Consider the following 62,411-nt stretch of genomic DNA (forward strand, 5'->3'; position numbering starts at 1 on the left):
TTTGATAGTTCACCCAAGCAGAGAAAAAAAAGAAGTCTGAGCCCCACCCTAAGTTATCTCAATATCATAAATACAGGTGTGTTGAAATATGTTCATCTTAAGTAACAAGAGACGTTTTTGTTGGGAAATCCCCAGAGTTGAAGCAGCTCTGTGCAAGGATCCAGGGACAAAAAACAAAGATAGTGGTGTGCTACATACACAAAAAACATTTATGTCAAAGGTTCAGCTGGAAACTTTTATTGAAAATGTTTTAATTCAACAAGATAAAGTTGTCTCTTATTTCTACTGCTGTTTTAGTATTTAGGGCCCTGACCAACACAGTAAGACAGGGAAAATAATTACCGATGATAAGTATTGGATAGGAAAAGATAAGACTTTCATTATTTGTAAGTGATAAGATCATCCACATGGAACATTCAAAAGAATGACCAAATTACACATCTAATAAGAGTTAAATAAAACTTTCAGATACAAGGTAAACTTTCTAAATTAATAGCATGTTTTTCAGGGCTTTTAGTCTTAAAATATTTTTTTCATTTACAAGTTGGCAAATAAACTTCAAACTATATAATCCTTTTATTTAAAATGCAATTCACTGGTTATTAGCCTAATTATAGATCCTAATATTTATAGATTTATTTATAGATGCTAATAATATACTTTAGCTATAGCACAGCATAAAAGATAACATTAAGATTTCCTGGGTTTCATCTCAGCTGTGCCACTTTACTATCTGTGTGAATGTAACATTAACATAAACATTCTCTGTCTTGTTTTCTGATCATAAAATGAAAAATAGGGAAATATATACCACTTATACAGTGGGAATTAAGTTAATTAATACTTGGGAGACACTTAAAATAACATAGCACAGAGTGCCTTATAAGTATTAGCTATTATTTTAACATCTTAAAAATTATTTGCCTAGAAAAACTAAAATTAAGATGAAGTAGCAAATAAACAAGTATATGGAATCATTCATGTTTTCTTCTGTTCTACATTACAAATAAAATTGTAAAAATAACGCACTACTCAAAATATCTATCCAAACAACAAAGTAATTGTAAGTTAATAAAGAAAAGATGCTATATTCAGAGAACATGAAATCCCCAAACTTAACCAAAAGAAATCTTACTAAGAAGATATATTAACATTGTAAGTCTATTCATTCTCCCCAAATATTTGTAAGTTTGATGTATTCATAGTTAAAATAAATGCTTTACCTCAATTTAAGGAAGGACATGAAAATATTGATTCTAAATATAACTCAAGTTTAAACACTACTAACAAGCTAAATAAATTTTGAGAAGGAAGAATAAAAAGAATTCACAAAATATTAAGACATATTATAATATTATCATCATCATAATATAAAACTGTGGTGGGGGCACATAGACCGATGGAAAAGAAATGAGAGACCAAACAGACCACACACACATGAATGTAAAACGCATATGGCAACGGATTCTCAGTGGACGTCCTATGAAGGACATTGAAATTTCCTTAGGTTATGCGGCATTGAAAACCATTTCAAAAGCAAATATTCACAAATTTCTGATTGGATAAAAGAAGTCATATTCAGTTGACTGACAATAATAAAATGATCTGTCCTGATAGTAATCTGGTAAATTCTATTACTCTTGGGAAGAATTAGCAGGACAGTGTTAATAACTTTGCTATGAAAAAGTAAGTGGATAATTGACAGCAATAATTAAGCCAATAAAATAAAATCATAAACTTCTTAGAAATCATATGGAAAAATATTTTTATATTGGGATAATCTTAGCTAGAGGAAAGGGGAGCAAATCATAATGCAAAATATTAGTAAATTCGAACAAATCAAAGTAAATTTTTCTTTTCAGGATATACCAACGTGGCTGATATGCAAATTGAGAAAGGAGATTAATGTTATATAAGAAATAATGTTTAAAATGTGACATGAAATTATACAAGTCACTTGATTATAAATTTTAATAGGTCATAAATTAATTTTTCTGCCTTATTGATTGCATTTTCAGTGCTCAGATGAGTGCTAGGAATAATATTTTTCCTTATCCTAGTCTCTTCTCACTGTTTACCCTTTCCCAGGATTTGCTTCCCATTTATCCACTCCCCGAATTTGCTTGTAACAAATTATCACAGATGCAGTAGTTTACAAGACAAACTTAATCTCTACATACACTGGTGGTCTAAGATTAAAAAAATCCATCTTGTTGTGCTGGATTCAAGGTATCAGCAGGCTAATTTCTTTAGGGAAGTCAGGTGACACAATGCTTCCTTGTTCTTCCAAGCCTTTGCAATTCACTGACATTCTGTGGAGGGCGACTCCATCATAGTCATAGGTTTCAGGAGATCATAATCACATCTTCACTGAGTCTGCTGCTCCTACTTTTCTTTTTCAAGTTTATAAAGGAGAGGGATTTATTTTTTCTCAGAGTTTTGGACATTGAAGTTCAAAATTATGCAACCTCATTGCTTTGGTATCTGATCGGGATGGTGGATGGGGACTTCGGAGATCACGCCGAGGAAGGATCCCCTGAGCCAGTGTCAGGGAGCACTGATTTGTCCCACATTTCCGCATTAGCCTTCCCACCTTTCATACAGCATACTCTCCTCACCTCAAACTTTGTAGTTTAATTATACCACGTTGAGTTCTTTTTGTCATGTAAGGTAACATCTTCATAGGTTCCCCTTATTGGATTGTGATAACTTTTGGGGGCCCATTGTCAAGGCTTCCTCAATCTTAACATTTTTGGCTAAATAATTCTTTGTTAATATGACTTGCCCTATGCACTGTGGGGTATTTGGATGTAACCCTGCCCTCTACCCATTAGTTGTCAACAGTTCATCCTGTGCTCCAGTGTAACATAAAGTAATGTGGAGAGCAAAATTACCATTGATAGAAAACCACTGCGTCATCCTATAAAGCTATCTCTTTAAACAGCTTATCTATTCATGTCATTCTCCTGCATAAAATTATTTGCTCTTAGTGCTCTTTTATTTTAAAAAACAATTTCTAAACATCTGAGCATGTCATCATGGATTTCTTGGTATGTCTTTATCTCTCTGGGTTATCTCCCTGTATTGCTTCCTTCCCTGTCTCTCCTCTCCTCCTGTCCTCTGTCCTGCAGGTATTCTTACAGTCCCCAAGAATATGAGGCACCTTCACATATTCTGGCTTTGTAAATATTTTTTTCCTTTATCCTATCTACCCACAAAGCCACTTCTTTGTTTTTCAACTGACAAGTTCGTAGTCTTTTTCTCTTAAACTATGTCTTTAATATCTGGAACCCTAAAGTCCAGCACTCAGATATCTTTGAAAAACTGATGCTTATAGCTCCTTTCCCTTACTCTGTAAGCGACTCATATCTTTGCCCATTACCTGTGTCCATGGGTATAGCACCCATTAAAGAATGTAGCAGTTATTCAAGGATTTCATACCTCAACTCTCTTATACTCTCCAAGCTTGAGAGATTGATGAACAATATTATTTCAATAATTTAATAAAAGATATTTGCTTCCTTATTTTAAAATAGAGAAGAAAGTATGTCATCCTATTATGAAGACACTCCCATAGGAAGAGATTATTTTCAATCTTTTGTGTTTACTTTTCATTATTTTTCCAAAATTAAAGCCAAAGGAAGCTACTTTTGCATAGTATGTTTAAACTTTAGAAAATGAAATAAAGGAATGTCTTCTACAATTTTCTTACCAAAAAATGTAAAAATAAAGTAAATACCACATGATATATTTCATAGTACTTGGAAAGATAGGAATGTCAGAACATTTTCTTCTAATAGGAGGTCATGGTGAATTTTGTAATTTAGATTCTGAAATTAAAGACAGAAAACTGTCACCTAGGCATTCCCAGCCTTCATGATGTCGTCAAAACCAACTGATTTGCATCGTCCCAACCTTTGGTATATGCTCTGATCAACTAGTGTCAAAATGGTGTCTGTCCCTATGGATTTTATTATGATGATGATATTTGAATGTTAAAAGTTTGTTGTAATGTTCAGAAACTGAAGTTTCTTCAGTAAATATCATTGGAAACACCTGTTCATAATGCTCACTAATGATGGTTTTCTTGATTCAAGCTCACATTAAAAGGGTTTTGAGAGAGGATGAATGCTATCTGTACTTATGAACTGTTTTCAGGTAATTTATATAAAACAGTGATGTTAAAGAAATACCTCTCATGCTACATGATTCCCACATCAGCTAAAAATCTGCCACAGAATCTTATTATGGGAAAGATAGCTACAAAATCTCCTATTCTAAAGAAAAGCAAAACAAAATAAGCTGAAGAGAGCTTTATGTTCTTTGTTATCAAGATGTGTAAGGCTAATTCAAAAGTTTTGCTTACATCCAAATCATTATTTCTTTTTTAAAAGGTTTATTTATTTTTATTGGAAAGTCAGATATACAGAGAGAAGGAGAGACAGAGAGAAAGATCTTTCTCCCGCTGATTCACTCCCCCATAGGCCACAATGGCCACAGCTAAGCCTATCCAAAGCCAGGAGCTTCCACGTCTTCCGGGTCTCCCACGCGGATGCAGGCCACCAAGTCTTTGGGCTTTCCTCCACTGCTTTCCTAGGTCACAAGCAGGGCTCTGGATGGGAAGTGATGTTTCAAAAATGCTTTTAGACTTTCAGCAACACTTACCTGTGTCATTAGTGAGTAGAATAGTGTCCAGTGGGGTCAGCGCGGTGAAGCAGTACGTTCAGCTGTCACTTCCAATGCCAGAGTCCCACATTACAGTGCTAATTTTAGTCACTGCTGTTTTACTTCTGATCTAACTCTATGCTAACATACTTGGGAGGGTAACGTGATAGACCCAGTGCATGAAGCCCTGTCACCAGCTTGGGAGACCAAGATGGAATTCCAGGCTCTTGTCATCTACTTGACTCATCCCTGGCCATTGTGGCCCTCAGGAGTGAAGCAGCAAATGGGGGGGGGGGGAGGAGGGAGTGGCATCTCTGTTTCTGTTTATCCCTTTCTCTGTGTTTTTCACTTTTCCATTCAAATAAGTAAATCTCTAATAACAAAAAGAAACTTCAAAAACTACTTGTTTTCAAATATATTGGAAATAATGAACATTGATGGCTAAGCATGTAGTTAAAATATATTGAAATACATAAAATATATTGAGGTTACTGATTTTCTGATCTAATAAAGTACATCACAAGGTGCCTCATTGTATATTAAATTATATAGCATTTGTTTTAGATGGGAATTCTGAAAACATGAAATCTCAGATTGGAAGAATCACACTAAGTGTATGTGCTCACACACTTGCAAGCATACTTCAAACTGTGGTGAATGAATTAAAAAGATATAAGCAATTTCTACAAACTTTTTGAAGATCATGTTTAGGTAGAGTATCTACTCAGTATGGATGTCTATTATGTGCAAAAGAGCATCTTGGACTCTAGAAAGTGTGAAGATGAGCAGAATGTTTACTTTCATGTGTAGGAACAAGAATCTAGTCTAGTTAGGCCTAGCATGGTAGTGCAGCATGCTAATCCTCTTCCCTGTGACACAGACATCCCAAAAAGAGCACGGGTTTGTGTCCTAGCTGCTCTACTTCTAATCCAGTTCCCTGTTTATGACCTGGGAAAACAATGTACAGCAGTCCAAGTGCTTCGGACTCTGCACCCACATGGGAGATCTGGAAGAAGCCTCTAGCTCCCAACTTTGGATCAGCTCAGTGTGTCCATTGTTGCTATCTGTGGAGTAAACCAGCAAATGGAAGACCTTTCCTTGTCTCTCTTCAAAGTCTCTGTAAAATCTGCCTTTCAAAAAAGTAAATAAATCTTAAAAAAGAATCTCATCTAGTAGAAAAACATTGTTAATACAAATAACTGGCATATGCTTTGGTCAATTCTCTTGAAAAACCAAGTTCAGAATAAGAAGAATTAACTCTGCTTTTTAAGATATGTACATATAAGTTGGACCTCAAAGGTTAGGAGAATTTCAGTAAATTGTGATGAAAGATAATTTAAAACCTATTAAGATAACAGCATGAGCCAAGATATAAAAAGTTAAAGGCGTTTTTTTTGAGAATAGCAAGTAGATTTTCTCAAATTTGCAGTTTTATTCTTTTCAAAATGTTTTCATGTATGTTATATTGGAAATGTAGAGCAACCCTACCGAGGCTTATAGGAAAGTGGCTTAGCCCATTTTGCACTGCTCTAAAAAGGGATTTTCAAACTTTATGTAGCTCTATGGAATACAAAGAGGTTTGAGCTTGGCTTACAGCTCTGGAGATCTAATGACCAGTTTGGGTAAGACATCATGTTCCATCATAGCACAGCAGGTGGCATCACATGGCAGGAACACTCTTGAAAAATGAGCAAGCAATGTGTGTGGAAGATAGATGCAACAGAGGCATCCAGCTTATTATAGCATTAACCATAGCTGTACCAGTGGAGATACAGCAAAACATTCATCTTGGAGATCTAATCCAAAACAAACCACCTCAATGCTATCACTCTGGAAGAGCACACCTCCATGTGAATTTTGGTGGAGCAAATCCACCTCAAATATAACAGAAATTATTATTTATGGGACATCTGAAGGAAGTGAGTTTTGGAGAAAATGAATAACTTATACAAAATTATGAATTGATAAATTGTTTTAAGGAAAAAGATAAATGTATTTTCAAAAAGTGTAGGGAAAATTATTCTGGTAATCATGTGAAAAGCAAGTACATAGAGGATTACAGTGAGAAGGTTACTGATCATCTAGGTAAAAAGTACCAAGAGTTTTAAACCTTGCTAGGTTTCCTTGCATTGGTGAGAAGACTTTTTGCAAAACATTGCAGAACAACTGGTGCGATTTATCTTGATTGGATACAAGAACTGAGGACACAGACATTACTAAAAGACCCAGAGGTTAGTTGCATTTAAGCAAATCTGGCCTTGCCTTGCAGCTTCTGCTAAAGGAACTTTTTACTATTTTCAACATCAGTCCCCATCTCTTTGCTTTATGCAGAATCTACTCCTATGAAATATCATATTTGATTCAAAGGTGTACAAACATATGAAATCTACAGAGAAAAGACTAATTTTTGATGAATCAGACAGATGAAGATGAAAATTTTGATGCCTTTAAGGTCTCTCCACAAATTCATTGATATTCATATCTTCAACAATTAAGGCTTTAATTTCTCCCCTTTATAGAGTCTATATATAATGACTGGCTTCTAGTAAGTGTCACGAGGAATAACTGGCTAAAATAGACTGCTGTATTTGAATGTTTTTACCCTCTAGAATTTAATCCTCTACACAGCAATACTGAGGGTGTGTGGCTCTGGGAAATTGATTATGTCAGGAAGACTCTGCCATCACAAATAGAATCAGAGATCCTTCCAAAATATCTTGACAGAGGCAATGCATCCCTTTTACCTTTCTGCCTTCTGTCTTTTGGTAACATAGTATACAAGTTGTCATCTTGGCAACACAACTTAGGGCCAGAAAATGAACCTGTGCCTATATGGGATCCTGGCTCATGCAAACTGAGAATTTAGCCACTAGGCTATTGTTTTGGGTCATAAGAAAGAAAACACAATCTTGGGTATTCTGTTACAGAACCATAAAATGGACTGAGTCATACAGGGTGACTGGATAGTAAAACACATGGCAGTTTTAACTTTTCCTCTTAGAGCCCACATTCTAGGGAAACTCAGTTGCCTTGTCTGGAGAGCAACCAAGTTGCCATGCAGTTTAACCCGTCACATGAAAGCCTGGGCCTCTAGCATCAGTCATGCAAGTGACTCATCTCCGAGGCAGATCTTCTCAGTTAAGCTTTTTGACAACCGCAGGATCTAGCCAATATCTTGAGTCAGACTTGCTGTGGTACAGTGGGACACACCATGCAAATAGTGCCAAATCCTGCTTCAAGAGAACATTTAGAAAACAAATGAGCTAATTTGTTAGGTAGCAAAAAGTAATGCAAAGGTCAAAACAACAAAAGTGTGTAGGACTTTGCTCCACTGAAGGGGAGAGATTATTACTGAATGTGGTTACAACAGGAGTCTTTCTCAATGATTAACATGATCTTGAAGAGTAAACAAAAACTGAATAAGGAACTAAAACACAAACAATGCTGTAACTTATCAGCCAACTCTGATTGCTGATCTCTACAAAGAGAAAAATGGAATAAGTTTCAAATTTTCAAAGTGGCCATTAGTGTATTCAAAGCTGTAATGCATTTCTGGACTAACTGTAATATGTGATATGCTTATGAAATTACTTTTGGGTTGATATTGTTTCAGCTTTCACTATTAAAAACATAAGGCCTAGCGCGATGACACAATGGCTAATTCCTTGCCTAACAAGTGCCAGCATCCCACGTGGGGTGCTGGTTACTGTCCCAGTTGGTTCACTTCTCATCAGATCCTGCTTGAGGCCTGGGAAGGTAGTAGAGGGTGGTTCAAAGCCTTGGGGCCCTGCACCTGTCTGGAGGACTGGGAGGAAGCTCCTGACTTCTGGCTTAAGCTCAGCTTATCTCTAGCTGTTGTGGCCATCTGGGAAGTGAACCAGCGGATATAAGATATTTCTCTTTGTCCTCCTCTCTGTAAATCATTTGATCTCTCTTTCCAATGCAAATAAATATTATAAATAAATATACTGATTAAGGTGTAGATTCTTAATGGTCTGCAATATTGAGTGAAGTCACTAGGTTCATATTTTTATCTGTATGTATGTACTCATGGTGGCTTAGGTTTATGGATTAATTTGAAAAACATTACCTTCAAATTTACACAGAGCCCTACTTTAGGAAAGCAAATTTAAATAACACTCATCTCTGCATTCCATAACAAAATGGGTGTGTTAGTTTGGGCAGGGCTCATTCAACTTCACTCAAGCAAAGAGGTTTCTTTGCTAATATATAAATTGTTCAGAAAATCAGCCACTCCGAGGTTGTGACCTGAATATGAACACTAATATATATATTTATCATACAGCGCCATTTATTTTGAGGAATGATCAATTTGCAGGAGGAAAAAATATGCTCTAAAAGTCTGCTTTCTCCTCTCATTCGTGTCCAACTAGAAGATACCCACATTATGACAATCTTGGATTTTAGAGCAAATCGAGGTCAGGTCACAGAGTGTGCGTGAATAGCTCAAAGATCAGAGAGAAATCCAAGGCAAGACAACACATTTGGAGCTTCTCAAGTCCTGTTTTTTCCCCTCCCTCTAGTAGAAGTGGCTCCATTTACGCAGCCTTTGCGTAGTCAATCATCCTAGGAGTCGCAGTGAGGACGCAGGCGCCGAGGGGTGGGGCGTCGGGCGGATGGGAGGGCTTAGCCAACCCGGGGCCGGGCAGGGCGCGCGCGAAGTTTGAACTCTTCCTTCAGGGCCCGCGCAAAGAGTCACTTCTCCGGAAGTTTCCGCTCCAGGTCCTGCTGCAAGTGGGTTTCAGTGCAGCTAGGGCGATGGTGGAAGGACCAGGTTGTACTCTGAATGGAGAGAAAATTCAGGCTCAGGTGCCCCGGGGCCAAGAGGTTACCGAGGTGCGGGGAACTGCTTTGCCAAGCTTACATTTTTCGGCGCAGCCACACGCCGCCTCCGCTGCCACCGCTGCTGCGGTCTCCTCCCAGGTGAGCTGCTAGTGGAGCCAGCCCTCCGCGGAATCGGAGGAAAGACCCCAAGGGTTGCAGGGTCCAAACTGCCTTTTTGCTCTGGGCCTAGTTCCCTGAGGCCTGGCGTTTTTCAACGTTTACTTTCACTTTGTCCAGGGGACGAAGTCGGTCACTGTTGGGCTGCATTAGAGCCAACTACCAACACTTGGTGGGTACTGGCCCAGCAAGGTCCCGGGGACAATCCACGGAAGGTGTTTTATTTCTGTGTCACCTTCCTTAGCTTTTTCAAAGCACAGCGAAAGTGGCTTTCCTTGTGACTACAAATGTATTCTTCTCTGTTAATGTCATCTATCAGCTCGCTCTCTAAGCTTTAATTATAGAGTGTTCACATTTCTCAAGATGATGAACTTGTTGCATTACATTCTAGCTTCTGCTTTCCTAATATTCTGCAATTAGTAAGTATATGACAACATATGTAATTCTAAAGTTGTATATAAAACATTTGGAACCGATTTTCCCTTGACATGCCGATGACTGAAGGCCAGAGCAGCTGGTTCCTTAAGAAAATCTTGCTTTGTAATGTTGTTTGTAGTGCAGCTTCTTCCCACCTGAGCTTTCATTTGAGAAAGCAAGATATTCATTCAGTAAGAACTTAGAACTGGGACTAAAAATATTCTGATTAAAAGTGCTTTAGATAGATGCATGGTTGGTTGTATGTCACAGACATATGCAATATTGTATGTATTTCAATTTCTCTTGAATGCTTTCTCATAATCTTTGATCCTGATAGGAAAAAAGTTGCCTTGTGAAAAATTAACATATGCTCACACTTTGGAAGAAGTGATTGTCTAAGTCTGGTAAAGTGCATGTATAACTTGAACACAACTTTTGCATTTCCTTTTTTTTCAATTTTATTAATTTTTATTGTATTTCTTTTTGTTATCATTTTGTGATAACTTTTGCATTTCCTTCCAGTTGTCCCTCTAATTTTATGACTTGATATGCCAGTAATTATTCTGCATTTTTATTAGAACATTTATTATAACTGCTCAGTTTCATAGGAATACTAAGGATTTTAAAAATTATTCAACAAAATTTGATTGCAGTAGGCATCTGGAAAGTAAACAAATGCTTGTCCTTGTGGAGACAAAAGTTGAGAAAATAAGTGGCTAGGCCTTAAATTATAGATGAAATAGAGGAAAATGTATAAATTCTGTGAAGGAGAGGTGTATGGTCTTCTGAGAACTTAGAAGAATGAGCATCTGAGCGGAAGTAGAAAGGAAGTAGGCAGGAGACGGACAGCACCTGGTCTCAAGTTGGGTCGCAGGACACCACGGGCCAGAAGGATGGCAACCGTACTGTGTTCTGATTCTGCACACGTGCAGACTGAAAGAAAACCAGAGCAAGTAGATAAAGGAGAGTGAGATAGAAGCAATGTGTTCTAAAGACAGCTTTGGTGGGGAGGAGGCAGGCAATGCTAAGCCTATAGATCAAACTGGGGACTTTGTGTGTATGCAGGGGGCTGGAGTTTTGGATGCATGGGATATCTGTATGTTTCAGGGAAATCCCTCTACCTTGATTAGGAGTCGTGGTAGGCTTAGCTAGGAAGTTACTGCAGCCATTTGAGATTCTGATTCCACTGCTGGTGGGGAAGAAAGGACAGAGTATCACTACTTCAGAAGCACAGGTTTTAGGCCTTAGCAACATATATGGTATGAGTATGCTATGATATCACAATTTGTATCTTTCAGCAGTAATGTATATTGTGCTAAGTTTCATGCTAGCTCTTAGTGCTACAGACTTATTCCACTCACTAGTGAACTGAAATTGAAAAGAGGCCAACTTTGGAGAAGTTCAGCATTCAGCTCCAGTTCCACCGTGGCTTATCTAGAATTTTTATCCACTTGGGTATATTGATCACATCCTTTCTGTCTCGGATTTGTCCTTTTTTTTTCACAGGGTACCTTGCACCCAGCTTGGTGTTATACATGGTATGGTTGCTTCTATAAGTAGTATTGTTGCTCACAATCATCTCCCCACAAGGATTAGATATTGGTGCACCTGGACCACCATGAAGAAGTAGTTAATGAGGCTCTGCAGGGTATTTTTCCATTGGGGGGTGGAGTGTGAACTCTTCTTGTTCCTGATTGCAGCTGGATGAAGTACTCTATGGTGAGACAGAAACAAACATATCCAGATGAGAGAATTAGTTTTGTGAATGCTATTTCTGTCCTGCTTCACTTAGATATACAAAGATGAAAAAGGCAAGGATCTTGTTATAAAAATCCTACTTAATGTTTTTTTATTAAAAAAAGATTTATCTATTTGCTTTATTGGAAAGTCAGATATACAGAGAGAAGAAGATACAGAAAAGTCTTTCATTTGCTGATTTACTCCCCAAATGGCTGCAACAGCCAGAGCTGAGCAGATCCGAAGCCAGGAACTTCTTCCAGGTCTCCTACGTGGGTGTAGGGTCCCAAGGCTTTGGACCATCTTCTGCTGCTTTCCCAGGTCACAAGCAGGGATCTGGAAGGGAAATGGAGCAAATGGGACATGAACTGGCACTCATATGGGATCCTGGTGCAGGCAAGGTGAGGTCTTTAGCTACTAGGCTACCATGTCAGGCCCTTATCTATTGTTTTAAATAACTTTCATTGTATTTGGGTTTAGATACAATACTATGAGCATCTCCCCTCCCCCTATTGCAGTGTGTCATGATCATTTTTGGTGACAAGACCTAAGTTACCTTTACATTTGATTCATTTGTGAGAAAGAATAACTCAATAATGAAGCATTAATGCGATTCAACACGTGAAGAATGTGAGGCTCACAATTAATTTAAATCAATTGCAGCAGGTCACATGATTCCCAGGGGTTTGGGAAGCTTGACTCCCATGCTTGGTTTTTCTTAATTTTGATTGTGTGTATGTATGTGTGTGTGTGTGTGTGTGTGTGAAGACTTGGTTATTTGAAAAATAGAATAGATTGAGAAGGAAGGAACAGGAAGAGATCTTGTGTCTACTGATGCATCCTCCAGTGGCTGAAATAGCCAGGCAGGAGGCAGCAGCCAGGAGCCCAGATGGTCTTCCCACATAGGTGACAAGGAACCAAGCACTATGGCCATTTTCAGCTGCCTTTTCAGGTGCATTAGCAGGGAGCTGAATCTTACGTGAGCTAGGATTTCATCGTTTTGCTTTCAGCATCCTAAGACCAAACTTGTATTTCCATGTTCAGATTGCATAAAGAGAAACAGTCTGATAATATAGTAAAAAAGCTTTGTTAATGTTTGGGCAGTTAACATCAACTGGAAACAACATCAAAAAGTTGTGTGCTACAATTATTTTTTAAAACAATCTGCACTTAAAGCTCTTATGCCTGATACATTGAATGGAGAAGATATTAAAAATCGGAACAAGCCTTTGTGATTCAGGTCAAAAATCCTGCTCTGTGGAGTATGAATTTAAAGACAAATGTGGAATTAATGTTTTCTTGGTGGATCTTGGTAAAGTTCTAAATATTTTGCCATAGATTCATATTCTACAATTTGGAGCTGAAAATAATAATTGTAACTTTTATGAATATGAAAAATATTTCACATTCTAGAGGGATTTTTTGAGTATAGTGAAATTCATTAAAAATATGACAGGCTATTACCAACCTCTGGCCAGATCAAGATGATTACTTAGCACATGAGGACATCATCCTAGGTTTTTGTCTCTGATTTAAAACTATTGAAATGAATCTACTGCTGAATTTGAAATGTTTGGTTTTTATGAGGCAGCATTTCCAAAGAATTCAGTAAGAGCATACCATATTGTTTACAGTACAGTAAACATGAAGGAAATTATGCAGAGAAAAGGAACTATTAATTGAGCATTAAAAATAAAATAAAGTTTAGATAACTGTTATACCAAAAATAGCCAGAAAGCTTTACATCAGTGCCTATTGTCTTCATGAACTAGTTACTGTTTGTCAAATAGCGTTCCTCTTTGTTCCAGTTTAGAGTTCATAGGGCACATGCTTTAGCATATGTGTCCCTGTGACAACTGGTCCTCATCCTGAGGAAGAAAGCCTACACCTAAAAGATCTCAGCATCTGTTAGTCATGTATCCACTCTATTATTTTTCTGAAATTTGATGCATTGTCTTGTCAGCATGAGACTATGCAAGTGTGTGAGCACATTTGCATAAAACTCCACTGGAGCTTGTGGAATCTTATGGTAAGAAACAACATCAGAATGTGAATGAACATGTCTGGTTAATGAGCTTTGAAGAGCCAGTCCTCCGATTTTAATTGTTGGGTGGATACAATATTTTAGTGAAATCAGTATGTAATCTGCATGTGTTTTCAATCTCCTTTCAGAAAACAGGATATGAAACAGTTTATTTATAAGCAGTCATTTCATTTGGAACACGCCTTTCTGATTGTTCCCATCAGTCTTTAAGATTTGATATATGTAGTTAATGTGCTAGCAACTCTTATTTGTCTTTCCATACTGCACAGTGTCAGTGAACAGTGTAGGCATTTAATAAATGTTGAATGGAAATAGAAGAGCAGAGTCTTGAAAAGTACCAAATAAATTGCGTTTGGACTCTTGCATTATGAGTAAATATCTGTTTTGTTGTGCGTGTTACATGGAAATGCTTATTTCATAAAAATAATGAACCTATGTAGAAACCATTTTCTACCTACCTTCTCTTTCAAAGTGGAAAAAAAAAATCACTGCTCATTTTATTGCCATTATTTGAAGGAATGAGCTAATCCACAGAGATTCATTTTCCTGCTAAATGAAGGCCATTCCCTTAAGTGTCCAAAAGGGTTTTCTAAATATTTTATAGAAAATGCATGAAATATTCCTTAGTTCCTTAAATGCATACAGATAATGATTTCTTAATGATTCAGGATCATGAGCAGCAGTATCTGACATTATGTGAAATCAAGAAACAAGGCAAAGCAGAGCAGATGACATTTTAACAGCAGAGGAAACTATGAGAGGTGATTTTCCATGGCCATTGTAGTTTTTTATCTACCACTAAAGTATTCCATATGCTATCAAGAAAAGAGCAAGGATTATCAAGGTTTAGAATTTCCACCCCTTTGTTCTTTCTCATCTGGAGATACTTACATTCACATGCTATTTTATCTGGTTAGGATTAAATTAAAGGGCATATATAACTCTTAGCTTACTGCCTGGCAGAATCAACATTCTGGTAATCATTCTTTATTTCCTGGTCATGGCTTTCTCATCAGACCCATTTATCTAAGGAGCACCCAATTCCTTTATGAAGGATTTATGATCATTCGATGCCTGCAAATAAGATACAAAACACTTAGTCTCTGGATTTCTGTTCTTACACAGTTGTAGAGTGTATTTTAACACATAATTCTGTTTTGATTTATTTTGGGGGATTTGAGAACATTTTAAAATTAGGCTCTGTTTAGATTGGTAGACAAGTGACCTCTGATTAAGAATAGCATTGTATGTGGGAAACACATCTCAGGGAAAGGAAGAGGAGAATATGAAAGTCAATAAGGTGTTTTATGCTCTGTGAGGAAGATATATAGTGTACCAGGGTTGACATGTTTATTATGGAAAAGTCTTATTCTCCTCTGAAAAGTTCATCTTCCTTGTTCACCCATGGATAAGCAGGATAAATGGTCATCAACAAGGTAAATCATGTGCTGTCTCTGAAAATATATGTTGTTTTGAAGATTTCATATTATTAAGCCACTTGAAAGTGGAAAGGTGAACCCTTCTCAGTCACACTTAAAATTGTGGCAAAAGCGATTTTCATCTCTATTTTGGGAGGAAAAAATGCTTGGATGAAATGTTCAAATAATACAGAAACAGGATTATCAGGGTCAACAAGAGAATGTCAAGTATCTAATGGGAAATTGTGTGTAGTTACGGTAAAGATAACAGGCTTGAGGAAATTAATTTTTGAATTTGGATAGCAGAGGCTTGTAGAAAGAGGTGACAATCCTAGATTCTCTAGTAGGACAAGTGAATGTCTTGTAAATCTCACATTATTTGAAAAAGCTTTGTTCAGCTTGTATTTGATAGCTCTCAGGAGAAGTGGAACAAACCTCTTCTGGTGCATTAACATATCTTTTTATGATGGAGTTTTAAAAATATGGTGAAAATATATTCAATCGTTTGTCATTACCCACCATAAGGTGAATATTTTATTGGTCCCAAGTGTATTGTCCAGAACTAATTAGATTACAAACTGTGTTGTAATGAAAACCAGTGGAGTTGGATAGAACATTCTGCATGAAGAACAAGTAACTAAAAGTACCTTTATGTATTATTTCCTAAGAAATCAGAATGGAATGTGGGAACAGATGTTTTTCAATCTCCCATTAAAATGTTAGAGTAAACTGTCAAATAGAGCTTGACATTGCAGGACTGCTTACAACCTGTCATGATTCCCTTCTTGTTCTCTGCCTCCTTCTTCTCCCACCTCTATCTTACTTTTTTACACCTTTCCACAAAGTTCTTTCTACTTTATGAGAAACTCTGGTGAATTTTACTTATGCATAACTTTTGGTATCCTTGAGAATTTGGTCTTATATATTTCAATCTCACTTCGTTGCATATAATTAGGAAATAAAGGACAAGGGTGTTAAATTTTCAAACGAATTGAAACAGATGGTAGAGTAGATGTTTTTGCCAAGAAATCCTGGGAAAGGTAAATCAAAACGGGAATAGTAGGTGGGGAGACAGCAAGCCTATACTTCAAAGCCATACTCAGGAGGGAAGGGAAGAAGATCTGTTTAATCCTGCAAATGTTTACTGAACCTCAGGTATTGTGTAAAACCCTCTGGGATATTTGCTAAACATGAGTTACTGTCTCCAGAGACCTTACAAACAGGGGAGAAGTACAAGTCACATACGAATAGTCATTCAGTGGAGGAAATACTAAAACAGTGGTTTAGAAAATACTGTGCTAAGTTTGGTGAGTAGAAAGCCTCCAGATTATTTATTCTGTTGCCCAGGTAAGAAAACCGCTGTACCAGACAGAATTGCAAAATACATATGAGAGCAAGGAAGAGGCTATACTATTTCAATCCACCAATACCTTATCAGGTGTTAAAACTTATTATTAAGTCAGGGTCACAGAGCCCTCTATAGCTGGAAAAGTTTCTGCTGCATTGAAGTCATTTGGTATTTTTCCATAAGTTAACATTCTGCTTGTATTCACTTCCCCATTGGTTTGTGTCGATATCTAGCATCATGTTTGCCATAGATACCTTTTTCCAGCATGTGTAGAGTTTTTACTTTTATAACTTTCGAGTTTTTTTAGGCTGTATTATATGCTGCTTTTAATTGCGGGGAATAGGGTAAATCACCAGTAGAAAGCAGAAGATATGTACTACACCCTTGGGTTTGGTTTTAGGTTCTCTTTGAGTCTCTGTCAGCCAGGATATCATGCTTCAGTTTTCATTGACTGCTGTGTGAAGATATGTCATGGCCTCATGCGCTTTAAGTATTCTGGTCTTTATTTATAGACTCCTTCTGTGGACCACAAAATTCATTTGTGAGGGTACTTACTCTCCTTTGTCTTGTTAATGTGGGCCCAGTAACCATAATGTTTTAAAGGGCCATTCACTGGGATTTTCTTTTCCTAAAAGTTCAAACTTCTCATGGCTAGGTTTTTCTAAAATTTCTAATAGTTGACAGCAGTTTTGCCTTGTGGTGCCTTGAGAATTAATCCTGGAAATAAAGTTTGCTTGTTTAAAAAAAAAACAACCAACAAACAATAACTTCCTCCCTAGCTCCCCACATTAGTTGTAGGAGATATTTCTGCTGTGTTCTTCATAGACTTTTTGGAATCAAGTTCCTAGAACAGGACCTTATGCACTATTTAGGGCATAGTTAGAAATTCCCAATGAAAAATCTGGGATTCTATAAGTTGTATTTGAGTCCCTTTCCCATAGATATTATGAGGAGTCCTTGGCACATTTAGTTTTTAGGAACATGTTGAGGTTTTTATTAAGAACTCTTATCTTTCTGTTTGTTTCATTTGATGTATTTAGAAATTAATATCATACAATGATTTAGGATTAATTGGTACAAAAATGATATGATATGTTCCTGTAAATGTTTGGCTTGCTGGTTACAGACAAACCTAATGGTATAATACTGCTAATTTTAGTTTTGTTCATTGGGTAATTGGGTGGGTGTCCTTATGGAATAGAAATTTTACCAGATAGTAGCTGTGTTTACAAAACCTGTAGACTAAATTTAAAAATCACAGAGTTTTGTGACAGGAGTAAGCACAAGGGTAGGTAGATAAGTATTAAAAAATACAATTTTTTCCCAATAAAATTAATAACCTTTTAGGAGATGCAATTAAGAATACCTTGTGTTCTTTCTAGTGAGATCTCAATGAATATTTTATAAGTATCTAAGTAGAACCCCATTACTAGTTTAGAACAATGGCACCATTTATGTGGGCCCATTGGCCTCTGCTAGTGACTGTTGAAATGGAAATTGGGATGTCAGAAGTGTGGCAAAATAAAGTAGTATTATTATATGCTACATACACATTTAGAGGTCCAGGGCCATAGAACCTCCTTTTTTCTCAGTTGATAACTTTGCCTTCCTGGTTTATTGAGGTAGTGGGTTAAGTTGCAGAAATTGCACATATCTGCCTGTCTACCAGCATTTACACGCATGTAATCCACTTTGTTTGTTGATCCTATAGGACAGAAATCCGTGTTTCCATCAAGAACAATAGACCATAGGTGCCTGTTGAGACACCTTCTTGTCCGTTAAAGATGCTACTCTAAGTCTTTTTGTCTCCTATATGATAGATGTCTTCATCTAGTGAATCTTTCCCTTCAACATATAACCATGCCATCTTGAAAAATATGAAATCAGTCTTGACTATCTCCCCTCAGATAGCACTGCATTTTTGTACCTCACACAACAATGTGTCTTTAATCCTTTTTTACCCATTTAATCCTTCTTTCCATTATCTCTTCAGCCTACCCTAGCAAGGATATTCTCTCTCACCACCACTGCCTCCTAACTCTCACAGTAATTGCTGCTGTGCTCCAATTGGCAAAAATCATGCCTCGAATAAACCTCATTGGCTATGATACTGCCAGTGCACAAAGCTGCTGCTACGCTCCTCATCCAGTGGCAAAGTCTCAGGCTTCATTTTGCTTGATTTGTTAGCATCCCCGAAAGTACCTTCTCCAACGATGCATGTATTTCACTTATCCTTAGGAATCCACATTTGCCTGGTTTTGCTCCAACCTAGCTGGCCTGTGTTCTTGACCTTTTCTGCTGGTTCTTTCCGCACTCCTCCCTAACATCACAACATTCTTTTGCTCATTCTACTTTTTTTTTTAAGATTTATTTTTATTATTTTTTTATTGGAAAGGCGGATATACAGAGAGGAGAGACAGAGAGGAAGATCTTCCATCCGATGATTCACTCCCCAAGTGAGCGCAACGGCCAATGCTATTCCGATTCGAAGCCAGGAGCCTCATCCGGGTCTCCCACACGGGTGCAGGGTCCCAAAGCTTTGGGCCGTCCTCGACTGCTTTCCCAGGCCACAGGCAGGGAGCTGGAAGGGAAGCAGGGCTGCCGGGTAGAACTGGCGCCCATATGGGATCCCGGGCATGCAAGGTGAGGACCTTAACCACTGTGCCACCGCGCCGGGCCCTGCTCATTCTACTTTTTAATTCAACATTCTATCATGGGAGTACCTTAGACTTTTGTTCTTGGGCCTCTTCTGCTTATTTATACATAATCCTTTGCTTTCTTAATCTGATTTTATTGTTATTAGAAAGCCATATGAATCAGTAATTTATAAAAGAATAAGGCATATTTAGATCATAGTTTTAGAGACTGACATATTCAAAATTGTAGCGCTGGCATCTGCTGAGGCCTGGCTTGCAGTTTTATAACGTGGTGGAAAGCATTGTGTAGCCAGACGAGTTATGCTAGCTGGGGTCTCTGTCGTTGTCAACCCACTAATGTTATAATGAGAACCCCACCCTCATGAACTCATGGAACCTTGACTTCTCCAAATGGGGTTGTTTCTAAATATCATTACTGTATGATGTAAGGATTATGTTTTCAATGCCTGAAATACCATACTATTTGTTATTTTATCCAATGTGTGCGTTTTTTAAAGCAAGATTTTGTCTGCAGATCATTGAAAAATTCATTTCTTCAGGCTGGAAGTGCATCCTGTATCGATCTGCTTATTCGACACTTTTGCTTGTATGCCTACTAGACATCTCTAAAGCCCAACTCCCTGTTTTTTGTTTTGTTTTATTTTCCCCAGCACCTTCTATTCAAGTCCTTCTTGTCTTGGTAGGTAGCATGATAGCATTTCATTCCAGGTATTCAAGCCAAAATTTGTCCTGAACTTTTCTTTCACATCCCATATTTAGTCTGTCAGCAGAACCTGTTTCATGCACCTTCAAAATAAGTCAGCAAATCTCACCACACTTCCTTTTCTCCACTGCTATTGGTATTTTCCAGATCTTCATCACTTGTTTGATTTTTGAGGTGGTCTTCTAAGTATCTTCTTGGCTTCTACCCTATCAGCCAAATTCCATTCAACAACCAGACAGCACATTAAAAATGGAAATGTGTATCTTCCTTATTACTATCAGAGAAAGGTCTCTTGTTAGGTTGGATTCTGTGGCCCATGTAGACCGTGCTTATTGCATAGCTCATCCATCTCCCCCTCTAACTCTTTTCTGTGCGTTATAGGGAATCTGGCCTTCAGTATTTTTATATTTTTACAGTGTTACCTAGATCGTTGTCTGGATCATAATTGACTCCCTTTCTCATTTAAAACTTGCCCACCTGCTTGTGCCCTTCTTGAGCACTAGATTGTCTTACTCATCTAGATTTCTTTAAACGTTTTCTAATGTGCTACTTTCTTATGTTTATTACCTACAATTTGTTCCATCATAATACAAACTCCATAAGGGCAGTGTGTTTCAGATGTTTTATTTATTGTTAGTCCTATAATATCTCGAACAAATAGTGACACATACTAGAACATCAATAAACTTGCCTAAAATGAGTTAATCTAATGAAATAACCCAGAAATGTCCCATTTTTAAATGGTGTCATTGTTTTTGTTGTTAGAGGATATCTGTGTTGAAGTCACAGTGAACAACATGAGCTATTATAGCTGAAGGTTTTAGAGTTTTTGTTTAAAAGGTGTAACTTATTGTCAAAGCTGTTAAGCTGGTGATGTGAGTAGACCTCACATAAGACAATTGAGATTCAGTTACTGTTATATGTTGTGACAGCAACGTTCATTTAGAATTACCATTCCATTTGCCAGAAGTCATTATAAAACATGGTAAAGTGAGAATCGAGTAGAGAAAAGGTCTGGGCAGGGAGCAGACGAACAGACTAGGGAGCAACCTAATCCTTTAATTTCCAATCTTAAGAAGAAGGACAAATGTATGTAAACTACTGAATAAATTATTTGACTTGTTGGGGATTCTTCTTCTCATTGGAATGCACCTGGTCATGAAATAATATAAATATATTTAGGATTTAAATTGTAATTTTGCTGAGAATTTTTTTGTGTGTTTACATGTGCATATGTATTTTCTACTAGGCTTCTTCACTGAATCATAATAATTATTCCATCCAGAATTTCTGCAGACTATTTAATGGATATGTTTACAGTGGCGTGGAAACTTTGGGGAAGGAGCTCTTTATGTACTTTGGACCAAAAGCTTTACGGTAAGATAAATTTGTACCATACATCTTGTATTTCTATGTTTCAAGTTATGTAGAAAGATTTCCTTGCAGTTTGTTAGGTGTCACATTTACTCATAGAAAGTGCTCTATTTTTAAGAGAACTCTAATACAAGAGGTTGAGATTCTATCATGGGAAGCAATAAGAAGCAGAAGAATAAATTGTGATGTCATCATTACTTGGAGGCTAGTCAATTTATTTCCCTTAAACAAATGGATAATCTAGCAGGGCTTCCCAAGATGTATTAGAGCAACACATCTCTGCTTTGCTCTTCCCCAAACTCCCTTCCCCACTGCTCTCCTTTCTTGTTCTCCCCAAATGTTTATTGCATTCAGTGACATCAGTCACTTTATATTTGTGACAGGTCCTACTTTAGTTTCAATGTTTCACTGGATTTCTGCTTTTTTTTCTGTCTTCTTTCTGTGAAGCCTTGAGCAGAATTTGGAAAAGCTTACAGAATTTAGAAACTTTGGAAAGAGATTACAGCTCCTCCATTGCTTCACAGTTCTTAGAGAAATGCATGGTTTATGTGCTGGCACGGGCGGGCAGGGGGAGCAATTGACCACCACTTTTGATTTATGGATCAAAAAGTGTGACAGTATAATTGCAAGGCAAATTGCCTGTTTAATTTTTGTAGGAACATGCAAAATGCCTATGAATCTACAAAATGTTAGTCTTTTTTGTTTGTTTTTCCCCGGAATCTGATGTAAACTGTGGCAACCTGAGAAAACTGAGTACTGTTTCCTTGTATCCATTTTAGTGTTTCTTTAAACTGTTGTAGGGATCATCTTTAAGGAGAGACCTGTTACTGGACCCATGCTTCTAACCAAAGGTGAACGATAATCACAAAATGATACAACTGAATGCTTTCATTTCTTGCTTCTCATCAGCCAACTACTTGGAGTACTTGGGGTTTTAAGTAATTGCTTTTCCTTTAAGGTGTTCTGTCTTCCTTGTCAGCAGCTTCTGTCCTTGGTCAGCGTTGCTACTTCATACTTTTTCCTAGTCTGCAGTTGATAGCATCAGCATATGCTTACTGGTTCATGGAGCAGTGATATATTGCAGGTTACATTACTGCTGCAGTACATTGATGTGATTGAAAACTCTTAGCTCTGAACAGGCAGGTTCACAGTGGAATCCATGCATGATGGCTGAAAGCATTGATATGTTATTGATTGTCAGATATTAGGTGCAAATTTATTTCTATAGAACATGAAAGAGGTTTTTATCAAGAGTTCTTCACCAGACTGATAAAGGAAAAATCATTCCTCACTGCAGGGCTGTCAGAAAATGTTCTGGATTTTCTACACAAGGACACACTCTAAACTAAGCAAGCAGGTTCCATCCCTAGAGAATACCTCTGTTGGTAATATGGGTAGGTTAAACAGCAGTTGTCTTTTTTTTTTTTTTTTTTACGTTTTAATTTTCCACCTCCTTAGCAATTATTGGTTGCAACAATTCAAGGTCAGTGTCAGATCTCTTGGAACTGGGTTCAAAAGCCTAAAGTCAACTATCCTCTTTCACACTATAACAAGAACAACCAAAAGATGTGGTCTTGTTAGGAAAATGGATGGTTCTGTCAAGGATGTGTGATTGTTGTGTGAGGCTTCGGGGCTGTGAGCCCGAGATAGAAACGAAGTGTTCGTTTCTACCTCCACTTCTGCTGTTTTTTACTCACAAGACTTGTCTGCATTTTAGAGAGCAGATAACAGAAAACATTTAAAGGTTGCTAATGCTTTTCCCTTAATACTCAGTTTTTACAATCAAAATTGCTCATAGGCCTTAGTTATATGTGCACCTCACGGGGAATACTGTGAATCTTTTGGAATGCATTTGTTTATAAAAGCAGAATTTAGATATGGTCCTCTATGAGAGAATCTGCTATGTATCCACATTCTAGGAAAATATAAATTACATAGTGATTATTACTGTTAGTGCATGATGTATCCAGGAGCTCAGGTATGCACAGAAATTTAAACTTATTTTATATACATTTATTTTAGTAGCACAGTTATGTTAATGTGTGTTCAGTACTTACACTATTTCTGAATACTATACGGATTTTTAAATAAAATAATTAACTTTTAATTTGCTGTTTGAAGTGTAACACATATGAGCAAACTGAATAATTATTAAAAAGTGAATGCATAATAATACACTTATAGTGCTATCACCAAATGTAATATTTGCTTTTAAATTTTTATTTAATTTACTTTCATTTTATTTGAAAGCAGAGAGACAGAAACAAAGTAAGAGATATTCCATCTACTGATTCACTCCCCACATGCCTGAAACAGCTGGGGCTAGTCCGGGAGAGAGTGCTGCTGGGGCTAGCCCGGGAGAGAGTGCTGGGGCTAGTCTAGGAGATGAGAAGGTATCTGTGTCTCCTATGTGGGAATTCCATGGAGCCTACTCACGAACTTTCAGTCTTGTGAAAAAAAAAATAACAATAACAACAACAACAATTAAACCATGTTCCTGAGTTGCATGTCAACACTAATCAATATAGAAACATAAAAAGATAGCCCTCATGCATACTTAATTTGCCAAAAAACAAAGCTGAAGAGAAAATTCTGGAAGCAACCACAGAACAACAAATATTAAATGAAAGATGTAGATTTAAAATTAATATTGGTGTTCTCATCAGAAACTGACGGAAAATAATAGAAACATCTTTCCATAGCTTAAAAAAAAGCCTCATTTCAGAATTTTAAGCATACAAAAAAAGCTACAAAACATGAATGCACTATCAAATAAACCAGAAGAGCTGCAAGAATTCAGTACCAGCAAACCTCCCAAAAAAGTTAAACAAGGTATGTCCAGCACAAAGGAATGCAATAACAGGCACAAATTGAAATCTAGAAAACTGAATTCAGTTAAAGGTACAGGACTCAAAACCAACAGGCAAAATAGAAGTGATAATGAACTTGTTGAAAGATGAGTCAAGAAAGCAGTCCCATTAAATATATAGGTATACACATGCTTGTATGTTTATTTATAAATAAATTTGACCCAACCATAAGTTATCTGTAAGAAATGTAAGAAATACCAAAATATAAAGACAAGTTCAAGAGAAGGATGAAAGCAGGCAAACTTTTGGAACACAAATTAAAAGAAAGCTGGAGTTGCCATACTAGTAACAGACAAAATGTACTTCAAATCAGGGAACATTGCCAAAGTAGAGAAGGGCAGTGAATAGTGGCACAGGGGTCGTTACGTTAAGAAAGCTTAAATTCCAGGTGTCATGTACAGAAGAACTTGAGCTAAATCAATTAGGTCCCAAAATTGCTGTAATGCTGCTTTCAGGTTGCTAGCCTGGTGTGTGGGGGGGAAGGTTGAGTGAGTCCAGCAAGTAGCTGAGCCTGATGTGAGCTTTGGTGTGTTGAAAGTGCTTTTAGTGCACCAGCAACTTCAAAACTCCAGGTGCTATTGCTGTTTGATCTGTAGTTGGTATGGCTGAGACTGTTTTTCTGTGATCTTTCTCCCCTGTCAGCTTCCAGCAGACCCTGTGTGTCTCTCCATACTCCTGCCCCTTTGTGTTGGGAGCCTACTGTCATTGACTAACACTCAGTGAGAGGTTCATGATGGGAGAGAGAGAGGTCCTCACTCCTTCTGAATCAGCTTTAATCGTGAGCTGCCTTTGTGCACGTGGGCCCCAGGGTTGCAGGCTCTGTCCTCTGCATGACAACCAAACTCTCCCTCATCTCTGTGGGTGTTCCTGAGCCAGAGTTCCCTACCTGTCTCCCAGTTGTGGTAGATTTCTCTTAGGTTCCATGCCAAGGCCGATTTCCTGCCCTTCCACTAAAGAAAGATAGCTTTGGCCTTTATCTCCTCCTCAACAGCAGTGCAGTGTCTTGTCCTGTGCCTGCTGTTTGAAGGATTTCCTGCCCCTCCCTGGTGGCTGCCGCTTACGCATGGTACTCAGTGTAAGACCATTGTGTGCGAGCAGTTTCCTGTTCCTCCTTCAAGACAGACAGCTCTTTTTCTTTAATTATTTCATCTTGGCTAAAATAGCTTAAGAGTTTCCCAAGGCTTTTGTTTCATAGGAAAGAATTCATCAGGATTGAAAGAACTCTGGTGTCCTGTCATTGAAGGCAGTTCTTTTAGTCTCAGGCCTCGAGAGGCTCTAAAGGATCACCCAAGCCCATCCTCAGTATTAAAAGTTTGTGGAAAATATTGACACTTTCCTTCTTCTTACTCAGTTTTATGGTAGCCATCTCTTCCTCTTGTACCCTGCCATGGATGACAACTTTCTTTTATGACTTTCCTCAGAGGAGCTTACCACTCTTAGGAATTTAGCTCACTTGGTTGCCTTCCAACATTTTGTCCCAGATGGGCTTAAGAAAATATGAGTGTGATTTTTTTTAAACCATGCTCTCTTTTTCTTCTTAGGTTGGGAACTGTATTTATGTTCGGTCTTACATTTCCTAAGTAGAAGCAGTACTTTCTTTTATCAAAGATCTTTCTTTGAATTTCTAGCATAGATTATAATTATTATAATCTAACTGTTATTGTAATTATTATATCTAACTGTTTTATACACATTATTCTTAGGACATTTATTACCGTTTGGTAGTCGTAGCAAGCAGTTGCTTTACATGCAGCGTGAAGTTGTCATTAACGTGAACCTGTGATATTACTGTGGTTTATGCTGCTTCTGGATGTCTGAATGATTCTCATGGTGATTAGCCTAAATCAGTGTCGCAGATGTTTAAAACAGAATCAGTACTTACTTATTAGTTTGTTTTTAGAAGCTGTTTTTAACTAAACAAATCTTCTTAGCAGCAACTTAGTTTTTAGTATCAGCATAATTTTTATTTATTACTTTAGATGCAGTTAACAGAACCCAACTCAAGCAAGTACAATAATTATTATAAGAATATTGTGTATATTATAATCCTGAAGCGATGGTAAGCTTCTGGGAGGACTAGAAGCAGGGCAAAATCTAATAGGTTAGAGGCTCAAATAGTTTCATGAGATCAGTGTAGTTTTAAGATAAAAGTGTGTAATAAACACGAAAATTAATGGTTTATTGTATCTTATTGTGAAATTTAGCTATTTAATAATATAAACAAAAACAGTTATTTTAGTGCACATTTCCCTCTAAAACGAACAGATTTTAAGACAAAGGTGTATATATTTTATTTAGGGTTATGATTGGAGCTCTTCTTGCATTTGAATTTGGTTTCAGCCTTTGAGATTTTTGATGTGGATGTGGCTTCATTATAGAAAATGATTTAGCATCTAATTTATGATCCATGCAGCAGAAAAGATTTTAGATATGATGGCTTCTGGGCATGACAGTTGTACACCTTTTCACTGGGTTGGACCATTATAAGCTAAATTATGGAGTACTTACAGGCATACATTTTTGCTGTCAAGAACTATGGGCCATGTAAAATGCATTTATGATTGATAGTAGGGCACATAGAGTTTAAAACCCACATTTTTAAAGTTAGACTGGTTAACCTTGTACTATACTGGAACATGGTGTTTTGGAATTAGTAGCACAGAGCAGTAACATTTGCTGCCAAAAGATCTATATTTATTAACTCAACAAAGCCATAAGGGGAAAGATTTGAAAGGCAGAACACAGTATTGCATCTTGGGAGTCATATTTGATCTTCATCATCAGAGATAACCAAGTCATTTTTTCTGAGTTGCACATGCTAATCAATTCTACAAAATCTGAAAGGTTATGGATTTTTCACCACGGTATTGTGGCCCTAAACATAACAGTAAATATTTATAAATCCATTTTCAATATAGAAAGGTAGAAGAAATTGAAAAGAATTGAAGATTATACTATTTTGATTTCTCTCTTCTAACTCTCTCTTACTTTTTTGATAACATAAGATTTTGCAAAAAAAAAAAAAAATGCTTCATTTCATTCTTCCTCAAATCAGTAGGGAAGAAGAATGTCTTCAACTGCAGATACTATTTTGCAGTAGATAAACATTTCCAATTCATTGTGGCTAGAATAAGGAATTTGAATGTCAGTGGCTTTGAGGAATTTGTAACAGCACAAACTATAGCCAATTTAAATTTAGCGTCATCTCATCTCATCTTCTTTTGAAACTGAAAAAGATGCCAAGAGATGCTAGACTATTTTGTGAATAAAAGATAACTTCAGGCAACAAGAGAACAGCATACATTTTCTTGGACATATTGTAGGGGGCTGCTTAATTCTCTAGGAAGTTATTTGTGATTGTAAAGCTGATTGTTGTATCTTTCAGACTTATGAAGCTGTAAAACCATAAGACAATATGTAATACTAGTTACTATTTTTCTGTTTAAACGTGCTACCTTAACATTTGTTCACTTATAATCCAAGAAATATAAAATAAAGGTAAAAAAAATTGGAAGTGATATACTATCTCAAAAATTGATTTGCTTTTGTTTCAGGATTCATTTTGGAATGAAAGGCTTCATCCGGATAAATCCACTTGAGCATAAAACCAAGAATGGAGATTGTCCTGTTTTGGAAGTGAGGCTCACCAAAGATTTGATTTGTTTCTTTGATTCATCAGTAGAACTCAGGTATTAAAAGAGAGAGACAGACAAACAGAAAGAGAGAGAGGAAAAAAAGGGGGGGGCAAATATTCAACTATGAACTGCAGAGTCAGAACCTGCATTTTGTTTTGGGATATAACAAAGATTGCTGAATAAATAAATGGTTTATAATTAATAAGAGCTTATATTAAAAGAGACATCAATTAGTAGAATTCATGAAGATCTTCATTAAGATGTTTGTCCATGTATTTCTTAAATTTTGGTTACCATAAAGAGTTTGTTTATGTGCTGCTAAACTCTTCTTAAATGACACTTTGCAAAACTGTAACCTGACTTACAATCAGTGTGTTTTATATCCCTTTCTGAAGAAACTCGATGGAATGCCAACAGAGAATAAGGATGATGGAAGAATTAGATGTTTGTTCACCTAAATTTAGTTTCTCAAGAGCAGAAAATGAAGTTAAGAAGCAGAAAGGTCGAATGCTATGTGATGTGTTAATGGATCAGAAAGTGTTGCCTGGGGTGGGAAATATCATCAAAAATGAAGCTCTTTTTGACAGTGGTCTCCACCCAGCTGTTAAGGTAATGTATACATATTTTTTAAAATTGTTTCTCTGTTTTTAAATGATCTTGTTACTGTTTCTGTGGAATGATGGGAGTGGAAGTCAGCAGAAACTAGGAATAAATGATCAGTGAGGGCATGGAAACACAATTGATGATCTTTGTTAAAATAGCTAAGGCTGGTGTGAACACTGTTAAAGTACTAGAGGAACACTTGCACAAGAAAGAGTTTACTGTTGGTTTTTTCTTTTCATTCATCTGCAGAATCATATTTACTTTTTACAGAAAACAAAACAGAACAAAAAAAGCCCCAGCACTGAATGATGAAAAGTAAAGTTACATTTTTAGAAAGAAAGTGATATTCCCTAGGGCAAGGTTCTAAGGCTCAGAGAGGCTGGAATGCAAACCCAGAGAGAATGCTTCATATATCCCCATGTTATGATTTGTTGGTGTTAACTATAATAAGTTTTAACTCCCTTAATTATATCGTGTTTATTGCTTAAGTTACTTTTTTAAAGGTTAGTTTATTTGAAAGGCAGACTGGCAGAGAAAGAGTTAGAGATGTAATAAACAAGATCTTCCCTCTGCAGTTTAACTCTTACGATGGCTACATTGGCAGAGCCAGGCTTGGCTGAAGTTAAGAATCGACGACTGTACTGGGTAGCAAGGCCCTAAGCACTTGGGACATCATCTGCTACTTTCCCCAGTGCGTTAGCAGGGAGATGCATTGGAAGCCAAGCAGCACACCCTCCCACAGCCTAACTTGCTGAACCATAGCACAACCCCTGTCATTTCTGTTTGTATAAACATTCACTGCCAAGATTCTGCAAAAGTTTAAATTCAAATGTATAGAGATCAGATTTTAAAAGAAAGTAGTTACTAATGTTTCTAGATTCAATCTATTTTATGTCACTTAAAATGTGCTAGTTTAATATGGCAATACTGAAACATATTGTTAACACAAATGAGAATTTTAAAATCAGTTAGCTCTCTGTATAACACTCTAGGGAAGTAAAAATGCCCTGGGTATTGGAGTTACCCTGGATAAACTTAGAATTAGCTTTTAACTATCTATCCAACCAAAGTTTTACCTAATAAAAGAAAAAATATTACCCAGAATGTCTGAGGTGTAAGAACTGAAGTTTAGCTTGTTAGCATCCCAGTAGCACATGGACAGTTATTGAAGAAGTATGGTTCAATGGTGCAGGGTATGTTATTACGATGTGTAAGATGTGGTGAGAAATAAACGTCTTGGAACTACAGAAATTTCAAACTTTAAACAATTCAAGAACATATACTTTTAGAAGCACTGATAGATGATTTTGGTTTTGATACTCCTTTATAAGCTGCCTTTTATTGTATGTGTGCATGTTTGTGTGTGCGTGTACACACATTCATGCGTATCCCATTGGGATAAGTCACTAGTAAGGATTTCGTTTGGTCTTAACAATGAGAGCGCATAGGCCAAATGACAATTTTGCAAGGGTTACACTGAGATTTAGCTTAGGCTTTGTGCAAAAACATTCCTCAGTAAGCTCTTTTTTTGTATGAGTTCTTCCATCTTTTCACAAGTACTTTGGTTTTCTTAATCAAGCTATTATTTTAATACAAACATGATTTTACATATTTGTTAGGTACAATGTGAAATTTCAGTACTTGCATAAAATATGTAATGATGAGATTGGCATAATTGGCATATCTATCACCTAAAACATTTATCATTTCTTTGTGTTGCAAATATTCAGATACCTTCTACTAGCTATTTTAGAATATTCAACTAACTGTTGTCAACTGTAGATAGCTATCTAACTGTTCCATAGAACATTAGAAATAATTTCTCCTATTTCGATTCCTCTGCCCCCGTACCCGTTAACCATTATTTGTCTCCTCAGGTTAACACATACCCCCAGCAAGCTATGGATATATACTATGTCATTAGTACATATAAATGAATGTATCATGTTATAGCTTGATATTGGTCCTGATGGTCATCTATTCCTGTGCCTATATTTTCTTCCCTTCTTTCTATTTACTTATTTACTTAGTCTTTTCAAGATGCCTGTTAGATAATGTTGGAACTTTAAAGATGTCTGACATGTAATAATCAATAAATGTGTCACTTTAGAGCTAAAATTTAAAAGTAACAATGGTATTTATTATCAATAACACTATCAAATGTAAACTCTTACCCCCAAGTAGATATATAAAAACAGAATTCTAGAAAATATGCATATATTTAAAAATTTTTTTATAGTCCTTAACAGAAATGTCAAGAAGTAAGTTTTTTTTACAATGAACAAACTAAGAAATTCTAAGTTGTTTTCCCTTTCAAGGTTTGTCAGTTAACAGATAAACAGATCCATCACCTTGTGAAAATGACACATGATTTCAGTATTCTCTTTTACAGGGTAAGAGCACAATTTTTTCTCTTTTATTTAGTTATTGATATGTATATATGGTGAACAAATTTTATGCATATGTCACAGTATAGATTTTGGAACATAATGATTTACCTACCCTCCTTCAACTCTCAAACATGCTCTTTTTTTTTTTATTTCTATTGGAAATGCAGATCTGCAGAGAGAAGGAGAGACAAAGATTTACATCTGCTGTTTCACTCCCCAAATGGCCACAAAGGCTGGACCGAGAGGTGGATAGGAAGTAGAGCAGCCAGGACACGGACCTGTGCCCATACGGGTTCATGGCACACGCAAGGAGAGGATTTAGCCATTGAGCCATTCTGCCATGCTCCCTTCTCCTCACTGATTTTTCTTTTGTTAAAAAGAAAATTGCAATGGCATGATTTTATTTTAGTTGGCCTTGCAATCCATGCTTAAGTAGGAATTCAACAAATAGTAAGCAGAAAAAAAAAAAACACCGTTTCTCAAGATATAGTCACAAGCTAGAAACAATAGTCAAATCTCAAAATCACAGCTTTGCTCTTATAGATTACTTTTTTTTTTCAAGTATGGTTGAACACTGGTTTCCATGTTCATTTCACCAAAAATATGAAGGTTGTATATAGCCATCTAGTGGTAAGACTATGAAGGTACAATAAGGCAGTATGACAGTTATGAACGTAATTTACAACCTGTAATTCTACATCGTAGGTCAATCCAGACTTGTTCAACTGAAAGAATGTTAAATAATTTCCATACTTCTTTATGTTACATTGGGAAAGTTGTGTTAGTATTTCACTTATACTATTTTTCAAATTTTGAACACATAAAATATAAAATTCTAGAGTAGTATTCTACCTAGTATTAGGTAGACCTAATACTTGAGGGCAAATAAACATTAGCCCCATTCAGCCTTCGCATTGGGCCATCTATGTGATTTAGATGATTTAATGTCATTTGTGTTTCTTTATCTGCAAGATGGAATACTAATAATTCTCTAACACAGAGACGTTTTGGGGGGAATGAAACAAGTTCTTGATATGCTAATATGTAAAAATTTAAGTTTTATGTATGCAGGGCCAGTGCGAAGGCGTAACAGATAAATCCTCTGCCTTGTCGCACCAGCTTCTCATACAGATGCCAGTTCTAGTCCTAGCTGCTCCACTTCCCATCCAGCTTCCTACTTAATACTTGGAACAGCAGTAGAAGTATACTTGGCTCAGTCCTTGTGCCCTTGTTCAAACTGGGAGACCTGGGAGAGGCTCCCAGCTACTGGATTGCAATTGGTTCATTTCTGGCTATTGCAGGCATTTGGGGAGTGAACCAATGGATGGCAGATCTCTCTCTCTCTCTCTTTCTTTCTCTCTATGTAATTCTGCCTTTTGAATAGAAAAAAATCTTTATTATTATATATATATATATGTATGTATGTATGCATATAAAAGGTTCAGTAAAACTTTTTTAGGACTTCTAAAAATTATTTACTTAAGATAAGGAGATTTAATGTAGTTCACAACAGAGATTTAGGCACACTTTTTTTTTTAAACAAATTATGATTGATACCTATTTTGCCTCTATTGTTCATTTTCTGAATTCCATTTTCATGGATTTTTTAAAACTATGTTCAAAAAGTAGATGCCATAGTGTTCTTCATTAATTGACCTAAAGCATTAATAAACCTTTTGCTTTGTATATTTGTCTGCCTCGAGTAAATATGGCTGCTTTTAAATTATATATGCTCATTTATTCTTACTGAAAAGATGAGTATGGAAAACTGCCTCTTTTTTTACTCCAATTAAATTGGGTATGTTAAAACTTCCTTAAATTAATGTCAGTTGTTTATGTAATGTTCACTACACACATAGTCAGCCACGCTCTTGGCCTTGGAATGCTCACTGCTGATGTCAACCCAGAATATTTCCTTTGTAGGAACTGCAGATCGGGTAGAATAAGTAAATGTATGACAGAAAGCAGAACTTAGATTAAATGGAGCATGCTCTGTGCTATGATGTATTAGAATTTTTACTTTCGTTTCTAGTGAATATGTAAGGTTAAAAAAGAAAACAAAATGTCCTTTGTCAAGTCATCAAAGGAGAAAATCTCCTTTGAATTTTGTGAATTTTATGTCACAAAAGCAAGATTTTTGGCTGCTGTAACTGAATGAAGAGCTCAGAGCTAAAGCTAATCTTTTTGTTTTAGACATATAATTATGTTTAATTAAAAGAAGAACTTTGAAAGCATAAAAGATATTTAAAATATGAACTTTTATATTTCATTTAGATAAAGGGGCAAAGTTATGCAAAGAACAATTTTGAATAGTAATAAGATAAAATAATGACTTAATTATTTCATTTATATCTGATTTAACACGCATTACTGAATGTGGTCAATATCTTTTTCTCTGATGAAAGACAAAATTTTAAAGACATGTATAAACACATGTAAATTCTTAACAGGTAATTTTTAGAGATGACTTTCAAGAACATATTTTTGTCTCTTTAGCAAGATTGCTTCGAAGATAACGTTGTTAATTTGTCCTTTTTTTTTTTCCAGTGTCTCAAAAGGGGATTGCCAATCTCAAAACACTTTAAGGTTTATAAGCGTCCCAATTGTGGTCAGTGCCATTGCAAAATAATTGTCTGTCGCTTAGGAGAGAATAGTAGAATGACATATTTCTGTCCTCACTGTCAAAAAGAAAATCCTCAACTTGTTGACATATGGTAAGAGATGTAATTTAAAGCAATATTATTTACCTCAATAATCTAATAGGTAGAGTCTGTATGGGTTTATTTTGATTCACAAAATAAGTTGGGTGAAAATTTTTCATAATGAAAAATACATATTATGCAAAAACTAGATACATTTTAAAATTGGTTTTGTACCAAAATATGCTCATACTTTGAATTTTGTTTTTATGACCTTTACAAAGTAATCCCATTTATGTAATAATAAACCAAAAATAACAGAATAAATATGAGTCATTTTAAGACCTAGATAATTTCCAGGAAGCTATATAGAAAATTCAGGAAGAAAGATTGGGCTAGGCTGAAGGTAGGGACCATGAACCCCACTGGGGCTTCCCACGTGGGTAGCAGGTTCAAGTCCCTGAGCCATCATCTGCCACTTCCCAGTGACCAGGGATCTGGATCAGAAGTAGAATGGCCAGATGTGGGATGCGGGGATCCGGAGCAGCAGTATAACCCACCATGCCAATGTCCTGCCCCAGTTAGGACTAGTTTTATAAATAGGATCACAACTATTTCATGGAGTCAGGCTTATACAGGCTTATAGTCTTCCTCCTTTTCATGAACAAGAACTATTTTTCAAAACATTCATACATCAATGTAGATTTCTTTGACCAAAAGTTTTTTAAAGATTTATTTATCTGTATTGAAATGTCAGATATATATAGAGGGGGAGAAACAGAGAGGAAGATCTTCCATCCGATGGTTCACTCCCCAAGTGACTAAAATGGGCGAGCTGAGCAGACCCAAAGCCAGGAGCCATGAGCTCTTCCGAGTCTCCCACACGGGTGCAGGGTCCCAAGGCTTTGGGCCATCCTTGACTGCTTTCCCAGGCCACAAGCAGGGAGCTGGATGGGAAGTGGAGCTGCCAGGATTGGAACTGGCACCCATGAGATCCTGGCATGTGCAAGGTGAGGACTTTGGCTGCTAGGCTACCTAACCAAGCCCAAAATTTCTTATTCATTGCTTGCAAACACATGCCTAGCATAAAGTTCCGTGTCCTATTGTCCAGATAAGTTCAGTGGCCTCTTGGGGAGACCTTCTATGGTCTGAAGATAGGTCTAACAGAGTAAAGATCCGGTCAGTTAAAAGCCCCAACAAGGCCTCAGTATCATTATACAACATTATGGAATTAATTGACATAGTATTGGGTAAACAATATGTTAAAAATAATGCAAGTTCCATTCTTCGAGACATCTGGGTTGAGACAGTATCAATGACAGGTTCAAAAAATAACAAACAACCAAACAAAAATTACACGTTAAATCAAGGCAAACATGTGGTATCTAATCTTTTGGGATTCACTCATTTCCCTTAGCATTATAGTTTCCAGTTGTGCCCATTTAGCCACAAAGAACTGCATTTTGTTTTTTTTAATAGCTGAGTAGTATTCCATGGAGTAGATGAACCAAAGCTTTCTTATCCAATCTTCTGCTGATGGGCATTTTGGTTGCTTCCATGTTTTTGCAATTACTGATTGTGCTGCAATGAACATAGGGATGCATGTTGGTTTGTCGTAAAACAGGTGTTTTGGATATATTCCTAGGAGTGCTATTGCTGGGTCATATGGTATGCAGATTTTGAGTTGTTTGAGTGTTCTCCAGACTGATTTCCATAGAGGCTGTACCAATTTGCAGCTCCACCAGCAGTGGAGTAGGGTTCCCTTTTCCCCGCATCCTCGCCAGCAGGCGTCGTTGGTGTTCTTGTTTATGTGGGCCAATCTTGCTGGTGTTAGGTGGTACCTCATCGATGTTTTAATTTGGATTTCCCTTATTGCTAGGGAGCTGGAACATTTTTTCATATGTTTGTTTGCCATTTGGATTTGTTCCTTTGTGAAATGTTTGCCCATTTCCCGTGCCCATTTCTTGAGTGGCTTGTTCGTTTTGGTTTTTTGGTTGTTTTGAAGTTCTTTGTATATCCTGGAAATTAGCCCCCTATCGCCTATATCGTGTGCAAAGATCTTCTCCCACTCTGTGGGTTGCTTTTTTACTTTGTTGATTGTTTCCCTTGCTGTACAGAAGCTTCTTAGTTTGATGAGGTCCCATTTGTTTATTCTGTTCTCAACTGCTATTGCTTTTGGTGTCCTTCTTAGAAAGTTGGGACCTACTCCTAGGTCTTGCAGGGTATTTCCTACATTTTCTTGCAAGAGTTTGAAGGTTTCTGGATGTAGGTTTAGGTCTTTTATCCATGTAGATTGGATCTTGGTGTATGGTGATAGATGTGGGTCTATCTTTTTGTTTCTACAGGCTATCAGCCAGTTGTCCCAACAACATTTACTAAAGAGGCCTTCCCACTTGCTTGAGTTGTCATTGGTCTTTTTGTCAAAGATTAATTGGTTGTATTTGTGTGGGTTCCCTTTTGGAGCTTCTATTCTATTCCATTGATCTTCCTTTCTGTCTTTGTGCCAGTACCAGGCTGTTTTGATAACCACTGCTCTATAGTATGTCCAGAGGTCCGGGATTGTGATTCCCCCTGCTAACTTCTTATTTTTCAGGATGGTTCTAGCTATTCGTGGTTTTTTGTGTTTCCAGATGAACTTTTGAATCATTGTATCCAGTTCCGTGAAGAATGTTTTGGGCAATTTGATTGGAATTGCATTGAAAATGTATATTGCTTGTGGCAGTATAGACATTTTAATGATATTGATTTTGCCTATCCAGGAGCACGGGATGTTGTTCCATCTTTTGAGGTTTTGTTCAATTTCCTTTTTAAATAGTTTGTAGTTTTCTTCGAATAGGTCTCCTACGCTTTTGGTTAGATTTATTCCCAAATACTTCATACTTCTCTCAGCTATTTTGAATGGTATCCTGTTGGTTAGATTTTCTTCCATCTTGGTGTTATTTGCGTACACTATGGCTGTTGATTTTCGTTCGTTAATTTTGTACCCCGCCACTCTGCCAAACTCTCGTATAAGTTCTAGCAGTTTCTGTATTGAGTCTCCTGGTTTTTCTATGTATAGGATTATGTCATCTGCATATAGTGAAAGCTTGACTTCTTCGTTTCCTATACGTATGCCTTTGATTTCTTTTTCTTGTCTTATGGCCTCTGCAAGTACCTCTAGGACTATGTTGAATAGCAGTGGTGATAGCGGGCACCCTTGTCTTGTTCCAGATCGCAGTGGGAAGGGTTCTAGCTTTTCTCCATTCAGTATGATACTGGCGTTGGGTTTTTCATAAATTGCTTTGATTATGTTGTGGATTTTCCCGTCTATGCCTACTTTGGCTAGAGTTTTTAGCATGAAGAGGTGTTGGATTTTGTCGAAGGCTTTTTCTGCATCTATTGAAACTATTATGTGGTTCTTGTTTTGCAGTTTTTGGATATGGTTTATAACATTTATGGATTTCCGAATATTGAACCATCCCTGCATTCCAGGGATGAATCCTACTTGATCCGGATGAATGATCTGTCTGATGATTTTTTGAATTCTATTGGCTAGGATTTTGTTGAGAATTTTAGCATCAATGTTCATCAGAGAAATAGGTCTGTAGTTTTCCTTCTCTGATGGTTCTCTGTCCGGTTTTGGGATTAAGGTGATGTTGGCTTCATAGAATGAGTTTGGGAGGGTTGCTTCCTCCTCTATTGTTTTGAAGAGCTTGTAGAGGATTGGGGTTAGTTCTGTTCGGAATGTTTTGTAGAATTCTGTAGTGAAGCCGTCTGGGCCTGGGCTTTTTTTCGTTGGGAGATCCTTGATGACTGTTTCAATCTCTACCTCGGTTATGGGTTTATTTAATTCTGCAGTTGCCTCCGGACTGAGTTTTGGTAGGTGGTGGGAGTCCAAGAACTTTTCTATTTCTTGGTGGTCCTCAAATTTGTGGGAGTACAGTTCTTTGTAGTAATTTCTAATTATTTTCTTAATGATTGCAGTGTCTGTTGTTATGTTGCCTTTTTCATCTTTAATGCTATTGATTCTCACTTTCTCTTGTTTTTTTTTGGTCAATCGGGCCAGTGGAGTGTCTATTTTGTTTATTTTCTCAAAAAACCAACTTTTTGATTTGTTGATTTTATGTATAGTTTTTTTGATTTCTATTTGGTTTATCTCCTCCCTTGTTTTGATGATTTCTTGTTTCCTATTGTGCGTGGGACTCTTCTGCTGCTGTTTTTCCAGATCCTGGAGGTGTGAGGTTAGTTCCTGTATTTGGCGTCTTTCTTGGGCCTTGACATGCGCTCCGATTGCGATGAATCTACCTCGTAGCACTGCTTTGGCAGTGTCCCACAAGTTTTGGAATGTTGTATCAGAGTTTTCATTGGTTTCCATAAATTTTTTGATCTCATCTTTAATTTCTTCTCTGACCCATTGTTCGTTTAATAGCATATTGTTCAATTTCCAAGAGTGCCTATACTTCCTGGGGAGTTTTGAGTTGTTGATTTCCAGTTTCATCCCATGGTGGTCTGAGAGGGTACATGGTATGATACTAATGTTTTGGAAGTTGTTTAGATTCGCTTTATGTCCTATCATGTGGTCGATTCTGGAGAAGGTGCCATGCACCGCTGAGAAGAAGGTATAGTCTGTGGCCTTAGGATAAAAAGTTCTATATATGTCTACTAAGTCCAGTTGTTCTATTGTTTGTGTGAGCTCTGTTGTTTCTTTGTTGAGTTTTTGTTTCGTAGACCGGTCCATTGTTGTTAGAGGTGTGTTGAGATCGCCTACAAGAATTGTGCGGGTGTCTATGTCTTCCCTTAAGTCTGTAAGTAATTGCTTTACGTAAGTAGGTGCATTAAGATTCGGTGCATAAACATTAATGATGGTGATTGCTTCTTGATGGATCTTTCCTTTCACCAGTATAAAATGGCCTTCCCTGTCTCTTTTGATGTTAGTTAGAATGAAATCTATCTCGTCTGAAATTAGGATAGCTACCCCAGCTTTTTTTTCTCGTCTATTGGCGTGAAATATCTTTTTCCATCCCTTCACTTTCAGTTTCTTTGCATCCTTTCTGGTTAGATGCGTTTCTTGTAGGCAACAGATGGTTGGGTCTTGTTTGATGATCCATTCTATTAATCTCTGTCTTTTGATTGGTGAATTTAGACCATTTGTGTTGAGAGTTAAAATTGAGAGGTTGCAATTTTGTCCTGCCATGTGATTGTGTTGTGTGTGTGTTGTTGCCTATGTAATTGTCTTGTTCGTGTGGCCTTTAGTTTGGAGACCTTCTTATTTGCCAACTTTGTTTGTGATTTGCCTCCTTTTTGTCCGGGACTAGCGCATTTCTAAGGAGACTTTGCAGAGCTGGTTTTGTGTAGACATATTCTTCTAGTTTTTCTTTGCTATTGAAGTATCTGATTTCGTTCTCATATACAAATGAGATCTTTGCTGGGTAGATTATTTTTGGTTGACAGTTGTTTTGTTTCAGGACTTGGAAGATCTTTGTCCATTCTCTCCTTGCTTGTAGGGTCTCTTCGGAGAAGTCAGCAGTGATTCTGATGGGTTTTCCCCTGTATGTGATCTTTTCTCTACTTCGTACTTGTCTCAGGATTCCTTCTTTGTCTTCATTGGAGTAGAACTTGAGCACCGTGTGTCTGGGTGAAGATCTCTTTGGATCATATCTGTTGGGAGTTCTCTGTCCATCCTGTATGCGGGGTGGATTCGTGTTCCAAGTGTTTTGGAAGTTTTCCTGTATAATTTCATCAAGCACTGCTTGCATCCCAGATTCTCTTTCTACTCCCTCGGGGAGGCCGATGATCCGAATATTCAATTTTCTAAGGTAATCTTTCATCTCTTGCATCATTTTATTAGTTTTGCTGAGGTTTGTCTCCAGCTGTTTAATTCGCTGGGCACCTTCATTTTGTGTGTCTTCTGTGTCAGAGATCCTTTCCTCTGCCGCATTTATTCTGTTGATGAGGCTTTCAATCTTATTATCTTGGGCATCCAGTTTGGTTTTGATTTGTTGTATTTCGGTGATTATGCGGTTCTGGAAGTCTTCCAGCTTTGTGTCCACGTCTCTGAGAAATTTTAGCATTATTTTCATCAATTCCTTTGCTGGTAACACGTCCATGTCTTCATCTCGTATCGTCGATATTGATAATGGCTTTTGGCCCTTGTTTGGTGGGGTGCTGGCTCTTTCATCTGGAGCACAACTCTTTCTGGTGGTTTTTCCCATTGCGTTGGTGTATTCTGGTGGGGCAAATGGACCCGTGTGTTGAGGGGCCGTCAGGTGCTTTCCTGTAGAGATTGGAGCCTGCAGGCGTGGTGTTGCCAGGCGTGGTAGTTTTCAAGGCACCGTTGGTGCGTTCTCAGGGCCCGGGGCTGTAGAGCACCACCTTGGGGGCCCAGTGGATTCCAGGCACACTCTGGGCACCTCTTCTACAGGTGTGACACCCCAGGGCGTGGAGGGATGGAGGCGCTCTCTGGGTGTGCCCCCTGCACGGGAATCCACAGGGCTTAGAAGGTTTTATGTGCTTTCTCCCTGCGTTCTCCGTGTCAGGGACTGCAGGGTCTTTCAGAGCCCACCTGGTGCGTCTCCCACACACGGGACTGTGGGTGAGGCACTTTCCAGGCGTGGCTCTTGTGCAGTGAATCCACCACTCGTGGTGTGTGGGTGTTCAGAGCCCCTGCTCCCGTGTGGCTCCCCCACACAGGCCCTTAGCGGAGGAGTGGCCCAGGCGCCCTGTTATAATGACTTCACGGCAGGTTCGCACCGTGTGAGTATGGTGCTGGAGTTTTCAGAGCTCTCCTGGTGGGTCGCCCACACTCAGAACTGCGGGATGGTAGGCGAGGAGTGAGCAGTTCACTCTATGGGAGTGGTACCTGCGTGTCAGGGACACACAGCGCTACACTTCCCAAATCTCAGAGGTCTCCTGACACCTGACACCTGCGCTGCGGAGGCGGCTGCTGCAGGCGGGGCCGCCCAGTCCGCTCGGTGCAGCGTTCAGAGTCCTCCCGGTCCTCCACCAGGCGGGGTGTGGGGGACTCCAGACCCTTGCCAGCTGTCTCTGCGCACCGAGCCGCACTGGCCCCCTCAGCGCAAGAACAACCGAGGCGCCTTCCCAGGGCCCCTTCAGCCACCAACACCACTTATTCTTATAAATCATTAAATAAACGTTATTTATCATGTAACAGAATTGTCAAATTTAGAAGTTTTTTTGAATCTAGGTTTTCAATGATTAAATGTCCCCTAAGGGAGACTTAGGGTTACTCATGAGCTAAGAAAGGCCAAACAACTCTGCAAATGTTGTGAGCCATGTAATTGAGCTCTTTTCTAACTTAATTATACTTTATATATTATCAGCATTCAACATAAGATTTTGAAAAACTGGAAAATAAATGTATGCATAATTTTAAAAGCTTAAAAATCGGTGCTGTTTATTCTTAGATTTTTCTATGACTAATATTTTCTGTTCATTTTCTGGGTGAGTTTTTTTTATGTTGACTGATTTCGTCCTTTTTATTTAATGTCAATTCAAATTATGTTAAAAAAATCACAGTAGCAATGGTCTAAATCCTGATGGTCCTTTAGCTGCTGAAAGCTCATTCACATCCTTCCTGAAAAATTCCCCAAATTTTGCAGTTTTTACTGATTAACTCACATTTTAGGAATCTTTATCATTTGTTGTTGGTTCTCAATTATATGCTAGCATAATTTGTATATTCGTGCTTGGTTTATTTACTCTATTCGTTTCTGCCATGTGCCCAATGTTGGGAATTCAAAGACAAAAGAAAATACAACCCCACTAAAGTGCTCAAGATCCAGGTAGGGCATAAGCGAATAAATAGATATGATTAGAACACAACGCTGAGGTGCTGGTAGGTTGGTATGGTTATACTAATGGGAATGAGATATAAAAGGGTGAACCCTTAACTCCACCAGGGACAGGGAAATCTCTCCCAAAACTGAAGTTTGAATTTAGTGTGGAGGAAAATGGGAATTCATCAGGGTCAAGAGCTGGGAGAAGGATTTCCTGGAAGAGAAAGCAGAGGTGTGCAGGGGAAACTACCTGTATTTTGTTCTTTTAAGAGACATGTTCTCTTACAAGGCATCTAGTTCAGAAATGTGCTGGCAGTTGATCACCACTTCATGAGAACTGAGTGCTGTTTGCGAAGCAATTCTTAAGGCAGGTTCGATCGGGCACAGATTTTTTAGAATGGAGCTATTAAAAGGAACTTAGGATAGCTTAAGCTGAATCTAAAGGTTACTGACTCAGTAGGTCTGGGAATAGGTCTGAAAATCTCCATCTCACAAGTTCCCACATGATGCTGCTGCTACTGGCCTGATGATCTGCGAGAAGCGCAGCCCTTTCATCTTCATTTGGTTTAGATTCTGCACCTCTCCCAAGCAGTTTTTGGTTAGGGATAGGGTGCTTTTTGACTTTTCTGACTTTGCACTCAGAGTCCTAATGACTCCAGAGCAGGAAATGGAGCGTCATCTCTTGTTCCCTCTTTTTTACTTGAAGTGATCGAGGCCACCCTCCAGCTGGGTGCTGAGCAGCTGTGAGGAGGTGCTGGCCACATACAGACCTTGCATGGAATCCTGGACTCATACACTGGCAGTATTCTCATCCTCCAGAACATGGCTTGAATTATTGGGTCCATTCTCCATGCTCCCTACCCTGGCCTGTTGGACACACATCATAGCCTTCATAGAAGGCTAAGTATCATTAGCTTCATGATAAACCTGCCCCTGTAACAGTCTAAGATTTTCTAGTGGACTAGATATTGGAAGTGAGGAGGAAGAATGTTAAAGACGACTTCAAGGATTTTGGCCTGATGAGTGGAGTGTATGCTGCTACCATTTACTGAAGAAAAACTAGTATTCTTGCAGAATGGAAGTTCCAAAATTTTATTCGCAATCATCTCCCATGACTGCTGTGATGAACTGCAAAATGTTACAAAAGACAAAACATTACTTTTAAAAGTCGAAGAACTCATGTTCTAATAAACAAGACCTTTTGCTTTTAGTTGGAGGAGGATTTGCAGTTTGGAATGATGGAAGGAATCCATGACCGCTGTGGTTGTGTAACATGATATGCTCTGCAGACCCACAGCTGTGTGTTAGGCAGAAGGACTGTGTCAAACACAGAGGCAGCTTGTGTTCAGTGATCTAAGCAGTTTAGTAAAATAACTGTGGTTTAAATGTGTAGCTAAAATCCAGTGTAGATTTTGTTGTTTGCTTATAAATTTCATAATTAAATATGCAGTGACTATTAGCTGTTGGACATAGAAGAGTTATATGAAAGGGAATAGCGCAGTGGTAGATAACTTTTTCATTATTATAGATCAACTAATTGTCATGGTTCTGTATCTATAATGGATACTGTAAAGACATTTTAGAATTTCTAGAGTTATCAGTGTACATGAAATTACATAAACCTTTTCTCAGTGTCCTTTCAGCACTCTAAGCCTAACTTTTTTTCCCCTGATTTCATTGAGTAAACATTTTAGTTTTACTTTAAAGAAAAAGACTTCCTTAAAACTTTCCTTAGGAAACACTTCCTTGTGATTATGCCAATTCTTTTTTTTTTTTTTTGGCTTGTTTGAATATATATGCACACCGTTATAACTCCAAAGAAAAAATACTTTATTTAGGACTAACAGTAATCAACCTGGCCCAAATTAAAATGTTTTATTTTTAATATGATTGGAACTTGTAAGCAATAACAAACAGATAGCATTGGGTTATTGATGGTTCTGTTGTATTTTCTAAAATAGTCAAGGCATGAGCAGAATGCTTAGAATCAAGTCCTACCTCCACTATTGAATCTAGTTTAGTGAAAATGCACCCTGTCCACTGGGATGGCCTATGCAATTGAGTCTCTGCTACCCACATAGGAAAACCAGATTGAGTTCTTAGTTTCAATTTGGCTCACCCCTACTAATCTGGACATTTGGAGAATAAACCAATAGATGGGAGATCTCGCTGAACTTTTTTTTTGTCAGTCTGTGTATCTATCTCTTGTTCTCTCTGCCTTCCAAATAGATAAATATTCATTTTATTAGAGCAAGGCAATCATAGCAATGTTAATGATTAATTTTAAAAACCATTTTATAGTGAATTGCCAAGTAGAAATACTCTCATTGGTGGGACATCTAGCAGACAGGATGATCTTACAGACTGTGTGGCTCGGAAATCTGAAGAACAATGGGCCTGTGCTGCCTGCACACTGATAAATATGCCCTCTGCTAAAGCATGTGATGCTTGCTTGACCTCAAGGCCTGTTGGTAAGTCAGAATTTTGATTTACAGTTTGTTACATTTCAAAGAAATTTAATTATATAAAGTCAGGAATATATCTTGCTCGATCCTCTGTTCTGTAACTCAGTAAAATGTTGTCTCTCTTAAAAGGTTTATAGGAATTGCCTGCTTTTGCCTGTAAATCATGATAATATTTTGTTGGATGTATTTTTTTTTAACAGGGAGGCAAAACATGCTTGTGTTAAAACAGTATGTGCCTTTGTATCTCAAAAAACTGAGATGATCACATCTGTTCTCTACTGTTTCTAATGAATTATTCAATAAAGCTTTGTTTTATGCAGATTTCAGCAACTTTTGAGTTTGTTATTCAGTCCAAGTGTTTCATAAATTGAAAGGGAGGATTTCTGTAAGAATATCTTTGCAGGTGGAATAGAAAATGCTGATTTTTTTCTCTTCTTTATCCTTCCTACCCCTTGTTATTAAAATCTTTACACAGACAATTGTACTGATTTCATTGAAATCCTTCAAAATAACTCTTTATAGCTTACAATTTCATGCGTTTAGAGAATGTAAAACCTCAGAGCAAACCTGTGATTAAGAACCATCTCATTGATGCTGCTTCTATTGTAGTCTTGGAGTGTTATTTCTTTCTTCAATTAGAGATGAGAAAGTTCGTTCTTGACTTATGGACCCCAACTTTGTGTTAGCTGTCATTTTGTGTTTTGTTCCCTGGGCCAGAAAGGCGGGCATCACCCCTTGCACAGCTTTGCTAATAGCAGAAAGGATTGAATCTCCTATTTCTATTCCTCCTTCTTCTAGATCATTTTCAGAGAAAAAGAGCCCTTGGAAACCCAGTCTTCAGTTTCCACATTTATTGCTTACAGCATTCTGAAATGCCTTTACATGTCTTAATTAACTGTTTTCTTGTGAATTTTTCTGAAAGTGACAAGCATCCATCTTAGTTACAGTTTGCAAAATATTATAGATTCCACAATCCCAGGGAACTTTACAGAAACCCACATATTTAATAGTGACTTTGAAATCATCTTTGTTTTAATAAGTCTCATCCTGTAGGAAAGATCTGCTATTAACAAAACCAAAAAAACTTTCAAATGCTTAAGCATAAAAACAAATATAGATCTTTGCTAATGCCATCTTGAGGGCCTATAAGTTGTTAATATTTTGTATTATAAGTAATACTTCATTTCCCAACCAGAGTTTGATTAATGATGACTTACCCAAGCTAACATGATATTATTTAAGCTATGTATTATTAAACCATAATAAAATTAATTAACCTTTAATCCAATAAGACATCTCAAATATCTAATTGATTTATAAAAGTATTTTGGAATAATTTATCTATTTTTTCAGATTCACTGTTCAGGAATGAAGAAAACTCTACTGCCTTTAACAGTTTGGTAAAGTATCCTTGTAATAGCTTTGGAAAGTCACATTCGGAAATCAAGATCAACAGGAAAACTGCATTTGGAGCTACAACCCTTGTCTTGACTGATCTTACCAGTAAATCCAATACTTTTGAAAGAACAAAAAGCCCAAATCAGACACTACACGGGGAATTTCAAAACATGCTTTCTACTAACGTTTCTTTTAGTGAGGCACGACACCCCTCTAAGGAGAGAACAAACTATATAACTCAACCATCTGACAAAGTGAACATAGCACCAATGGTCTTCCCTCAATCTAAATTATTCAGTTCTGCACATAAAAAATTGAAAACAACCCACTACGTATCCCGAGACCTTCAAAGTTGCAACCCTGGATTTTCCAGCAGGTATGATGATTTTAACCTTGGTCTTTATGGTATTTACATTAAGCTTTAAGAGGATTAAAAAAAACACTGTCCACTCGTAAGGAAGTCAAATTGATTCTGTAGACATAAATCAGATGCTGGAAAACTGTCAAAGCGATTTGCTCCTTTCTCTAGATTATGGTGTTAAAGAAAGGATTGAGAAAAAAAATGGGTTTTTGTACATGTATGCTATTTTTTTCTGACCATAATAGTATGCACTTATACAGAATACTTGAAGCATACTGGAAATAATAAGAGGATGTATTTCAATTATTCAGCCATTTGAGTTTATCAATCACCAGTTTTAGCAAGTTTTTTTAAAAAAATATTTACTTCCAATGAATTTAAGTCCTTTAAAAAGGAAATTTTTTGATAAAAATTTAATATCTTATATTTTAAAGATAGGTCTCTGATATAACTTTAGTGACATTTCTGTTAAAGGACATAACTATATCTCAAACAACACTGTGAGATAATGTTCTTTATTTCAACCAAAAAGTCCAAAAGCAACATTATTCCTTTCTTATATGAAATGTGTAAGTTATAATTACAGCTAATGAATACTACATAACAAGATATATTTTATGAGACAAGTAGCCTCACATCTAGAAAAAAGATCCTAATTGCTGTCATCATACAGAAATTTTCATAAATGCTATCATCCCTTCTTCAGAAGCTCCTGAATCAATTATTTTGTTCTGTTTACTTTCCCCACTTTGTTTCATCCCTTCGTCTGGGCTTCCTGCCACTCCCTGACTTGATGCTGCCATCAAAGAGAAACCTTTCCCTATACATTCTGTTTTTTCAGTTGCTTTTTTTCCTCTAAACAGCAGGCATGAAACAGATGTCTGGCACAGTCGTCAAGGTGCCGCATGAGATGACCACATCCCAGCTCATATCCCAAGTTGGAGTTCTTGGGTTGTAGTCCTGTCCCCACTTCCAGTTCCAGCTTCCTACCACTGTATTCTCTTCAAGCAAAAGTAACAGCTCAAGAGTCACTGCCCTTGGGTCACTGCCACCCATGTGGAAAGGCCAAAATGAGTTACCAGCTCCCAGATACGGACGGCCTTTTGCCTGGTTCAGACCAGATTATTGAGAGCATTTGAGGGGTGATATGCATATCAAATCTCTCTCTCTGTTTCTCTAACTCACAAATAAAATTCTACTCATAAATAAAATTGAACAGCAGATGTCATATACGTAGCATTTTTAAATGAAGTGAAGAATGAAGGGCCTTTTCCTCACATATATTTTCTTACTTGCCATTGGGAAATAGAGAGAAATCTCTTTGGGTTAAAATCTAAAGCAGTTGCAGACTGAATACTAATTACCAACTTTTCCTCTCAATAGTATTTTATTGTTCATGGGAGCATTGCACCTCTAAGCAGTGGGAAGAAAGATCACTTAGTGTTCACTCCTAGGAAATCCTTACAACTGGTTTCATAAAAATTGAAACAGTTTTTGCTCAACAGATGCATTCATCATGAGGTTTTTTTTTTCCTCCCAATGATTTATTTTTATTGAAAAAGTCAGATTTACAGAGAGAAGGAGAGATAGAAAGCCAAATCTTCCATCTCGTGGTTTACTCACGAAGTGGCTGCAATGGCCAGAGCTGAACCAATTTGAAGCTAGGAGCTTCTTCCGGATCTCCCACAGGGGTACACGCCCCAATGCTTTGGGCCTTCTGCTGCTGCTTTCTCAGGCCACAAACAGAGAGCTGGATGGGAAGCAGTTGTGGTATGAACCAACACCATATGGGGTCCTGGCACATGCGAGGAAAGGATTTAGCCCCTAGGCTATAGCACCAGGCATTATCATGAGTTTTTTGTCCACATGAAGTCATCATCAGTTAAGCTTGATGATTTATCCTTGATTGACTTTTCCAAACATTTTGTCCAAAATCATTTAAGGATAACAAAGTGTAACTTCTGTGGCTGATACAATTTGAGCTAAGCTGTAGAATTTGGACTTGGAACTGAATAGAGAAATATACCAACATTTCACCTAAATCCTATCAGTGGCTCATGATAGCAGTTCATAAAGGAGTTGGCTAAGGGTGCTTTGAGTTAAGAGGCTATCTCTTCAGACAAAATCATTTTGAATAGGTTTTTTTGTTCTGTGGCTTAAGTGTGAAGAAGTAAAAGTGATCATTTAAAAATATTGTGCCATTCATTGTGCCTAGGATGATATATCTTGGCATATTTTTATTTCCTTAGTGGCTTATAGAAAATCTCAGACAATTTAACTAATGAATTAGAGATTTTAAAAAAATGAATGTAACCTTTAATTTAAGTGATTTTTTTCATAAGCCATTAGAAGTGGGATCATATGATTACTCAACAGTGCACAGTATAACATGGAGAGGCTGCAGCATATGTGTGTATTAAATATAAGACCACCAGGACTGAGACTGCACAATCAATCAATATCAACTAGCAGAATAAATGTCAAGTGATGAAATAAATTCACCCAGCAGCTCTTCTGCACCCAGCTACTTTACAAGGAATAAATTGCAAATTACTGTCATTTATTTCATTTTTCTTCTTGTCTGGCAGCTACTGTGTTCATCCTGTGGACAGGATGCCTAGTAGAAGCTCATAACAATACTAAGAGAGCAGGTGGTCCACTCAGAATTTATAGGCAGTTTATTTTTTCTTTAATTGCTATAGGGTAATTAATTACACTGTTGTTCTCTTAATGACCAATCCCATCACCGCAAGATGCATGCTATGATAATAAGACATATTTCCAAACTTATCTGTAAAGATAATTCTGAATATCGTCCAGCTCTTGGATTGTAAATTGGATGGTTGAACAAATTTTCATCTAGTCCAGAATAATTGTTAATAATAACGAAGCTTTTAATCTGGTTATTGTGTGCATTTTGAAGCACTTTCAAAGAAAGCATGTGTTCTGCATTGAAACTTTTCCTGACTTGATGTAAAGCCTCACATAGATGACTGAAATGACACTAGATCAATCTTTAACATTTCTCTTCTCTCATCAGGGGTACTGAAAGGGTCATATAATCACCACCGCAACTACTTACACCCTCTTGTTTCTGGGCTGCCTCTTACAGTTTTCAGTCCCTAAGGATTTCAGAACTATGTGGGTCATTTAACTTCTGCTCTATTTTTTAAAGATTTGTTTCAACAGGCAGAGTGATAGAGAAAGGGAAAGACAGAGATGCTTAATCTGCCGATCCACTCTGCTGCTGTGGGGCTGGGTCAGATGGAAGCCTGAAGCCTGGAATGCCCTTCTGGTCCCCCTAATGGGTAACAGGGTCCCAGGTACTTGGACCATCTTCTGCTGTTTTTCCTGGCACATGTGCGGGCAGATGGGTTAAAAGCAGAGCAGCTAGGACTCTGAGATGGAATGCCAGTATCACAGGCAGTAGCTTACCCACTGTGGTTTGTTTTACTCTTTGAAATAATCCTAGATGACATAATAGACATTCAAATAGGCTTACTAATTAAAAAATGTTTTCAAGCAACATTTTTATAACATTTCACCCTATCCGCAAAGTAAATTAAACTGTGAGGAATTCACCATTGAAAAAAATATTCACTTTAAAATTACAAATCTCTGATTGGCAACAGTCTGTGTGTCTTCTTGGTAGTGTTTATCTGATCTCTGTTCAATTTCATTTTTTAATTGATAACTGTGTTGAGAATCTTCAATGCCTTAAGCACTATTTCTACTGCTAATGACCTGTCTTTCAGCAAACTTCAGCCAGAAAGATCAAATCCAGTCTACCAACTGTTCAAATAAAAATCTGTAGCCATTTGATTAATTATACTTGATGACTGCAAATAACAGAATGAAGTAGTTGCAACAGAAAGCAATAGAACTATGCATATAAATGTGTGTTGTTAGAAATGTTTGCCAATCCATAATCTTTTACCAAGCCCTGTTCTATGATAGCTCATTTGTAACGCAGTATTTATATACCCATTGATGATTCTAATCATCAAAAAGTGAAGATATTCTGTATATCAAACTTACCCAATGAAAGGTTATGCAATACGTAAGTTTTTAAGTAATAATTGACACAAAGAGAAGTCAAAATGTTATCATTTAATCAGAACCTTTAATTTTCCTGGAAAATGTTTTCTATCATAAAATGAAGATTAGTCTGTGCATGTTTAGAGCTGATGTGATTGCAGGCGGCATGAGTAGTTGGTTACTTTCACTGTTTCCCAACTTAATGTGCATAGGAGTCACCTGGGGATCTTGTTAAACACAGACTCTAATTCTGTAGGTGATCTGGAGCAGGGGCAGATAATCCTGTATTTTTAATGAGCTCTCAGGTGATGTTAATGCCCCTAGTCAGTGGGCTAAGAGCTCTTGTGAATATTTATTCTTTACACCAAGGAAGAAACCAAATGGAAGACAAAAATCAATCAAAAGGTAGATGTGTTCCTTCTCTGCTTGGTCCTACCCTCTGCTTTTGCGCCTCTTCCCGGAAAAGCTTTACCTAGAGATCAGTTTTTAGCCTCTCTTGGATAATGTGCAACCTGGAAACCTCCAGGTTGAAGCAAGTGGATTAGACAACATTTAAGTGATTGTTATCCAAAACAGAAACCTTTAAAACAATCCATAAAACTTTTTATGTGTGCAGAGTTTCAATTAGGAAAGTGTTTCATTAATTTCTAGTCTTTATTTTTTTTTGTCTCAATGTTTTAAAATTATGAGTTGCTTCCATTTTGAAATCTGTTGATCTTACCCAGATACTCAGCTTCCCTAGAAGTTAAAATTTTAATGTTGCCCCCTCTGCCCTGGACTGGTGAGATGGAAGGTTGTGGAAGAGTACATTGCCTCTCTTCCTTCTTCTTTCTGATTTGGTATTACCCACAGTTCTAAAAGACAAGCCACCAGCCCTACCCTGAGAGAGGGACCAAGGAAAAGTCGCTAGAGAAATGTTCAATTATACTGATTTCATTAGCCATGCCTACAGCTGCCTTCAGTTTATAAATGGCTGCTGTATGAAAAGCTTCAAAACCTGCACTCAGAATATTTGAGGCCACGCAAACGATTTCAAGGCAGTATATTTAAGCATCTGTTTTATAAACGAGTTTAAACCAGTTTAGACACAAATAAAAAAATCACGTTCTCTGCACATTTCAATTAGATATGATGCCTGGAGGCATCATTATAGAAACAAGTGTGTGGGAAAAGCAGCGCACAAAGCAGAGAAATGAACAATATCTTTGGTTTTTAAGTTTTTTTTTTTAATTAAAGATATTTTATTCTTTAGAAATGCTCCCCCCATGAGAAAGAATGAACTGTTTTTTCATTTAAAATTTTAAAGGGGAAAGACTTCTGGTTTTAATTAATGTGAACACTTTTTTGCTTCAGATGGCTTATTAAAATTCTAACTCTTAGAAAGGCATTATTAAAATATGCAAAATATAGAAAATTAAAAATAATAATGAAACTTCTTTGTAAGAAAAAAATTCAGCTTACGCAGCTACAGTACAAGGCCAGCTTCTGAGATTACTATGCTGTTTTCAGAGTTAACCTCTCAATACTCTTGATTCTAATTACAGGGGAGAGTATAATGTCCCTGCTAGATTTAGGGAATACTTGCTTCCACTCATCCAGGAAGCCTGATTTTTTTTTTTTTTTACAGTTTGACTGCAACTATTTGGTAGCCTTGATCTGAGAACATAAACGCTGCCAGCAGACACTGGGAGATCTCAGTGATCATTGTTAGAGAAAATAAGGTTGTGGCTAATTGCTCGGAGTAAGGAGGACAATGTGACAACTGGGGTTTCTGAACTTGAGAATATTTTTTAGGAACCAAAAGTAGACAAACTAATGTTGAATATAAGAAATGAGTCAAAACATTAGACATGAAAATGAGGAAAATTTGACGAATTGAATGTATGATTCAGTTACTTTTGCTCTTTAGAAAATTTAGATTATGTGCTTGGATACATAGATAGCATTGAAAATAAATTAGAATTACCCACAATAACAAAGAATTTTAAAAAGTAGTCATTTGTGTGTAATTACCTGAAACAGAGCCTGTTGTTCTCACTTTTTGATACAATTTCTTTATACAAGTAGAATGCTAATGTGTGGGGGTGAGGTGGTGTGAGTGATGCCGTTAACACTAGTATGCTACAGTTATTTTGTAACCTGTCATTACAGTGATCTTCAAATTAATACAACAGATGGTCCTTGTACCTTAAATGCCAGCACTCCTCGATGCAGTAAACACAACCGCTTCTGCGTTCTCAGAATTGTGAGAAAAGACGGTGACAACAAGGGAAGGCGGTTTTATGCTTGTCCTCTACCTAGAGAAGCACAGTGTGACTTTTTTGAAGTACGTGTTACAACTTATAAAGCATACTATAGTGTAATTTAATGTTTTTAAATTTGTGCATTTTTCAATGTGTTTGAGAAGAACCACCTTGCACACAAACATACACTCAAACACAAAGAGAGAGGGAGAGGATCTTGTATTGTTGACTCACTCTTCAAATGCTGGCAATAGTTAGAGCCAGGCTAAGATGAAGCCAGGGTCCTGGAATTCAATCTGGATCTCCCATGTGAATAGTGAGGCTCCACCTGCTGCCTCCCGGGGTATTCACTAACTGAAAGCTGGAATTGGAAACAAAACCAGATCTTTAACTCAGGGGCTGTGCCACAGGCTGCAAGTGTTCCATACATAATCCTAACTACTGTCCTGAGTGTTGCACCTACGTTTTCATCATTAAAATTTTTAAAAAGTGCCTTTTTTAAACTGTTGTTCAACATTTTAAATTGCTTTAGCCTTAAATTTTTGAATATGGCTGAATAGCCACATTAGCATTCAGTTTAAAGCGTGAACGTTGAATAACTTAAACTTTGAATTCAACTGAAAACAGTCAACAAAATAATAAGTAAGCAATTACTAGGCCATATTTTATTTGTAATCACAGGCATAGAAGTGTTGCAGTTGGTTTATAAAGGCAGAGGGGTATTGACTAACAAAGACTGTAAGACTTATGTAGCTCAAAATCCACGTTAGACATTTGTTTGCCCTGAACTCAGTGGGTTTATGCACTGGTCCACAGGAACAATAATTTGCACTCCTTGCATGCAGTAACCAGAGTGAACTCTACACAAGTTTGACTCCTTTTTTGTTCGATCGGATCATAGAAGTTGATCGTACTTTCTACAGTCCTCCAAGTGACCAGTGTCACCAGTCTGTGTATCTAGATGCATGCTTTTCCAAGTTTTAGTGCTGCAACAACGTAACAGTCTGGTTGGGCTTTTAAGAGAACAAAATGTCTCCATTGTGATACCTTCTTAAGAAATTTCCCAGAGAAAATTTGATAATGATTTTTTAGACCAGAAGTAGCTATTCTGCTACATTTGCAGATTTCCTTCTCTAGAAGCTTTAGTAGATGTCATGTGGAAAATAAGAGAATAGTCTCCCTCATACCTCTCCTGAGGCCAAAACTAATATGAATAGCACAATGAAATTTGCCCAATTCCAGGCAAGTCCCCATGGATTCATTCTTTCCTTTGCAGGAGTAGGGAACCCTATTTCAGACATGGGCTATTTGGATATTCATAACATCATTCATGGGCCATAGAATTATCAACTTAAAAATTAACCTGCTGTAGATTTATTGAATTGCAGTTGCCTTGTCAGGGCCAGAACAAATGACTGATTTGGCAGCCTTCTATGGCCCATAGGCAAGACTTTCCCTACCACAGCCAGCGAGTTTAGTATTAGAATCATGACAAACCTTTGATCTCACAGTGTTAACTAAAACAGATGGATATAGCAGGGACATTACTATCAGCCACATTGTGGTAGTTTTCAATTATTCATAAACTGAAAGAACTGTAAATATTATTTAAATAGGTGAAAGCTCAGAAATACGGCAATTGGCTGTAGGTTTCCAACAAATTTGAGAAATCCTTCTTATAGCATGTAAGCATTTTTAAAGGCAACAACTAATGAACTGTGTCTGTTTTACAATGCCAAATGAATCCTAACAGCAGTGAAGAGAATACGGTACTTTATAATCAGGTGAGCCCAAGTTTAGTCCACACATGATTGTAACTTCCCATCTTTTCACAGTCTCATCTTTTTCCCCCCCGCAGTGGGCTGATTTGTCCTTCCCGCTCTGCAACCATGGCAAGCGCACCATCATGAGAACAGTGTTGAAGATCGGACCTAATAATGGGAAGAATTTCTTTGTGTGTCCTCTGGGGAAGGAAAAACAGTGCAATTTTTTCCAGTGGGCAGAAAATGGGCCAGGAATAAACATGCCAGGGTGCTAATATTTTCTCTTTCTCTATCTGGCATTTGATATCTTCAAACTGTGTAAAATGTTTAGTCTTCTTTGTTTAATTGAAAAATGTAGAATACCTATGGTATACTTAAAGTTATTACAATGCTTAAAGCTTTTTAAAATGTTTAACCTTTAGTAAATATTTGTTTTGTCAGATATAAAGTATATTGAATATAAAGTATATATTTAATCATCTTAATAATGACAATAAAGTATTTTTAGCATGCTTTTGATGTAACTTCTTTGGACTGATTTATTCTTGAACATGACTGTGTAACACACTATAATAAGATACTGTGTCGTAGTGAATAATTTTCCCAGGTACTCTTGAGAAAATATATATGTATATGTATAATATTAATTTGATTTTTTTTTTCTTAAAGAAAATTTAAGAAATGAGGTCTCAGGGCTCCTGTTGAGGTATAGTGACATCTCAGTATAAAACTCTACCATCTTGTGATACATACAAAGGATGCTAGTATCCCATATGGATGCCAGTTTGTATCTAATGCTTCTGGGAGAGCAGCATAGGATTACCAAAATGTTTGGGCTCCCACATATACATGGAGACCCAGGAGAAGCTCGTGCACCTGGTTTCATGCTGTCCCAGCCCTGGCCTTTGTGGCCGTATGGAGCGTGAACCAGTGGACAGAAAACAGGTCTCTGTCTCTTCCCCTCTCTCTGTAACAGCATTTCAAATAATAAATCTTAAAAAAAGAGAGAGCCATCTTAATTATGAAAGAGAATATTTTTTATTGTATTCAATAAACACCTAAGTTCATATTTGGTGCTGTGAATATGCCAAACCCATATATACCTTCAGGTGTACTTTCACAAAGATTATTGGCATTTTATATTTAAGAACATTAAAAACACTTAAGAACATAAGTTGAGGGATAGGCATTTGGTGCAGTGACTAAGACCACTCTTAGGACATTTGCATACTGTATCACAGTGCCTGAGTTGCAGTTCCCAACCCCAATTCCAATTCCAGCTTCCTGCTAATGCTCACCTAGAAAGGCAGGGTGCTTGGGTTCCTGCCACTCCCATGGGAAGCCCAAATTGAATTCTGGGCACCTGACATAGGCCTGGCCCAGCCCTAGTCCTTATAGGTATTTGGGTTGTAGAGGGAAGGTCTTTCTATGTCTGTTTCTCAGACTTCTAAATAATAAAAAAAAAAAAAGAAAAGGAAAACTAGAGCAGAAATTGCATGTATGCTTGAAAGAAATTGATTTGTACTTTTCTGATTTTTATTTTTTTAACATGTATTATTTTTAAAGTACACTTCAGAACCTTAATGCAATCTAAAATTTCTTCTTACATCATTTTCCCCATCAAAATTAATCCAGGTAATTGTATGATTTTTGTCCAAAAGAAAAGAAAATCAATTATCCACAGATAAGTCCAGATTCTGAATAAAATCAAAGAGTACTGGAGCATAAACAGGCAGTGTTCAGAGGGTGTTACATTTTGAAGAATGAACTAACTGGAAATGAAGTGAATTTTTCACATTTTGCAACTTCAATTCTGACAACAAAATCGGCATCAAATGGCCTGGCAAAAAACTCTAATGAAAAACCTAGTCTTTCTGGTCTAAGAGCCTGCAGAGAGTTTAAGTACAAGCAATCAATGTAAGAAATGAGAGAGAAATCTCAGAAAGGAATTGTTCAAAGGGGAGCCCAAGTTCTGTGAAAACTCCACATACAGCAATGACCCATCCCTGTGCTACACATACGTGGGAAAAACTGAACACAGATAAACAACAAAACTAAAGTTTGGTCTGCAGTTTGAATCTATCTAAATGAATCATTTTTAAAGATGTTTACAACTAGCAAACCTAACAGTTAGGGTACATGCACCTGAAACTTCTTAGGCAAACAAGATGTTAGTGTCTGAAACAGCTGAGGCAAATTCTGGCCAATTTGTAGATCCGTGGCATTCAGCCAGTGGGGAAGCAGAGGAGTCCAGGGATCTGCTTACTAAGGAAGAAACAGCTTGCCGTGAAACACTAGTGGGCCAGTATTCCAAGGCCTCATTTTTTTTTTTTTTAAGATTTTCTTTGAAAAGCCAAATTTACAGAGAGAAAAAGAAACAGGTTTTCTACCTGCTGGTTCACTCTCCAAGTGGCCACAAAAGCTGGAGCTGAGCAGATCCAAAGCCAGGTATCCGGAGCTTCTTCCAGGTCTCCTGCATGAGTGCACCGTCCTAAGGCTTTGGGCCGTCCTCTCCTGCCTTCCCAGGTCACAAGCAAGGAGCAGGATGGGAAGTGGAGCAGCCACGACATGACCCTCCACCCAAATGGGATCCTGATGCATGCAAGGTAAAAATTTAGCTGCTAGGCTACCACACCAGTCTTCAAGACCTCACTTTGCTATAATTCCTGAGTTAACTCCATCCTTTGAGTAAACAGGTAAAGTTGTTTTCCACATGTAGACCCTAGGAGGCAAGTAGCTGGGTCGCTGCCATCTACAAGACATACTTGTATTTGGTTCTGAATTCTGTGGCAGACATCTGAGGAATGAACTATGCAAAATTAATTATGCAACAGTATAAAAAGTTATGTAGTGTCTGAGAGAAGACACAATCCAAAATGACCCAAATAGTAGAATTAGCTAGCAAGAGTTTTAAAACAGGTATTATAGCTGTTTATTGAAGCACATGCTAATGGAAATAACAGATGAAAATCCAAATCTTTGAAAATGATAAATCTAAAGTGGCAAATATAGGAGTAAATATAGTATCTTTCTATTAGTTTATTTAAAATGTGGAAGAATATTTCAAATTTGTAATATTTGAGTATAGACAACAAATGGTCTTAAAAAAGCTTAAGATTAATATTATGGAGAATTACATGGGCTTAACATTCTTGCATCAAAAAAAACTACTAATGAAACAGGCTTTTACTAAGAATTAGAAGAAACAGGCTTTTGATAATTATATCATGAAAGAGTAGTCAAAAAGCTTGTAAGATTTTATGTTTTTTATGTTTCCTGTTAAATGGTATCAGTCACTCTAATTGTAAAAAAGTTAATTCTGAATTATAATAACTATTTCCAGATTTAGGAAGTTTTCCACCATGATTTTTTCTGATACATTTTCAGTGTCATTTTCTACTTCTTTTCCGTTTGAGACTCCCATGTTACAAATATTAGATTATAAGTTTGTTATTTTCCCATAGATTCCTGAGGTTCTGATCATTTTTCCAGTCTTCTTTTCTGCCTTGTTCAAATTGAGCACATTTTATTGATCTGTCTTCAAGTTTACTGAAACTATTTGCTGTTATCTCTGCCTTACAACTGAGACCATGCAAAACTTTTGCCTGTTTGTTTCAATTGTTGTATACTTCAGTTATATCATTTCCACTTGGTTCTTTTCTGCAACTTGTATTTCTATGTTTGGATTTTTAATTTTTCTATTCCACTTAGGAGAATCAGTAAGTGAATTTTGAAGCGCTTTCAAATCCTTATCATCTAGATAATTTTAATGTGATTGATTCTAGTATTGTTATTGATTGAGCATCTTTCCTTGCTCTAGTTCTTTTCCTGAATTTTTTGCATCAGAGGTGGATTTTCCATTTGTCCTGAATATTTTAGTTATTGGTCTATATCCTGTTTAGATCCCCTATGTTGGCACGTTGTCCCACAGTTTATATTTAGTGCACAGGTTTGCGCCTGCATAGCGGCCTTTAGATATAATTGCAGTTCTGATCTTCTGCCTTCTACCAACATTGCTGTGGATCTTGATTAGTCCTTATGGTCTTGTCTTCAGCCATAGGAGATATTTTCCTGAGCTGCCTTGTGTTTCTGGGCCACATATGTAGGGTGTGTGTGGCCAAGAACCCCTGTGCCTGTGTCTTCTAGGCCATTAGACAGAAGGATGCAATCATTAGTGTCCTACATCAATGACAGCGAATCCCACAGCTGCAGAAGCAGGACGCAGCTGTCTGACTTGAGATAGTTCATCTGTTAGTCCTTGGGCTTAATTTTTGGAAGATGCTGTGTGGTGCTAGTATTCACCACTTTTGAGTTTATCTTCATATTTCCTTATGCTTCAAGCCAATATCTAAAGTATTTTAATGAAGAAGAAAAATTGTAGAACATGATAAATTGAGGGTCATTGGTGAGTCCTTATTGAACCGTTACTGCTGCTCTGCTAAGTGCTTTCTATAGATTATTTCATTTAATTATTTTAGGTACCCTATGAAATAGGCCATTCTGCCCCTTATTTCTAATTGTCTAGTTTAGGATACCAAGCATTATATAGATTAAATAGGAGATGTGTCTGAGTCACACAGGCCATGATTTGAATTTTGAAATTTGGAAAGTAACAAAGGCTATACTCCAAATGTACTAATCTTGCCCAGGATTGCATCCTTAATACTGACAAATATCTCATCTGTAGGTAAAATAAAGGAAAAATATGCAAATGAAAACTGATATGAGATTACAATACATTCTTCTTCCTTAAAAGTTATGTTAGGAGCAAATATGTAGTATACTGGGTTAAATCACCACCTGTGATGTCTCTATCCCAATATAGAGGTGCCCAGGGAAGAGCCCTGCGTATGGTTTAATCCAGATCTTGTTCATGCATCTGGGAGGCAGCCAATGATGGCTCATAAGTTCTTTCTTAGGATATGGGAGACCTGGACTGGGTTCCAGGTTTCTTGTTTTAGGTCTGCTTGGCCCCTCCAGTGGTGGATACATGGAGAGAGGAGAAGTAGATGGAAGATCTCTCACTATTTGTCTCTGTCTCTGTCTTCCCCAACCTACAACTCAAATAAACAAGTAAAACTTATATTTATAATATTTACATTTCCATAAATTTGTTTATATTCAATATTTTTATTTTTAGTCCTCTATTTTCATGTGCTTTTATAAAGATACCTATAATTATTATTGCTGTTAAAGAAAAAAAATATTTAATGATCTTTATCTAAAGCACAGTAAGGAAGACTGCACTCATGCTCATTGAGATTGTATTAGAAGCACTGCACTGCAACAGAGTCTTGAAGCAAGGAAAAGAAATTGGGCTCAACTTTAACAGCACAAGCCAAAGGACATAACATAGAGCTTGGAGCAATGCAGGGATCAGTGGATGGAATATTGCTAAGAAGAAATACAAGTGGGAAAGAGAAATTAGGACTAGTGTAACCTAATAGAATTCTTACTAAAGGCAGGCCAGGTTGACCAGTCTTCATCCAAGGGGTGAGGGAGGCAGAGGGACCAGATTAGAAGTGAAGGCAAGGGCTCAGAGGGTGGAATGTGGCAGCATCTTCTGTCTAAACTAAGTGGGATTCTTCAGGAAAACTGCATTTCACAGTCCAGTAGGAAATTCAGAAGGCTGACTTAACTTGATCCTAGCCAACTCTCCCCACTGTCAACAGAAACCATGTGAGAGACGAGAGAACAAAGCATTGGACTGAGTTTCCCAAAAGATGAAACGTCTCTTTGGACATCTTAATGGCATGTTAGGTGTTTTCTGAAGTTTGTAGTATAGACTGCTTCATGTCCTGCTATTTGCTCTTTCTGCATCCCTTCATGTTCACATATTTAGAGGATTACAACTCTTCATTATTCTTCAGAAAATCTTACCAAGTTTTATATGATGCATACCATAGAAATTCGGCAAGTATTTGTTGCATTCAGTAATAGATAAAAGTGTATTATAATACCAGTGAATGTACATTTTAATGTTACACTATTCAAACATGAAGACACTGAAAAGTCGTTGAAAAGAGTGCTCTGGTTTACAGTAAAAGAAATTATTCAGTTTCTTAAAGCTATTAAAATTTTCTAGTAATTTAGGTAAAAAAAAAACTTTTCTTGGAAACCATAGAAATTTGCTTAACAAATGGATAAGCCAAAATTATTGAGATTTTAATGTAAATATTCAATGAAAAAATATATCTGTCTTATATCTATACTGCATTTAATAATAACACATCAAGGTAATTGTTTTTAAAATGTCCTTAAAGCTTCAATATCTTCACTTTGTAGAAACCTAAGATAGTTTGAATAACTTAGATCCACTCATATCTATTAAACACCTATTATGTGAAACATTCAGTGATGAATGTTTTTTAATAGATCTTGCAAGTACATTAGTGAGGTAAAAGTGATAAAGGGCAACAGAACTATAAATAAATGCTTGACGGGACAAGGAGAGAAAGATCCCATCTGGCTCATAAGATACAGGACCTTCAAGAAGGAGAGAGTAATTGGAATTTTACCTTGGTGAAGCACTGCTTATGTACAAGGCATTTCAAGAAGCAGCCAAGGCAGGGATATCAAAGAGCTGCAGTACAGGGTGTGTGGGGAATAGCAAATAGTCCTGCTTGTCTACATGACAGAGTATGTGAAAGAAAATACAAGGAGATAAATGTGTAAAGGAAGAATCAGTTCCCATTTGAAGACTATAAATGGAGTTCTTAAGATGGACCAGTTATGTGTTCTGAGGCTATAAAAATAAATAAATCACTCTTCTGCCTTAAGGAACACATTGGCAGATAAGCCAGCCAATGCACACTGGGACACATGCTAAACTAATGTTGCAAACAGAAAGCTATTTAAGCAGATGAAAAAGGGATGTAGATGACAGTGTCCATAGTGGTTAATTATTTAAACTCAGGAATAACATTGAGCTATGGAGTCAGGCCATTGTTTCAAAGATCTGCACTGCCCCTTGATCTTGAACTCAGTATTATATTAAGTTTTAGCTACTGTGTGCTAAGTCTCACTACATCTGTTGCATGGTGACAGCAGTGGTAGGATTCCCACAGGGCAATTGTGAAAATAAAATACAATGGTCCTGGGAAAGAGCTTAGCTTAACATAGTTCTTGACAGTTGAAGTTTTGGGTTAATTTCATTATTCTTGCTATTAACTGCATTATTACTATCATCTTTCACAACAATTATCCTGAAAGGTTTTAAGAAAAAAATAGCAATGATGATTATCTTTAAGAAGAATTTGCATTTCACCAAGGTAAGAAGGGACTAGGAAGTAAGAGGAGCAAGATGAATGCTTGAAGCATGAGAAAGGTCATGTTGTGTATGTGGAAATGGAAACTTGTAAAAGAAATGCATGAAGGGCCTGCAAAAAGTTCATAGAAAATATATACTATGAAAAATCTGCGTGGATTTCAACAAATCCTGAACCAAAACAAAATTACCATTGAATTCTATGTTTCCACTACCTTTTTCAAAAAAAAAAATATATTACTTGAAAATTTTATAGAAACAGAGAGAGAGAGAGAGAGAGAGAGAGAGAGAGATTGCCCATCCACTGATTCACTCCCTGAATGGCCACTGGCTAGAGGGATGCCAGTCCATAGCTGGAATCCAACAGCTTCCTCAATGTGGGTGCAGAGGCACAAGGGCTTGGGCCCTCCTCTGCTGTCTTCTCACAGCATGAACAGGGAGCTGGATCATAAGTTGAGCTCTTAGGAAATGCCAGAGCCACAGGAGGGGGGATTTGCCTGTTATTCCACTTCACCAGCTCCATGTCCACAAACTTTAAAAATATATATATTTTTTGTATTAATGAGAAGATTGTAGAGTTTTATACTGATGAGATGTCAAAAGTCTTGAAATGGAAAATTGAAGGAACTGCTTATAGTTCTTCATTTGTGAATAACCAAGAAACCCTAAGCTTCAGAGTAATTCAGAAATATATTACATTCTACATAGAAATTCTGCATCAGAACAATGAGTATAAATAATTGTCAGTTAAAATTATTTAAAGCCCATTCTGTCCCTCTTAGTTTATAGTAGAGATTGTAGCTTTAAGCTCATGGAAACATGGAGTTTATAGTGTTTCTAGGGACACGCAGTGTCACCCAGAGTGATGGGCCCATGCTGTCCCACAGGGTCCCATTCCCTGAAATATATTCACAGAGGGATCAATCTGATGCCTCTAAAAGAGACACAGCAGGGCCAATTGGGGAAATGGCAGAAAACAGGTAGAAAGCTATTATTTTTAGAAATTACAGAAAGTCAATAGTACCATTCCTGTTTCATATTTTTCTCTAATAAAAGAGTAGTGAGGAATGGAAAAGATTTTAAAGAAGAGATGAAGCAATGGAAAAATGATGACAAGGAAAAGAACTGGTGAACAAAAAAAAGATGAAAAAAATACTTAGAACATTGACACATGCATTTTGCATCTATTTTTGGTAATCAGAAAGATAATAAATAAATATGGAACATCAACAGAACAACAATTCTCTGAAGGTTTAAAACTACATGTGAATGCTTTGAATGAAACATGATCATAAAATGCAAAACTGAAAAGCAAAGTAATGTCTCATTACACCAATTCCAAGTCCCCTTTCCTACTGGCATATCTGTATAACTCCCAGTCACTGGTATGGGCACCTTGGATTATATGCTAATACATTGTTGTCTGCTTTTAATATGCATTTATTTTTCTCATAATTTTATTACATTTAGCTTATTTGGCACCATTTAAAATAATTTATTTTGTTAACAATGGCAAAAAATTTAGGAGACAGAACAAAGAAAAATTTGATATCTATGTATATGAGCTGGTTATTGACTCATTAGTTTAATAATTTGTTTTCTCTAACTTGAATAATTTAAATGCATTAGAAATGATACA

The 62,411-nt window shown here is 37.2% G+C and overlaps 1 protein-coding gene and 1 pseudogene across 2 annotated transcripts; one reads left to right on the forward strand and one right to left on the reverse strand.

Moving 5' to 3' along the window:
* Positions 1-9,444: 9,444 nt before the first annotated feature.
* Positions 9,445-53,984, forward strand: NEIL3 (nei like DNA glycosylase 3). Of its 2 annotated transcripts, none has more exons than XM_040966214.1 (10): positions 9,445-9,609; positions 21,201-21,328; positions 27,750-27,884; positions 28,226-28,439; positions 30,752-30,826; positions 33,371-33,537; positions 43,539-43,708; positions 45,056-45,476; positions 51,651-51,825; positions 53,601-53,984. In XM_040966214.1, exons 1-10 carry the CDS (start codon positions 9,445-9,447, stop codon positions 53,778-53,780), a joined length of 1,830 nt encoding a protein of 609 aa, XP_040822148.1. In that variant the 3' UTR covers positions 53,781-53,984. The 2 variants fall into 2 exon arrangements, with proteins under 2 accessions (XP_040822148.1, XP_040822149.1); XM_040966215.1 differs by having other exon boundaries at positions 53,578-53,718.
* Positions 18,637-18,719, reverse strand: LOC121146942 (annotated as a pseudogene).
* Positions 53,985-62,411: the final 8,427 nt, after the last annotated feature.

Source organism: Ochotona curzoniae, unplaced genomic scaffold (genome assembly GCF_017591425.1).
Source record: "Ochotona curzoniae isolate NIBS_2020 unplaced genomic scaffold, NIBS_Ocur_1.0 scaffold_4505, whole genome shotgun sequence".
NCBI classification, from domain to species: Eukaryota; Metazoa; Chordata; class Mammalia; order Lagomorpha; family Ochotonidae; genus Ochotona; species Ochotona curzoniae.

Bases quoted from the DNA above. Each gene is read 5' to 3' on its own strand.
- NEIL3 (XM_040966214.1), top strand. From the start codon at position 9,445: ATGGTGGAAGGACCAGGTTGTACTCTGAATGGAGAGAAAATTCAGGCT. The intron at 30,827-33,370 runs GTAAGAGCACAA...TTTTTTTTCCAG, and splicing joins TCAGTATTCTCTTTTACAGG to TGTCTCAAAAGGGGATTGCC. The intron at 33,538-43,538 runs GTAAGAGATGTA...ACCATTTTATAG, and splicing joins CCTCAACTTGTTGACATATG to TGAATTGCCAAGTAGAAATA.